The sequence below is a fragment of the Rosa rugosa genome, chromosome 1 (genome assembly GCF_958449725.1).
Source record: "Rosa rugosa chromosome 1, drRosRugo1.1, whole genome shotgun sequence".
Taxonomy (NCBI): domain Eukaryota; kingdom Viridiplantae; phylum Streptophyta; class Magnoliopsida; order Rosales; family Rosaceae; genus Rosa; species Rosa rugosa.
Window position 1 is genome coordinate 12808393 of NC_084820.1, and position 70521 is coordinate 12878913.

The window sequence follows — 70521 nt, forward strand, 5'->3', positions numbered from 1 at the left end:
TTACCCACTTCAATTAAAACTTTTTTTTTTTTTTTGAAAACTTATTCTTAATCTACACCTAATATATTAGAAATAATAGATATACGGCAAACTAAAACTCATAATTATGCTGGCAAAGTAAATCTGGTTAATAATTATGTTTAAACAACCATCAATTTTTATGAAACGTATGACAATTTAATGGATACAGATATGCATAGTTTATTTTGCAATTATGCCCATTAACTAATTATATAAAAACTCTAATAACATTTTAAATATAAAAACACTAGAAAATAATTACACAGATACTTTTTGAAATACGGATTGCAAGGAAAGATGATTAATTTGTAAATTTGAATAAATTAAATACAAATAAATAATTAGATATTATTACTTCACACTCTTAACCGTACCTATATCAGATACTTATCCGAATATTTAATATAATATATTAATTTAGTATTTTATTTAGCAATGAATACGGATTTTTGTCTTTAATAAATGTATTAACTTATTTTGTTGATTATATTTTTTATTTTGTCACTGTTATCAGTACCCATAAAACAAATAACACTAAAAATATTTTTTTTTTTTGGGGAAAAGAAGTCAAACTTTATTGCAAACTAAAGGATTACAAAGGAATGGTTTCAGCTGCTAACGCAGCTAATAAGAAAACAGGGGAAGTAGAAAAATAAAAGAAACTCTGCAGCTCAGTAGTAGCCCTTGCTGCCATAATGTGTGCAACCTTATTTGCATTTCGGCTGATGTGAACAATTTTCAGATTAGAATGGCTCTCCAACCTCAAAACAAGATCATCATACAAGCGACCCAACAGGGAAACATTACTCCCATCAGACTTAGTTAATTGCCTCTGCACGCTCTGTGCGTCCGTCTCCATGATAGCTGGAACAAAGCCATTGTCCACAGCAAACTGCACTGCCATATCACAAGCCAAAACTTCAGCATGTTCAGGAGAAAGCAGACCATGTAGTGGTCGACCTCCCCCTGCCAAAAACGCTCCCTGATGGTCTCTGATAACAAAACCAATACCACCATTCCTTGTTGTGTGATCAAAAGACCCATCAACATTTATCTTGTACCATCCCAAAGGCGGGGCTGACCAACGTGCAAACCTTGCAGTGCGACCAATTCCCATTTTCAGATTATAAAACCTAAAAGCATGTAGTCTGGCCATAGACTTAATCAACACGTCACAAGCAGGAAGACTCTTATTCTCCCAAACTCTACAATTTCTCTCTTTCCATACGCCCCAAAGTAGATGAATTAAATCACCCAAATCCATCAAAGAAAGCTCTTGAACACAAAAGCTAAACCATCCTAAGATGTCACAATTCTCAGTGTGAGGATTAAAACACACCTGACTCAAAGCTCCATTAGATTGGAGTATTTGCTTCGTAAAAGGACAATCTCTGCAAAGATGTAAAGTTGTCTCAATTGCGGATGAACACAAAACACATACCTGAGAATCCAGCACTAAAATTATAAAAGGGTGCCATTTGCTCTACTCAAATGATATGGTTAGAAAAGTGTATCCAAAGGGGGTGGCTACTAGAGATTTTTCTAGTAGTGAACTTTTTAAGAAATCTATGGAATACTGGATTGTAACGTTTTATGAAACTATTTTTGTAATACTGGATTGTAGAATGAAAACATGGAATTAAACTACAAGTTTTTAAGATGTAAATACATGTTCGGCACAAGTATTTCAAAATTTGAAATATTAAAAACATATCTATCATTCCAAAATATATATATATATATATATATATATATATATATGTAGCACTCAGTTTATACAATCTGAAGCTCTATTTTTTTTCTTCAAACAGAAAAAATCATTTTTAGTTTTTTCTCAGTAATCATGAAAGATTGACTATTTTGTTTGTATTGATCATGAATCCTTTATTGGTTATTATGAGAAAAGAAACAGAGTATTGTGAAGGAGATTGAACAAGAAGAACCAAATCCCTCAATTTTGTTTATAAAATATATCATATGAAATTGCAAGCTCCTGAATTTTTAGTTCAAAACGATAATTCAATCAAATGTCTCAACCTTAGTTGTTAATTCCTCTAGCCCATAAGATAATCTAATTATATTGAAGCATAAAATGCCGAAACTTTCACCCTAAATCATCAATATAAATTAGATCTGACACATGAAAGAGGAATTTTCTAAATCCTTCATTCTTCTCCACTGCATGATTCTGCAAGTTTCAATTGATTGAAAAAGACGGGGAAGAAGAAAGTTAAAACAGCAAATAAAGTAGATGAGATCATGAGAAGAGAGGATAAGTCTCAATGGAAATTGTGGGAGAGAAAGATCGAAAGAGAGGAGAAGAGTTTGTGGATCTATGTGCTTAAAAGTAAAAAAATAAAAATAAATCACTTTCTCTAATTGCAGGGCGGATTGTTTTCAGGAAACAAGGAAAACGTCAAAAAGTCATTTCCCATATTTATTCATAGTTCCTGAATTGTTTCCTAAAATTTGTTTTCTCTGTTTTTCAAATTTAATGCACCGAACGCAAATTACATAAGTTTTTGAATTCGTAAAAATAGTATCGCAAAATGATACCGAACGGGCCCTAAAAGTTTGGGTGTATTCAATATAGACTTTCAGCAGTCCATGAAAGTCTTGGGGTATTCGATTAGGATTTTTAAAGACTTTATGAATTCCACCAAAATCTTGGGGTATTCATTTAGGACTTTTAAAAATGAATAAAAGTTCAGAGGTATTCAAAATTTCATTCATACTTATGGAATTAGAAAATCAAGGATAATCATGGACTTTGTAGTGTTAACTATACATACCAAATTCCAATAATTTTCTAGCCACCAGACCAAAGATTTAAAAAAGTCTATTAAAGATTTTTTTTTTTTTTTTTAATCTATCAAAGTTTTCTCTCTACGTGCAAAGAGGTTGGTTATCTATCAGCTCTCTTTCTTGTTTCTTCTTATCTTTTCTCTAATCTTTCATGATATCAATATTTTTTTATACCCAACATGTTCATTGTAGAATCACTAGAATGTGATTTTTTTTTTGTTCAATTGTGATACTTGGAACGCTAATAGCAATAAAAAATGATTTATGAAACCCTAAGACCCAAATATTGTGGTCTACCCCTAAAACCTTGAATAGTGTTGCTATGAAATACTGGGTTTTGTCTTATTAATTATTCTCATCGATTTTAATTTATATCATGGTTCAAGGAAAGGTTGAACAATTGAATTTTGATTGATTGATTATAGATCAAGACATTGATCAATATTTTTATGATATATGTTAATAGGTGAAAACAAAATTGATGAGAATAATTAACCATAAACATCAAGTGATCTATATTGTATCTTTAAGTTGATTGGGAGATTAGAAATGAGAACAAAGTAGTTAGACAGAGTAATAATCATTCATTTGATTCAAGTTCTACTAGAAGATACTTGACCATTGAAGAGGCAAAAGATACTTGACCATTGAAGAGGCAACAAGTTATTATATTGCTTTGCATTTGGACTGCATTGGTTGTGTTTTTTGTTTTTTATTTTTATTTACTAGAAAATCTATAGAAGTCATTTAGAATAAAGTATATAGATTTTCAAGAATCAATAAAAAGTATGTTGCTAAAATCAATGGTTTTAAGAAATCAATAGCAGTCTATCAACTTTTTAAGAGTCGGTGGACTTTTTAAAAAATCTGTCATTTAAGAAAAGTCTGCTAAACTTCCTCAAATAACCTCACTCATATAATTTGCAAACAAATTATTATATTTAAAATAAAAAATTTAGTCATTTCAATGATTTAATGACTCTATAAATCTTAACTAAATATACTTCTTAATCAAACTTGAGTTTTAAAAATTAATGTCTAATCAATAAGAAAATGCCATGAACTATTATGTTTTTTTTTTTCTATTTTAGCTGTGCAAAAAAAAAATCATATTTTTTTTATTCTAAAAAAAAATCATTCGTTTTTTAATGTTTATTTTTTTTCTGTATTTTTTGTACCACATGATTAATTATTTAAATATTTATAGTTTTTTTTTTCATATTTTTTTTTGTGCAAATATAATGGATTGACTTAGATTTAGGTCATAAATCATAAGAGGATTTATTTTGTTTTCCCTCACCAATATGCGTTCAACATATATATCATACATTTTTATGTCACATGATCTTAATCATATTTTTAATTCTTATTAAATATATATGAATACTTTAATGAGTATGTAGTGAAATTGGAAAATGAAAATAGATAAGGAAAATAATAAAGAATATAATCTAATATTATTGAATTGGAAAGTCTACATAAAATAAATATAATATTTTTTTGGTAAAATTATATATTTTCCTTAATAGTCATTTTATAGTAGGTTATATATGTTTAATAATTCATAATAGAATGAGGTCAAGTGAGCAGATTTGGAGGTCCCAATAAAAACTCTCATATATATATATATATATATTCGATGTAGAATTAATATGGTATAATGTATGCGTGTGTGCGTATTAATTCGTAATTCTATCCCACAAAAGTCAAAAAAATTTGATAAAAAAAAAGTCAAAAATTAAAATTGGATCCACAAAAATGGAAACAAAATATATTAATATAGTAGTTCTAACCCATGAAATCTGGTAAATTGAAGTAATATTAAACTCTTTTAATAAATGAATTTAATAAAATTAATGGAAGGTTAGTTATTACCTTACACTAACAAGTTATTTAGAAAAGTAATAAATTAAATTGGATCCACAAAAATAGAAAGAAAATATATTGAAATCATAATTCTAACCCACGAAATCTGGGCCTAGTACCATTTAGTCTAGTAATATAAGTCTCCCCTTTATGTAGGAGATTGTAAGTTCGACTCACAATAGATTATCTGTTTATTTGATAAAAAAAAAGGGCGCGGCTATTGCCACCCTACCATTTTCTTAGTTCACCCTACAAATATTTAAATTATTGAAAGACTATATTACCCAAGTGCAAAATGACTAATAAGTACACTAATTTTCTAAAATCCAAATATGTGAGGAAAAATAAATACATAAGTAATTAATTAAATACAAAGATTACTTAATTTTTCATTGGATAACATTAATCTTTATCTTCTCCAACCAATTTTGAATTTATTACATTTTTTTTGTCTTTTTGTTGCCTCCTCATCGTTAATTCGTTATTCAATTCACAAAACCATTAGTGTTACTTTATCAAAATCTTTGTAATACCATTTGTGAACACCGAAAGTAAAAATTTAAAACACAAAAAAAAAAAAATCAATCTCATTTTCATTGCTCATAGTTCTAGACTTACTAATCTTTTTTTTTTAAGAAACATAAACTACTAAAAAAAATTACAATTGCTTCGCTTTTTTACTTCGGCAACAGTTGCCGTCGCAATTGACACCCAATTGCTACAGAAAATGTTCCGTCGCGATTAAGCCTTATTATTTGCGACGGAAAATTTTTGCCGTAGTAACTTTATACTCAATTGCGACACTTTTTCCTCTTGCCGTCGCAAAACTTATTTCTATTTTGTATACTAAAAATAAAAAATTGCAAAACCAAAACACGTTGGCGCCTGACCTAATTCTTTTTCCCTATGTTTTTCCTTTTGTTACCAAATTTCCCACTAACATCTCGATCTGCAGCCCTAACCTCTATCGCGCCCAAACTCTCTCGCTCTCTTCTCGCCCAAGCTCTCTCTCTCTCTCTCTCTCTCTCTCTCTCTCTCTCGCCCAAGCTCCGCAGCGCCTCGAACAAGACACAGTCGAGGTCCGAAAAGATCGAGAAAAAGGCGCCAGTTGTCTCTCATGCTCATCGATTGTGTTGATCTTTCATTTAATTTGGTATTGTGCGAATTTGATTTGGTTTGGGTGGATTTCATTTGGGTCAAGATCTAATTTTGATTCGGTTTATTTTCTAGGTTTTCAGTGTTTGTGATTTCCGGCCAAAGGTCGACTAGATCTCTCTCCTCTCCATAAACTCCTCTTTCGCTCCGGTTCGTTCTCTCTCTCCCTCTCGTTCCATTTTGTTTTGGTGCTCCTTTAATTTTGTGAATTGCTACAGAGTTTTGATGGGTTTAGGTTAATGTTGATGTTTAGGTTCATAATTGAACAATGTTAGTCTTAGTTGATGTTTAGGTTCGTTTCCAATTTGGTGCTCGTAGATCTTCCGGTTTTGGTCCATTTCTTCACTCACTGTGCGGCATGTTTCATGTTCAAACCCTAATCCATCTCCCCTCCGCTTTCTTCACACCCTTTTCCGATCAGGTATATATGTGCTTAATATGATTTGTTGCAAGTTTTCTTCTTTAATTTTTTGAGTGGCTTTCAACTAGCATTAATTGGTTTTTATGTATCTTTCTTCTCTCTGCATCTGCCATAGCCTGTTTAGGATGATTTGCTTTCCATGCCTACAAACCATTACGCTTCGGAGGCTACGGTCTATTATACTCCTCAAACTCCAAACCTAACCTTTAATGGATTCCTTTTACAGGTGCAAAATGGGCTGACTGCAATCTGTTTTTATGGAATTTATTTTCTTGGCCACTAGCAGGTGCAATACTGCTGCAACACTGGAGCTTTCTCAAGCAGAACATGAGGAGCGGAAAGCAAGGGCCTTAGCTGCAGCTGCCACGGAGTTGGGAAGACTTCTCAGAAAGGAAGATTTTGGTAGAATGAAGGTTGTTGCTTGCATTAGCTGATTTTTGTGCACTACTTTCGGTTTCTTGATAACAATATTTATGTAATGTTCTTTGTTTCCAAAATATCCTAAACTCTACCCATTGCCTCCTAAACTTACTGTGTATGAATTGGCTTTCTGATTATGTTAGATTGTACTTGACCTCCAGTTGTTTCCTAACTCTTACGTGATCGGGCAATTCAATGTTGGCTTCATTGTTGGAACTAATCCCTTCATAAATAATTTAACCTGCAGCCGAGCATTATGGGACAAGAGATCAGTCAAGAAGTCAATGGTGATGCACAGATTGCAAGGTATGATTCCTGACAATTCTTAAAGTTCTTTACGTTTGCCAGAATTTTGGTTGCAGTCACTTTACATTAATGCACTCTTTTGTCTTTCTCGTTAATTTTTAACAGGACTCAGGAGTTATGTGTTCAAAATTATGGGAGGCTGTGACAAGAAATTGTTTCCTTTGAAGCAAGGAGTGTTAACCCCAGGGTGTGTTCGCCTTTTGCTCCATGGGGGTATGTTACAATCTAAAAGTTTTTGTGGGGGAGGGAGAGAGAGAGAGAGAGAGAGAGAGAGAGAGAGAGAGAGAGAGAGAGAGAGAGAGAGAGAGAGAGAGAGAGAGAGAGAGAGAGAGAGAGAGAGAGAGAGAGAGGCAATTGATTTTAGGATGTTGGTTTTCTGTTTTAGTACTAACTGCTTTGATTTTTCTTGACCATTGTTTGATTTTGCCATTGATTTGTGCATATTATTTTAGGAGTCTCATGCTTCCAAGGACATGGAAGGAGGAATAGTGAGCGAAGAAGGAATAGTGGGTTTTGACTTGTTAATTCACTTAATGAAATAAAGTATTAAGGTGCTAGTTTTGATCTACTATCTGAGCATTGAACTTTACTTATTGTTGAGTTTTGCTTTTGTAGGTTTGCTTACATGTAGAGTGAGTTGCAGACTTAGATGGTGTACTGAGTTACCTTAGGCCTGCAAACCAGTGTGGTAACTTTACTGACCATAGACTCATTTTGTAGGTTGGTTAATGATAGCTAAACTAGGAGAACTAACCAGAATACTTTTATCATGCTTATATTGTGTACATATTTTTACTTGTCAGGTGGAAATCACAGCAGCAACCATGCTACCATGTGGGGTGATGTGATAATGTACTAATGTATATGTAGATATATGGGTTGTCGCTACCATGTCTCTAAATGCAGGTAGTTAACTTTATTCTCTTATATTTTTGAAGTAACATATTTTCTTTTGCTTTTCACTTTTATCATATGGGTTAGAAATCACAATATATATAAATGTGAAGTTAAAAAAGCATCATGTTATGATTGATTGTATTTAATCAGATTAGATTGCATTGCCAAATGAAAAGCATCGAGATTCTGATATTTCTAGTTTTTGTATTGGAAAGGGATTGGAATTGATCTATATGTATGTATCGTAACTATTATAATCAATCATTATGATTGGAATTGAACTAAAATTTTTAGTTGAAAGTATATGCGGACTGAAGAACTAATCTACTAGACTACCTTAATCATCATGCGGCATGTGGGCTCTGACTCTCAATTAGCCAATGGCTTGAATATTTGGTAGCACATAGAGCTCTTACGTGATTATGTATATAGGATGCAAGTGAAACCATATTTGCAGCCTGTAGTTGTTTCTATTTCAATCTGTCATTATGATGGTGAGTTGCTATCTAGTTTTCCTCTAGAGTAATATCTTTCTTGTTTGCATTAGTTCTTGGTGTTACAATTCTGATCTTGTTACTTCTTCACTACATACGCACTTCACCTACTTCATGTGCTTATATTCAGATACTGAGTTTGCCAAAGCATGGAGACAACAACTCAAAGAAGCCTGAAAAAAAAAAAAAACTAAAGTTTCCTAGGCATAAGCTGGCATACACTTACTTGGGTGCTGCAATTCTTTATCATCGATCCTGAACTAGTACATAGGTGCCACAATCTTTATGTATGAAGAAATTCTAATCAATGTGCCACAATGGGATTTAGTTATTTATTTCGCTGATGTGAGGTTGTAATTGTTGATTGGTTTAGTTATAATGGATTTGATATTGTAGTTTAACTTCAGATGCATGTATAATAGTTTTCATTTTTGAATGTTAGAATAAAAATATGGTGCAATTAGCACCATTTTTTTTATAAAAAAAAAATTCCTTTTTTTGCGATGGCAACCTTGCCGTCGCAAATACCTCCACATAGATTATCCTGAAACAAACAATGCGACAGAAGTCACCGTAGCAAATGGACCGTCGCAAAACAATAAATTTGCGACTGCAAGAGAAAACCGTCGCAAAAAAGCATTTGCGACGGAAAATTGCCGTAGCAATTGGATTTTGTGACGCCACTATATTGCAACGCCTGTGTTGCCGTCGCAAAAAGCTCAATTTGCCGTCGCAAAAGCTCAATTTGCAAAAGCAATTGTTTTTAGTAGTGATACTAATCTTTTTACATGGATTGAAATAGAGAACACTGAAATTGAAAAAAAAAAAATTTAAAAAAAATGAAGGTAAACTAGATTATGATTTAAGTTTTTGAAATAGATTATGATTTTATTAGGAAATTTTAATATATTTTAGTTTTTTTATTGGTATAAATTCAATGAGAGATTTTCGTTAAAAACAATTTTTTCAATTGGATATGTCATATAAGGATATTCTTGGAAAGAGAAATGGGTTAGATAAGTAAATTTAATAATTGAAATTAAAATGTAGGGTGTAATGAGCAAGTAGGGTGAACAAAGAAAATGGTAGGATGGCAATGGCCGCACCCAAAAAAAAAACCATGAAATCTGGTGACTGAAGAGGTAAGAAAATATCATTAATCAACTGAATTGATAGAGTTCTTGATTCCATCATTTAAAACTTTCTCGAGAATTTAATATTGTCTCAGCATAACATAACGTTAGGAAGTGTTCCTTAAAGGTCAAGTGAGACTTCACTAATACAACTGTTCGTTTGTTTTTATATGAGAAAAAAAAATCATAATGCTATTAATGTTATGTAGAAATCCAATAAACAATAGGTGTATGACACACACCAATAATCAAAGAAAGAGTGCAATTAAGGAAGGTCAAAAATAGAAGTCATCATCCACATTAACATTTAAAGTCAGCTAACATGTCTTAAACGAATAAATAAGTACTAAGCAGCTAATAATGAGTTAGTAAAGTTTACTGGAGACCTTTCCTTAATGGCATATTTACACTAAAATAGAAGTCATCATCCACATCTGAAATTTAAAGTCAGCTAACATGTCTTACACGAACAAATAAGTACTAAGAAGCTATAATGAGCTAGTCAAGTGTACTAGAGACCTTTTCCTAATGGCATATGTACACTAAAATAGAAGTCATCGTCCACACTGAAATTTAAAGTCAGCTAACATGTCTTACAGTAACAAATAAGTACCAAGTAGCTAATAATTAGCTAGTAAAGTTCACCGAGGATCTTTCCCTAATGACATATCTACACTAAACTAGAAGTCATCATCCATCCATGAAATTAATGTATACGTATGTGTGTGTGTGTGTACACGGAGTCGTTCAGAAGCAGACACTGCTTACAGAGGCTCGGGGCGGCGCCGATAGCAGTTCTGGTTCTGTCCTCGGAGACCAGGAACACCCCGGACGTGATCGAAGTCAAAATTGGTTTGCTGGTGGACTCCTCAGTGACGAGTTCGAAGTCGAAATTGGTTTGCTTGAAGTTTTTGTTGAACTTCTGGCGCAGACCTCTTGTCACGCCCCGAATTTTGAATAACCAATTCAAATCCGAAACATGAATAAACAATTAATACAAATAACGTTCTGAATTTTTTTCTCAGAAACAAACACACCACTCGCCACTCAACACAAAAACTCGAAAACCTCGAGTTAATTATTACAATTCACTCTTACAAAGTAAAATTGTAAAGCTCTAAATGAGCATAACAAACCTCACAATAAAATGCTGTAATTCACATAACACTACTCTAAGCAGCCCGATCACCGTCCTGGTTCTCCTGACCTGCAGGGTTATCCGCTACACCGTTTGAATAGTGTACCGGGATTGCAACAACACAAAACCCGGTAAGCTTTTGACAGCCCGTATGAGTAAAAAGAAAGAACTGTTGATTTATTAAATTACAGTTCAAGTAAAATTCAACAGTATTTCGTCTGCAAAGAGACATCAAACCACTCATGGAAAACCACAAGGAAAACATTTTCACAATCCTCAAATCACAATACACCACACTGGTCCTGCAAAAACCCAACCCACATAACACCACTTTGGTCCATCCCAACAGCACGTTAGAGCTCTAACCACATCGCTACCAGTCACCTTGGCCTAGGTGCAAGTAATGCGACATACTTCGGTTAATAATAAACCGTCGCGCTTTGGACATCCCCGTCCTCAGCACCATATACTTCGGTTAATAATAAACCGTCGCGCTTTGGACATCCCCGTCCTCAGCACACAACTTCGGTTAATAATAAACCGTCGCACCTTGGACATCCCGGTCCTCAGCACACAAACACTCCGGTTATCCTTAACCGTCGAACTTCGGACACCTCATCCTCAGAACCCTACATTCTCTAACTCTATACATCCTCCAATGTAAATCATGAATATTAACAAGAACTCATCAATCATGTTCATCACATATAAATATGGTAAGTCACATGTCAATTCATAATAATTTAATCATCCCAATTCCACACTCTTCAATGTCACATCATTCCCATATAATCACGTAAATATATATATATACGTAATTATCCGCTCAGGGATAATCACTATTACCAACTATAGTTCACATGCAATAAAACCGAGAAATTCATTTGTATAGTAAAAATCATTTTACTTACCCATGGACCGTAGTTGATCAAGTCCATATGATTTTAAAACAAATATTTATTCCATAAATATTTTCACGCAATTACAACAAAATAAGGTAATTAAATTTATTCGGTTCGTAATATGAACCACGTGAGGTTTACTCACCTCTAATCCCGCTGCGTCTTCTTAACAGCTCAAAATACGATCCACAAACGTCCACCAACTCAAACCGTCAATCACCTAATCAGATATGATCTTATCTTAGCAAATCAATCATCAACCACACAAATACTACAATCCAACGGTCGGATTCTAAATTAATGATGATCCAACGGTCGGATCGAAATTAAATGATGATCTAACGGTCGGATCCTCACGGATCGCCTTTAGGATCATCCTCCAAAATTATCAAGAAGATCCAACGGTCAGATCTTCCTGGATTGTCCTTGCAAACATCTCCACAAATTTATATGAAAATCCGACGGTCGGATTCTCACGAATCGCCTTCCAAAACACTATTTCACAATTATACGAAGATCCAACGGTCGGATCCTCGCCCATGACCATACAAGGTCACTGGGACAGTCATACGATCAACATATCCAAACTACAAGTCCATCGGACGGTCCGATCTTCACAGATCATGAATCGAGCGATCGAAATTAATCGAAATCGTAAAATTCATAACTAAATCGTACGATATCCAAAAATTGCGTATAATATATCAAAATGATCGTATTGAAATATGGAATCTAAAAATGTACAGAAACCATATTTTTGACCCCCGGTGGTGGCCGGAAAGGGCCGCCGGAGTTAGGGGCAGAGCCGCCGCCGACCACCGCCAATGGTGTCGGGGCCAAGCTTTTCTTCTTCGTCTCATCATTCTAAGCATTTTTCATAACTAGCACAAGATCAGAAAATGAACGGAAGTGGTCGAAAAGTTACCTAGAACACACGGGTTCGCCGGAATTTTTCCAGAATCCGGTGAACATTTGCAGAAACCGGCGAGCTCCAATTCGACGTAAAAACTTCAATTTCAGGCCTCGATACCTTCTGGAGAGTTGTTAAGAACATGAAGTTGAACTCACTTGATCAAGAATCACTCAAAACAAAGCTCTACAACTCGAGATATCTTGATCGAAAGTCTTGGTGGCCGGAAAATTTCCAGAATCAGGCGAGCTTGAATTCCGACGTAAAAACTTCCTCCTTTCGCTTCGATTCCTTCAGGAGACTTGTTCAGAAACTCAAGGCGAGTTCATCAAGCCAATAATCTTGAATATTGGTGGTCTAGAACTCGAGATATCGGCGTTGACTCAAAATCGAGCTCAAATCGGGCCAAGCTTGCCGCCGCCGCTACAGGCCGCGCCGCCGTGCAAGGACGCCACAGACAGGTGCGCAAGGACCAGACGAAGCCAATGGAAGAAGTCTGGTGAGGATTGGTGGCCGGTAGCTTGAGTTATCAAGCTTGGAACCAAAACGAGTTCAAACTGGGCGGAGCTTCCCACCATCGCTGGAAGCTGTGTCGCGGCGCAAGGCTTCCTCTGGCAGCTGCGCAAGGCCGAGGCGAAGCTAATGGAGGTGGTCCGACGCCGTTTGGTGGCCGGTGGAGGGAGAGAGGGGCCGGAGAGCCTTTGCTCTGTTTTCGGTTTCGGTCTCGCAAGAGAGAGAGAGAAAAAAAATGGTTTTTCGGACGAGAAAGAGAAAATGTAGAGATGGTCTGCTGGCATGGTGATCATGAGATCCTCTCCACGAGGATAGTATTATTCCTCCAACGAGGTCGTATGATTCTTCCAACAATGTTGTATTATTCCTCCAACGAGGTTATTACACCTCTGACTTCGATCATGTTGGCCTTCAACATGATACCAGAAAGTTCAAGGCACTCGGTTTTTTTTTTTTTTTTTTCATTTTCAATACACTTATGCTTTGATTCAAACAACAATTTTTTTTTTCCTTCAATCAAGAATAAACAATATTTCATGTAATTCGATCAATAGATTTGCATAACACATGTATATGAATTCGAACTTTGTTGGGTTCCTCTAAATTATGAAAATATAATGTGAAAAATACATATTTGTTCAAGTAAAACTCTAATTTGTGTTTAGCCCAAACTCTAGGTTACTTGACCTAGTGATAATATGGTTTAATTAGAAGAATCTAGATATTATATTTCCTTGTATGATTCAGACTCTATGTATTGTAAACCTCTATATAAAGAAGCCCCTATTATCAATGAGAATACACAGCAAATTCCTCTCAATTTCAGTTTCTCTACAACAATATTCATATAAATATATATCGAGGTTTAATGCTATTTGGAGAGAAGATTTATAGGAAAGAATTTAATTAAGTGAAGAAAAATATTAGTCAAAGAATCTGTAGACATATCCCTTAAATTAATATAAAAGGAAATATAAAAGGGTAAATTGGTGTTATGAGATTATGATTTGACAAGATATATTACGTGGAATTGAAAATAAAATTTACATGACATGACACACGAATTTTAGGCCTCATTGGGTCTCAATATCATTGCCCTATTCCTAATTGCTTCTATTAATTAAATTTTTTTTTTTACCACTACAAAATCCCCACTAAATTCGAGTAATTCAAGTGTCCGGACCACCACAGAATAATTCTCCCAAATATTGTGCTCCCGCATCATCACCTCTTTAATTTATTTCTTGAAAAACAATTATATTTGTCATAATTTTATAACAACCTCCTCCTCATACTCCTTCTATCTCTTCCTCTCTTCCTCTCTTCCAACTCGGCTCATGCACCGACTGACTCCCGTCCTATTCAACCATTTTAGCTGAGGCTCTCTTCAGAACATCAGATCCCATCTGATCGAGCACTGACAGCTACAACAATGGGGGAAAAGAAGGTATTTCTATATGCACTAGAAAGTTGTTTATGCTTTTCCATTTCTTTTTTCTTTTGATATCGATAACTAGATAATCCATTTGATCAATTCTGCTCCTCTCAATATGTATTTTTTTGTGGCTGCTACTAATTATTTTAATTCTCAAGTTTTTGGCTTGTTTCTTCTTCAATTTGTCACATCTACTCGATCCATCATTCTCCTGTCAGAAACACAGAACCTGATCGATGGATTCGATTTCTTATCTTCAAACCCGAAAACATCAACCTCGATCAATTCTTTCTTAATCACGCCCTTTTGTTTTGCAGAAGAAAAAACAGTAACCTACTTTCTATATCTATCTAATTTCTGCAAGTGATTGTATTAATGCAGGTGACTATAATGATTCTGAAGGTTGACCTTCAGTGTGAGGAATGCTACAGGAAGGTCAAGAAAGTTCTCTGTAAATTCCCACGTGAGTCTCTCCTTTTCTCTTCCAGCTCGGTTCAATAATATTGTGAAAAACGTAAACTGAGTGATTTGTGGTACTGGTTGGATATTTTGTGAACAATAGAAATACAAGACCAGATGTACGACGAGAAGAACAACCTGGTGATCATCAAAGTGGTCTGCTGCAGTCCTGAAAAGATCAGGGACAAGCTATGCTGCAAAGGAGGTGGCGTCATTAAGTGGATCGAGATCAAAGAGCCCGAGAAGCCCAAGCCTCTTCCTGCGCCGAAACCGAAACCGAAACCGAAACCTCCTCCGGCGTCGAAACCTGAACCGCCTCCTGAGCCGAAACCTGAGCCGCCTCCTGAGCCGAAACCTGAACCGCCTCCGGTTCCTGCTTGCCCTCTGCCTCTGGTTCCTGCTTGCCCTCGGCGGCCGTGTTGTTGGGATTGTTACCAAGGGCGTCCTGGTGGTCCCTGCGAAACTCGCCCTCCGCCGCGGCCGGTGAAACCGTGTTGCTCGGATTGTTACGAAGGGCGTCCTGGTGGTCCCTGCGAAACTTACCCTCGGCGGCCGGTGAACACGTGTTGTACGGATTGTTACGAAGGGCGTCCTGGTGGTCCCTGCGAAACTTACCCTCCGCGGCCGGTGAACACGTGTTGTACGGATTGTTACGAAGGCCGTCCTGGTGGTCCCTGCGAAACTTACCCTCCGCGGCCGGTGAACACGTGTTGTACGGATTGTTACGAAGGCCGTCCTGGCGGTCCCTGCGAAACTGGGTATGGTTACGGAGGGCCTGTCCCTTACATACAGTATGATGGCCACTATGGAAGGCCGGTGTGTGATAGTTACGGCGGTGGGAGGAGCAATACCACTAGTTACTGCGTGACCCGCCCCGATTGTTTCAGTGAAGAAAATCCCCAAGCGTGCGCCATCATGTAAAACCATACGTACCAACCTACTGTGCCTTTTGCTGCCTTCGTAGGGAAGTTTCCCATCAGCTCGGTGGTCCTTCACTTTCACAGTTTTAAAGTTTTAAAGTTGTACGACGTTGGTGTTTTTTTTTTTGATATTTGACGTTGGTGTTGTCTTATAGAATAATAGAACGAAAGTAAAGAATAAAGTATGGTTGGTGATTGTGGTGGACAAGTCGCGATCAGATTATGGAGCGATTCTTGAATTCTTGTAGATGAAGTTGTTACAACTTTTATTTGATTAATGAAATAATAGTTTCCGATAATTATTTGCATATTTTATCATGCACGTGCATATCTGTTTTTTAATTAAAAGAAACGATAGCTTTTTTGAGAGCTCCAAAAAACTCGGACTATTTTGCGTTGAGGTTTTGAGATTTTCTTCTCGTCCGACAGCGTTCGAGGTCGGCGCTGGTTTGCCATGCCGATATTGGGCTGCTGCCGAGCGGGTACTTGAATGCTACTGCTTGGGTAGTTTCATGAGAGAGGTGTTTGGCTCGAGGGATTGGCACAGTGGGTTAACGGAGGAGATCAGGCGACATCTCTGGGAGTGCTGGTCGGATTATACAAGGACGGCGTGGTTTGTCAAGGGCTTCCAGGACCAGCGGCAACGTGCTTCGTCATGGGACTTCTAGGACTAACTGCCGGTGGAGCTGTACTGTAACTGTGCGCGCAGCTAGTAGGTGATGGTGATGGTGTTTGGGCTTGGGTCAACCCTAATATGCCGAGCCTTGTGTTGGGCCTCTTCTTTTGGGACTGCCCTCTTGGGCTTTTAATTTAGGCCGGGGTGTTGTGAGATTCTGAATTTTGAAGTTGGTCAAATTTTATTTTTGAGCTTAGAAATATAAAGTAGAAGTCGCCACGAGTTCGCAGCATTTTTCGGATTTCTGAGTTATTTTTAAAGAATTTTTGAAGTTTAATTGGAATAAAATAGAAATGCTGGCGACTGGCGAGTTCGGATTGGCTATTGGGTGAGAAACATGGCGTGCTGACCATGACGTCATCCATATGGATGACGATGACATCAGCAAGTGGGAGTAGTTATTGGAAACTTGTCCAAACTGTGGAAAGGCTTGGTGTGAAGTTGACACGTGGCACCAAGTGTACCACCTTTGGTTGACATGTGGGGGGGGACCAGCTGATGCTTCTCTTTCATTTTCTCCGATTTTTTCGTGAGTGTCTGCTGACCACCCGAGATGGGTATCCAAACTGGGGATGAACAGCACGTGCTATGCACGCTGCGTTTGTCTAACGCCTGACCCAAAAAAGTGAGCTCCTTTTTACTGCGGCTGCATGGTGAAGCACATGCCAAGCACGAGGGATGTTTAGAAAATCTTGCATGAAGTCCATTTTCTCTTATTTGCTTCGCCGCCTTGGGCGCAAGTAATCTGAAATTCTTTTTTGGGTCTGAGAAGATTTAATTGAATTTGAACCTCGCGATTTTCTTATGGCTCTCGTCTTCCTCCCTAGCTAATCTCTATCTTCTATCTCCTCCCAATTCTATTTTTGTCTATAAGCTATCAACTTCTTCATCGCCTTCATCAAAGAGAACAGGGTAGAATAATTTCATGAACACACTGTTCCTGTATCGGATTTGATGGCAAGCAAATTGGGTTTTGCAAAATTGAAGGAAAATCTTCCAATCAAGGTACATGATTTCTTATGATTTTGGATTTGGAATTATATACACCAAGTTTGTGGTGAGTTGCATCCCAGAAATTTGGATTGTCTTGATGATATTGCATATCTCTGTGATTGAATTTGATAGTGGATGTGATTAGACTGATTTATGGAGAATGGTTTATGTAGCAAAATGGTGCTGCCCACTTCGACTAGCTCTGTGAAGCAGTGGTTGAAGGAATCTTGTATTCCTTATGTCCATAGGGCAGGAGGTTATTAGAGCAATTTTGGGTAGGACAGCCTATTGTGAATTTGTACTAGTGATTTTGGGGAGAATGTGGTGGATTCATCAGGACATGGGTTGAATTCGAATCCGGGTTTGGAGGTCCAGAGCAATGGAAATCCAGAGAGCTATATGGGTTTGTAAAGTGGTGATTCGAGCTGTTGGAATGGGAGCAATATATTTTGAGCACATATGTTGCATTTGCGTCTTTGCAGCTTGAATATTTTGAGCATATATTTTCATGCTTTGATTTTGAGTGGTATCTGGAATCCACTGATTCATTTTCCTCTGTAGAACAGTATTAGGAATTGTTCAAAGTCTGCTAAAGTGCTAATTTCTCTGATACTTCAAACATAAAAGCATAGGAGGGTTAGAATTTGGTCATGACAGTTTAGACTATAGCATCCAAATATTGTATGATTAATGGTTTACTCTTTTCTCTATGTTCAACTCTCACCAGAAAATAGTGTAATGAATTGGAAATGTCTTATGGATGTACTACCTTTGGTTGACATGTGTGTGGGGGGGGGGGGGGGGGGGGGGGGGGGACGGACCAACTGATGCTTCTTTCATTTTCTCCGATTTTCTCGCAGAGACTTTCTTTTTCTCTCTCTCCTCAACGTCTCTCTCTAGTTTTCTCTCTCTAAAATTTCAACGGATCATAACTTTTGATCCATAACTTCGATTCAGGATCAACGAAAAGATAAGAATTTGTCTAGACGAGTACTGTCTATCCATAGAGGTTTGAGTTAGATCCAACAGTGATTTCTAGAAAACTCATTTTAGGAGGTTCGGTTTACGATCAGTATTCTAGGAGGCGATTCGTATTGTCGAGGTGAGTGGGTTGTGTAGTATTTTTCATATATTCTTATTTGCTATAAAAATGGTGGAAAAGCATGATTTTATCTATTTTCGAATATCTCTCTATTTTCAAGTTAAACATGTCTATTTGCGAAATATGCTGAGTTTATATATATATAGTATGTGCTAGATCCATTATTTGATTAGTCATGGAACATGAGAACTTCTTGATTGATTATGCCAAGGTAAGGATGTGTCACACGGTGGTATATGGCTAGAGAAGGCTATTAGGGGTCCCGTGGAGTACACTAAATTGAAGGATAATCAATAAGAAGGGATCATGCGATGTGATGAATTGCTGTGAATTGATGTGTATACGATATACTACTTTCTAGCATGTGTAAAATGACATGGCTTTACTGGCATGTTACATGATCTACTCACTTAGCGGGTGGTTTTGCTCACCCACCCATCTCTAATACCTTCTGTAAAGAAGTACTTAGATTTTGACGAGCCGAAGTGGGTTGGATGAGCCTAGAATGAAGAGCCTTGAAGGAAGAGTTTATTTACATTCTGCTTTGTAACACTCACACCTCAGATTCGATATTAGGTGCTTAAAATCCATTGACATCAGGTCCGGGGCGTGATAGGTGTTTTTCCCTAAGCCCATTCCAATGTTTTTTAGTTTGTCTAATTAAAATAAATTTCTTGTATTAGAAAGTTAAGCATTTGTGTGCACTCTATGTACCTCTAGTGCATCTGGAGTAGTACCCAAGGAGGATTCTCGCTATGTCTGCGTATTTGATTGTCTAATGAGTGGGTCTGTATCTATGTACTACTATGGGTACTACCACTATCTTCTTGTCTGTCTATAAAGGGTACTACCACTATCTTATTGTCTGTCTATAAATGACAGTGAAATGGTATGTAACAGTCTATTATGGCTTGTGATAAATATATTGACACTCAATTTGGGTTTAATTCAAAAAAAAAAAATGCTTTTCAATTATGGAAAATAATTTATGGTCTCAATTCTAGGTGTCATGCTATGTCACCTACACACATCACCTATTTACCAAATCATGTCATATAATTTTGAGTAAAAAAAAAACTAACTTATTCTTCCAAAATCTAATGACTCTAAATTATTTTAGCTATCTTCTAAAAAAAAAAAATATTATTTTGACTTTTTTTTTTTTCATTATATATTTATACATATATTATTTTATACACATCCCTATTATTTTATATTTCAAATCATATATTATAAGTAGGTTAAATGACTAAAACAGACATCTATGCATTAGAGAAAAAAAAAATTCCTTATATTATTATATAATTATGTATAAATAGCTAGATAATTTCTATACATGGTCTCCCCATTTAATACAAGAATAAAGTTAAAAACCATCTAATTTAATTTTTCTTAAATCCTTATTTATTTATTTATTTATTTTTTTTTTTTTGAACTAAAGAACAGAAATTCATTAAGAATTTAAGGGATTACAATCATAGTTGACTACATCCGAAATACAATCTGGAACCTGCATAGTCCAAGTTTCATTACAACTAGCTTCAAAGCCAATGTTGGCTAATCGATGTGCAACTTGATTGCAGCTCCTGGAAGAATAAGTGATTTGGACACCCGGGCATTTACTCATTCCCACAAGAATGTCATCAAGTATATTACCAAAAACAGAATGATCAGAGGCCTGATGTTGGATATCTTGCACAACACTTAGGCAGTCAGTTTCGATCACTGTTGGAGGCAGTTGAAATTGCTGCAACAAATCTAGCCCAGCTCGGATGGCTAATAACTCAACCTGTTTGGCAGAAGATACATGGTGCACGGGCTGTGCAAAGGCAGCCACAAAATGTCCCTCTGCATTACGAATAATGCCCCCAACTCCACCATGGTTGACTGATGGTAGGAAAGCCCCATCAACATTGAGCTTTAGGAAGGGGCTCGACGCCGGTGTCCAACGTGCTTTAACCAGAGACTGTTTAGCAATATTTGACATTTGGGCCTTTTGAAATTCTTCAAGCCAAGCCATGGAACTAAGAAAGAGGTCTGCAGCAGGTCTTGAGTGATTGTCCCACAGCTTTGAATTCCAGTTTTTCCATAAAGACCAAATAGTGATAAGCAACTTGTCAAAAACATCAGTCTTGAGATGACAAGCTCTCTCAAGCATCCACTCTTTGAAAGGCATAGCAGTTTGTAGAGAGTTTTGCAAATGAAAAGGTGACGTAGAGAAGATGTCAATTGCTACTGGACACGTACAGAAAAGGTGAGTTGTGTCCTCAATTCTGTGCTGGCAGAGCAAGCAATTGAGATCCCCTGTATATCCCTTGAGGGTTAATCGTTCCCTAGTAGGCAGCAAGTTTTGACATGCTCTCCACACACATATTTGAACTTTCCCCGGTACTTTGGCTTTCCACAATCTACTCCATAATGGTCGAAAAGGGTCTCCAGTTGACGGGGTAGCCAAGGCACTGCCTAATACATGTTCTCGGGCAATCCAATATGCTGTTTTGATGGTGAACATACCTCTCGGTTTTGGCTTCCAACAAAGTCTATCATGAGAGGTCCGTCTACTCAGTGGTATGGCTAGAATCTGTGAAGCTATTTCTGGGGGGAAGAGATGATGTACAGAGGCTGGGATCCAAGACCTATCTTGTTGGTTTATAAGATCTGCTACCCTCTCAATGATAGTTTCATGAGGACGACGAATCAAATATTGAGGACAGTTAGGAATCCAATTATCGTTCCACACATTAATCTTCATTCCATCTCCAACTCTCCACCTAACGCCCGCCTTGAGGACCAGCCTAGCCTCAAGGATGCTTCTTAAATCCTTATATTATTATATAATTATGTATAAATAGTTAGATAATTTCTATACATGGTCTCCCCATTTAATACAAGAATAAAGTTAAAAACCATCTAATTTAATTTTTCTTAAATATATTGTAATTAAACGGGGTGAGAAACCATAATATTTAGAATTTCGAAATCAATTGAATTAAATGTTTTTAAAAGGGTTAAATACTGTTTACTCCCGAACTTTCAGGGAAAAAACAGTTCAATCCCTCTCTTTTTAATTTCACACGTTTACTCCCTCATCTCTCAATTTTAGACCAATAGGTCAATTCCGTTACTCTCCGTTCAAAAACCCCGTTAAATTGCTGATGTGTCAATCATTCCGTGTCAAAAAGTCCATTATACCCTCACTTTTTTCTTTAATTCTTTTTTTTTCTCATTTTTATCTCTTCTTCTTCTTCCTTCTTTAAGCTCTCTCTTCTCCAGAAACCTTCCTCCATCTCCTCTACAACCTTCCCCGCTTCTTCTTCCTTATGTCTTTTTTTTTAAGAGCTTTGTTATATGATATGCCAAACTCAGAGCTGCCATCAAATGAATAGTAAGGATCTCCATATGTAAAGTTTTGGTTCTTCACAAAATGATTCAGACCCAGATTCTGCTGAGAGTCCAAGCTTCGTTAGAGGAACCACCGTCTCTGCCGCAGGGTTGCTTGACTAGGTTGTCATACGCAACGGCGAAATCCAGGCCGTTGAAGCCTCCAAAGACCTCAGAGTAGTCAAAGCCGGAGCCGCGCACATTGAAGAACTCCTCATTATCGTCGTCGGCGACGGGGACCTCGAGCACTAGAATCGAGAAGGCGCGAAGCTTGTTTCCCTCCGGCGGAGATTCGTTTTCTTCTTCATCTTCGTCTTCATCGGGCTCTTGGTTGGGGGACCACTTGCCATATATCATCGTCTTCCTTGGCTTCGATTTCAGTTTCCTCTCATTCAAATTTGATCTTAAAAGGCCACCATCTTCGAAGCCAATTCCGCCACCATATCCTCCCGGAAACTCCACCTCCCTCCCTCTAGATCCCTCCTAGGTCTACCCACATGTAGTTGGCCACATTATCCATAAAGAAACCAACAACAAACCACTATCTTGATTCCTTTCTGACCATACTCTGCACCTCCTCCTTGGATTGCGGATATGTCGAGTCAGATCGGATACGCCGAGTCAGACCGGGTGGAACAGCCAACCGCCAAGCCCAGCCGTTCGTTCTAGTGTGGAGGTCGACGTGGGGTAAGGATCCGCCTTGGATTGTCTCGGAAATCCAGTCGGCAGTGGAGGTCGTGTTCTCTCCAGATCTGGAGCATTTGCCTGAGTGATCGACTCCGGAACTCAGGTGCTTCTGCTTTGTCGGACACATACTACTATCCTTGCTCTAGTTTTTCTCGGAGAGCCTGCAGTACTAGTAGAGGAGAAATTGGTCTGCAGAAGTGGAAATCAAAACTGCTACTGTTGAAGCCAAAGTTTCTAGCTCTCTTACTGAGGAAGAGAAGAAAGAAGAGAAGGAAAATAAAATAAAATGAAGAGAGAGCTGGAAGATTGGGCGATCTAATTTTCTGAGGAAGATTGGGAAACAGAAAGATGGAGAAAGAGCTGGAAGAAGAAGAAGAGGTAAACAGCACCCCAAAAAAAAAAGGGTATGAGAGGGTATAATAGACATTTTGGTGCGAAAGAGATGCCACGTCAGCAACTTAACGGAGAGTAACGGAATGGACCTATTGGTCCAAAATTGAGAGATGAGGGAGTAAACGTGTGAAATTAAAAAGGTAGGGACTGAACTGTTTTTTCCCTGAAAGTTCAGGGAGTAAACAGTATTTAACCCTTTTTAAAACATATCATTTTACTCCCATTTTTTTACTTTTTTTTTTGTTCTAAAAACTATGACTAATCAATTTATTTTCTAATATAAAACATCATAGGTAGAAAACTTTGTAACTGTTAGTTTGTTTGGCCCCTCCAATGATAAGTTCGTTCTTTCGCCACTGTGGAGAAACGACTGATATAGTTTTGGTTGAATGTTCAGCTCATAATTTTATACTTGATCAACAAGGTGTTTGGTGGATGAGAATGAAATAATACAAAACTTATTTCTAAGCATCGATCTATTTGAAGGGACCCAAAAAAATCGTTATGGATTTCCCTATGACTAATACAAGTAATCAATATGGTCATTTACAAAACGTCAATTTACTGATACATACAAATCATATTAAATAGTAGCCTTAATACAGTCAGATAATAGGATATTTCATAGTTTTTAAGATTAAGGATATTTTAGGTACTTTGGGTTGTGTCACTACAAGAGAAAATAACAAAAGCGAGGAATTTCATTGTGACAACCTAAAATTCGTCGCAAAAGCTTGGCAAATACGAGGAAATTTCAGTTGTCGCACATAATCCCATCGGCGACAACCAATTTGTCGCATAAAGTAGGAATTTGTAAGAAATTGACAGTTGTCGCCCATATGACATTATGCGACACCCAATTCCTCACAAAATATCAATTAAGCGACAATTTCTACCAATTGTCGGTTAATGTTTATGTGACAACTTTAACTTCCTCGCAAAAGATTAATTAAGCGACGACTTTTGTGAATTGTAGCTTGATGTTAATGTGACAACTAGATTTTTGTTACTGAATACTGATTTAGTGACCATTTCTTTGAATTGTCGGTTAATGATTATGTGACAACTTTATCGGGTTGTCGCTTAATGTTTATGTGACAACTTGAATTTCCCCACTAAAAACTAATTAGGCGACGACTTCTGCTAGATGTTGGTTAATGTTTATGTGACAACCTTAACTTCCTCGCTGAAATCCAATTGGGTGACAATTTTTACGGGTTGTCACTTAATGTTTATGTGGCAACTAGAACTTCCTCACCTAAGACCAATTGGGCGACAACTTATGTGAGTTGTCGGTTAATTTTTGTGTGACAACTTTAATTTTCTCGCAAAAGGTCAATTGAGCGACAACTTCTATGGTTTGTCGGTTAATGTTTATGTGATAACTGAAACTTCCTTAGTGAAGACTGATTAGGCGACGACTTCTGTGAGTTGTCGGTTAATGTTTGTGTGACAATTTTAATTTTCTTGCAAAAGACCAATTATATGACGACTTCTACAGGTTGTCGCTTAATGTTTATGTGACAACTTGAAGTTCCTCGCTGAAAGCCAATTAGGTGACGACTTCTATGAGTTGTCGATTAATGTTTATGTGACAACTTTACTTTTCTCGCAAAAAACCAATTAGGCAATGATTAATGTTTTTTTGGTCTGTACCTCTGTCTAGATGTCTAGGTCGAGACGAAACTTTGAATAAGTTGAACTTTTTTTTTTTTTTTTTTTTTAACAAAAGACAGTTGTACTTCTACTAAACTTTGAATAAATGGTTTGACTCTTTCTTGTTATGTACGTAATGCAGATGACATTTCAAGCTCCACAAGTAAAGGCTTCCTCTAACCCTGCTGAATTGAAAAGAAAGCGCGGAAAAACGACTGGAAAGGGTATGATTCAGATGATTGCTAGGATTTGCAACGAGAAGATGGAGATAATATTTGACCGGATCTATGGGGTATGAGGCCGAGAGAGGATTGACAATGGCTATGTGATAAATACCAATCCAAAGTATATTGTATGTATTCTCTACAGCTACATTTTTTTTTTCTCCAAAATGTTTTCGTTATGTTTTTCCAGTTTTATGCTTGGATTAAAAATCTTAGAGTATATATATTTGACTTCACATTATTTATGAAGGAAAAATGCAACAAGAATTCAGCTAGCCGAAGAAACAAAAGAGTATGAATCGTGGGGGAGCTGTGCCTTTCATTTAACATGCCTTAAGGAGAGCCAAGAGATGAAGATAGTGTCAAACAATGCAGACAATTTGGAACATGAGGAATTTGATGACGATGATGAATTTTGATACTTTGAGAAGTTTTGAGTAATAATTAGTTTAGGTTTTAGCTAGTCTTGGTAAACTATTTTTTTCCTTTTTTATTAGCTATTATTATTTTTGGGTACAATATTTGTAAACTTTATTTGGTTTATGATTTAATAAGTCTTCGAATATTATTATTTGCAGATAAATAATATTAATGTTTTTTTTAATATTGAAATTAATTTAAAATTTTAAATAAATAACTAAATTTGAGCAAGAAATATGTAGCCATTTGTTGCATTTTGCTTATTATTAAATGAGACAAACAACCTAACCTCGTCTATAATCGTTTGCAACAAACAATGATTTCTCGTTTAATTGAAAATGCGACGACTTTGGGTTGTCGCAACCAGTTGTCGCCTAATGTGTTTTATTGATTGTCAAAAACGACGAAATTATACGGTTGTTGTTTTTCAACACGCGACGCAATTAGTTCCTCAACGAAATTATATGAAACAAACAAGAAGTCTCGCATATAATTTTCTACAACAAATAAATATATGTCACATATTAATATATGCAACAAAAATGAAATCTCGCAGTTATTTTTTCCAACAAAAAAAAGTCTCGCATATAAATTTTTGATCAAACATATAAGCCCCGCAGACGGAATATGCAACGTAAACGAAGTCTCGCATATTACAAATTGTAACAAACATAAAGTCTCATATATAACATTCTGTAACACACTTATGTGTCTCGCAAGATGTCATATGGGAGGAACAAATTGCGTCGCTTATTGAAAATGCGACAAGCATCCAAGCCCGGCATATGGAATATGCAACGTAAACAAAGCCTCGTATATTAAAAATAGCAACAAATATAAAGTCCTGCATATAATTTTTGGTAACATACATGTGTGTCTCACAATTTGTGATATGCGAGGAACTAAATACGTCACATATTGAAAAAGCGATAACCATGTAATTTCGTCGCTTTTGACAATCAGTAAAACACATAAGGCGACAACTGGTTGCGACAACCTAAAGTCGTTGCATTTTCAATTCAACGAGAAATTTAGACTTTTTACGACAACTTTGGGTTGTCGCCGATGACATTTTCTCTTGTAGTGTGTATTTAGTAAAATATTAGAATGAGAAATTAAATGGGTGGTGTATTAAGTAGGAAGTGTGTATTAAGTAGTTAGGGGTGTGTATTTAAAACATCTCTTATATATAATTCATCCAAAAACAATGTGTGTGTGTGTATATATATTTATGAATAGATTTTATCCAGAGCGGAGTTCCACTTTGAAATTAAAGTGTGAAGTTCGAGTTTTTGGTCACTTTTCGGTCGCATATCCACATCTCGACCGTTCAGTTTTTAGGTGCTAATGTATGATCATCTCTGCAAATTTTCAGCCAAATTGATGATCGTTAAACTATCTAACTCGCGTAAACCAATGGACGAACTGAATATGTCAACCTGAACCGTACTAGTTTTAAGGCAGTTATCAATGCCTTAACGATCATCAATTTGGCTGAAAATTTGCAGAGATGATCTATACACTAGTACCTAAAACTGAACGGTTGAGATGTGGATATGCGATCGAAAAGTGACCCAAAACTTGAACTTCACACGTTAATTTCAAAGCAGGATCTGTATTTATGAATATATATATATATATATATATATATATATATATATATATATATATATATATATATATATATATTTAATCAACCCAAAAATGGCGTAAATATATTCATCTCAAGCTAGAGTGGCTGTAACATACTTTTTCACTGTCATCTTAAGTAGTGACAGACAAGAAAGTGTGGTAGTACCCACGGTGGTATATAGACAATATGTTCACTAATTAGACATCAAATTACATAAAAAAATTGTGTGAATCCTCCTTTGGTACTACTCCAGAGGCTCTAGAGACACCTAGATTGCACAAGTGCTTCATTCCTAAAAAACAAGTAGGGAAATTTATTGAGAATAGAAATAACTAAAACTTAGTTAAATAGCTGCCCAAGGCCCAAAAGATAATTAAACCCTAGGCCCAAAACTGTTTACCTAACCCAGTTTCCTTCTCTGATGTAGACAAGACGTGAATGAATCTCGAGCAAGCGCCCACTAATCGGTTGCACCATTGCCGCCACGAACTCAGGGACCAGCTGCACCACTGCCACAAAACATGGAAGCAGCAGCACTGCAACGCCATACTGAAGCCCCGCCTCTAAGAAGAATTCAGAGCTATAGCGCCGTCATCGCAATCTGAAAAGGTGATGGATTCTGATCCAGTCCTACCCAGTACCAAACTTGTCTCTTAGAACAAGTGTCCATGGATGCCTTGCCTCCAAGTCCGATCCAAAAAAATCACACCGATAAAAATCTATCAAAACCTCAGGCCAAACCACCTCCCAGATCAATCAGTATTCGTTTCCCATCTGGCAGCATCATAATAGCGGCCAGACGCCATTGGAGATGCCACCAGACGAGGGATGAATGGTATTCACGACGCCTCCCCTAGCTGGTTAGAGAGACACCCTAGAGCCTTTTTCTGTTTTGACTATGAGTCGTAATTCTAAACACCCCCCCTCCCCCCAAAACACACACACACACCCCACATATATATATATATATATATATTCGATATAGAATTAATATGGTATAATGTGTGTGTGTATTAATTTGTAATTCTATCTCACAAAAGTAAAAAAAATTGATAAAAAAAAAGTCAAAAATTAAAATTGGATCCACAAAAATGGAAACAAAATATATTAATATAGTAGTTCTAACCCATGAAATCTGGTAAATTGAAGTAATATTAAACTCTTTTAATAAATGAATTTAATAAAATTAATGGAAGGTTAGTTATTACCTTACACTAACAAGTTATTTAGAAAAGTAATAAATTAAATTGGATCCACAAAAATGGAAAGAAAATATATTGAAATCATAATTCTAACCCACGAAATCTGGGCCTAGTACCATTTAGTCTAGTGGTATAAGTCTCCCCTTTATGTAGGAGATCGTTAGTTCGACTCACAATAGATTATCTATTTATTTTATTAAAAAAAAACCCACGAAATCTGGTGACAGAAGAGGTAAGAAAATATTATTAATCAATTGAATTGATGGAGTTCTTGATTCCATCATTTAAAACTTTCTCAAGAATTTAATATTGTCTCAGCATGACACAACGTTAGGAAGTGTTCCTTAAAGGTCAAGTGAGACTTCACTAATACAACTGTTCGTTTGTTTTTATATGAAAAAAAAATAAATAATCATAATGCTATTAATGCTATGTAGAAATCCAATAAACAATAGGTGTATAACACACACCAATAATCAAAGAAAGAGTGCAATTAAGGAAGGTCAAAAATAGAAGTCATCATCCACATTAACATTTAAAGTCAGCTAACATGTCTTAAACGAATGAATAAGTACTAAGCAGCTAATAATGAGTTAGTAAAGTTCACTGGAGACCTTTCCTTAATGGCATATTTACACTAAAATAGAAGTCATCCCACACCTGAAATTTAAAGTCAGCTAACATGTCTTGCACGAACAAATAAGTACTAAGTAGCTAAACGAGCTAGTCAAGTGTACTGGAGCCCTTTCCCTAATGGCATATTTACACTAGAATAGAAGTCATCGTCCACACTGAAATTTAAAGTCAGCTAACATGTCTTACAGTAACAAATAAGTACCAAGTAGCTAATAATTAGCTAGTAAAGTTCACTGGGGACCTTTCCCTAATGACATATTTACACTAAAGTAGAAGTCATCATCCACCCATGAAATTAATGTATACGTATGTGTGTGTGTGTGTGTGTGATACACACACACACACACACACACACACACACACACACACACACACACACACACACACACACACACACACACGGAGCCATTCAGAAGCAGATGTCTGCAACTAATGCAAAAGTGCGGACGCTGCTCACAGAGGCTCGGGGCGGCGCCCTGGTTCTATCCTCGGAGACCAGGAACACCCCGGACGTGATCGAAGTCGAAATTGGTTTTCCTGTGGACTCCTCAGTAACGAGTTTGAAGTTGAAATTGGTTTGCTCGGCTTCTGGCGCAGACCTCCGACTTCGATCACGTTGGCCCTCAACTTGATGGCGATCACGTCCGGGGTGTCCCTGGTCTCTGAGGACAGAACTAGAGTAGCCATCGATGCCGCCTCAAGCCTCCGTGAGCGGCGTCCGCACTATTGCATCAGTTGCGGACATCCACCTGTGATCAGGCCTATATATATATATATGACCGTTGAAATTAAAACGGGTAAAAATTTTATAAAAAATTGTAAAAGAAAATTCCTATGAATACGAATACGGAATACCTACAATCTACTTTACCCTCCACACCCAACAATCTATTGTAAAAATTCGATGTCTTGTTTTATTTACCTAAAATAATTTTGTTGGTAGGTTATCCATAATGTCCATCACTACTATCTATTTACATCAAATATATTTTATTTTTATAATAAATAAATTAATAAAATATTCAATGCACAATAACTGTTCCAGTGATCTAGACACAACGGGTGGAAACACACGTCCAGTGGCAGTGAACAATGTCTTGAGTTTTCACCAAGTGACCCTGACCTAACAGGTGAACTTACTTTTAAGGACTCTCAAGATATGTTACAATACTCGAGAACTTAAACCCAGTCCAAAACTCCAAATCATGCTCGAACCAAAGGAAGCCCACCGATTCAACAACTCCTTAAACTTCTTCATGAAAACCCTAAAGCCCATGAATATAACTATAAACCATGAACCCCTTGCACATGTTGCAGCAATTTCGTACGGTCTCTTCAAAGTTCAAACCCAACATAGATTCGCCATGTAGAAAGAATGGGAATCGGAAGAAGCAAAGAAAAAGTGAGCAATTCTTTGTCCGAAGATCTTGTAGAAGAAATTCTCTCCCGGCTACCTGTGAAGTCCTTGATTAGGTTTAAGTGTGTATCAAAGAAGTGGAATGCTCTCATAAAAAGCTCTCATGTTACTACTATTCATCTTCATTGCTCGGAGCTGAATACTTGTCTCCTCATTAATTGGATCAGTACAACTCTAAGGTCTGCCTCGTAAATTTATTATCTCATTGCTTTGGGATGAAACATCACTTTTGAATCTAGATTTTCCTTCCTAAATGGTAGAAACTTTTATGTCGTGGGATCCAGTAAAGGCTTAGTTTGTCTTCAGAAATTTAGTTCTGAGTCGGAAGATTCTAGTAGTTTGTAACCCAGCCACCAAAAAAACTTGGTGTCTTCCTAGGTGTACTCCCTGTAGATCATTGTATTATAGGTTTCGAGTTCATTTAGGAAATTAGCGATTATAAATTGGTGACCATTCATCAGAGTTAGGATAGGCCTAACAAGGTTGTTTTTAAAGCCCAAGTCTTCACCAGAAGTGCAGATTCTTATAGAGAAGTCAAAACCTTTTCATTTAGTACTAGAGTTTGTTGTCTTGGAATAAGTAGTTGGGTTACCTTGAATGGGTGCTGTATATGAAGGAGTTCACAGTCATCACTGGTGGTTCATTCTGTTTTCTTCTGTCATTCGATTTGCGGGACGAGGTCTCAATCTAATATCACTGCCAGAGATTTTTTTTTTTTTTTTTAAATCATTTCATGGAAAAATTCATGGCATTGCTAGGACGTCGTGGAAGGAATGATAAGGTTTGGGTGATGAATCACGAGGATCAGTCTTCTGCTACTAGAATGCCTTGGACAAAACAATTCACATTTGAATCCTGGATGGATGTTCAGGAGCTTGGAAGGATAAATTTCTTTTCACGAAAAAAAATGAAGATGGTGATGACCTGTTTTTATATGATCCTATGAGCCAAAAGGTGAGAAAGCTTCCCGTTATTCCAAAACATGGAATAAAATACGTTTGCCTTAGCTCATTCAATTATGTGGAGAGCCTAGTTTCAATCTAAAACAACAGAGATCAAGAAGTTGTGGTATTGCAGTATAATGGTACTTTAGTTTAATTACCTAGCTTGAATTATTCTCCAAAATCAATATCTCCTTCTCAAGCGCAGCTGGGAAGTCTTCTCCTCTTCTTCAGTTGGTAGCTCTTTCCTCCGAGCTCCTTTTTGGCATAATGGGGTCTTGCGTCGCTCATATGCAAGCTCTTCTATTTGGCCAGGGGTGAGGAGATTTTGGGTTTAGGTTCAGAAAAATTCTAGGTGGCTCATTGGTTGTGGGAGACCAGTGTTGTTCTGGCGAGATAATTTCATGGGTAGGCCACTTCTTGATTTTTTTGGGAATAATAATGTAGGCTTGGCTGCTCTCATGGATGGGTTGGTGGCTGAATATCTTCATAATGGAGCTTGGAATTTCCCCTCCTTGCTTCAAATTCATTATCCAGACCTCAGTGATTTAATTAGTACTGTTCCTGTTGCTACGTCCCCGGTGCCAGACAAATTGATTTGGGTTCCTTCCGCATCAGGTGAGTTAACTGTGGAAGAGGCTTTTCATTTTCTTCATCCACATCTTCCTCAGGCAAATTGGGGTAAGCTTATATGGTCAAAATACTTTACTCCTCGTATCTCTCTTCATTCATGGAAGGTGCTATGTGGTAAGGTGTTGTCAGAAGATGTATTACAACGGCATGGAATTGCCTTGGCATCTCGTTGTGTCCTTTGTGGGTTGGATGGTGAATCATTGTTTCATATTTTTTTTTTCTTGCTCTTATTCATATTCGTTGTGGGGAGGCTGGCTAACTTGGTTTGAGTTGGATAATATGCCATTATCTATTATGGACTTATTATTCTTTGGCTTGGCTGGTCGTAGCCAACAACTTAGGGAACTTTGGCTACTTTGCTTCACTACTACACTATGGTTTATTTGGTAGGCAAGAAACAAAATGAAGCATGAAGGTAGTTTCATTGGTATAGATGCTTTACAGAGACTTATTTTGGGCCACATACAAGCTTCTACAAGCTTCTAGTAGATTGGTTATAGGATGCATGTTTAAGTCTTTGGAGGAGCTTCGGATCTTGAAGGATTATGGAGTTTCATGTCGCCCACGTAGAGCTCTGCGTACTATTGAGGTTAATTGGCACCTGTTTGAGCCCAAAAGTATTTTTGGCAAGATCCTTTAGTGGATTTAACATAGCGGGGCGATACCTGCGGCCCAAAAATAAGCCTACTTGGGTTTGGGTTACAGCTTCACCCATTCCAAAATCCATAAGGAAAACGAGCCCTTATTGGAGTCGAGTAGCGGAGATTGAATAGGAAACTTCAATCAATAATCCTTCTATGGCAAGGAACAGTCGAAACCCTAGGTATAAATACCAAGTTTCAAGGACGAATCAAGGACAACACACTTCAATCAACTAATCTCTCAGATTATCAAGCCTCCCCGGAGCAAACCTTCAACCTAGGTGAAACCCGGCGACCGTACTTCTAGTCCTAGTCTCCCCAAGAGCCGACTGTTAGTGCTACTGCCACCATACTACCAGCGAAGTAAGGGTAACGCCCTCGCAAACCAGCGAAGCTAAAGATACGCTTTAGCAAACCCGTGCTTTCTCAGAACTTCCCAGTGATTGCTCTACTCAACCTACAACGTTGAGTATCGATTCGGTGACGCGAAGAGATCACAACCAAAGTCCTTACCCGTAAGGCAAGAAGTTCCTTTTCCGGAAGGCAGAGAAAAGAGCCTTGTGACGAGGTTGGTGCTCTCCTCGTCCGCAACGCTTGAAGAAGAAGTCAGGTCAAGGGACTCCCCGACGACTGCACCCCACGGTGTTGGCACGCCTGCGCACACGCTCAAAAGAGACAGTTTGTACGCCAACTGGTTTTGGAGCCAAACAGCACCCTCAAATTCTTGGGTGGATGAAGATTAATATTGATGGTGTGTGGCAACATGTCTCAGGTAGAGCTGGTTATGAGGGTGTTGTTTTTTAGATTTTTGTGGTTCTTTTCTTGGTACCTTTGCTTCTAATATTGATATTCCTAGCTCCGTTGAGGCAGAGGTCATGGCTGTAATTGAAGCTATTGAGCTAGCGTGGGTTAGAGAATGGAAGCATATATGGCTTGAGGTGGACTCAACCCTTGTTCTTCATTATCTCCGTAATCCTCACCTTGTTCTTTGGCGTTTACGTGTTGCTTAGGGTAATTGCTTGCACCTTTCATAGATGCATTTTCGGTCTTCTCATATTTTTAGGAAGGGCAATCAAGTGGCTGATACTCTTGTTAATATTGGTTTGTCTTTGACTGGCATCGGCAAGATGAACTTGGTCTCCCAAATTTTTGAATATATTAAGTTGCTTGCATTGCTTCTAATGTTTTTTTGATTGTTTGTGAGGGAGCTCTTTGGTTGCAACTCTTGTCTACTTCTTTTAATAAATTGGGGTTGGAGAGTATATTCACTCTCGTCCCCGTTCTAAAAAAAAAAAAAATTAACTAGCTTGAATTATGTAGGATTAAATTTTGTTTAGTCCCTGTACTATGACTCTGTCATCGTTTCAGTCCCTGACATTCTAATTTAATCTAAAAAGTCCCTGAGGTCACAATTTCCGTCTAATAGGTCCTCGCCGTCCAATTATTCCGTTAACAGGCTGACGTGGCACAACCTTAATTGAGTGCCACATCAGCAATTTAACGGCCCAACTTGACGGAATCTTAACGGCGAGGACCTATTAGACGGAAATTATGACCTCAGGGACTTTTCAGATTAAATGAGAATGTCAGGGACTGAAACGAAAAAATGGTCAGAGTACAGGGACTAAACATAATTTAATCCAATTATGTAATTAGTATTTAAATTTATGTTTCTTGGAAGCATCCATGTACTGATTCTCCAAGAAACACAACCCTAGTATAGTTTGTTAATGCTCCAGGCTTTTCTTGACTCTTGAGTACGCTACACAGCCTAATCACTCTCTCAAATAGCCCACTTTGAAAAGACCCTAGTAAATTAACACACATAAATCGTAAACCCTCAGCCCCCTTCAAACGCAACACAATTTCATAGGCTCTCAATCGTCTTGAAAAAATGGGAATCGGAACAAGATTAACGGTAAGCACTGCCAACCAAAAAAAAGTGAAGGTAAGCAATTCTTTATCTCAAGATCTTCTAGTACAAAATCTCTCAAGACTACTTGTAGAACAAATTCTCTCAAGAGTACCTGTGCAGTCTATTGAAGATTTGGTGATTTGGTGAAGATATGGTTAACTTGCAATTTACGCTTGTGCATGTGGTGAGTCCTCTATTATTGCAAAGTAAGCATGGTGGTGCTGCTACAACATGGTACAAATAGTTCTTTCTCATTCAATTAAGTCTAAAGCATGGTGAAGCAAGTCTAAAGGATGGTGTAAGAAACTTTCTTCTATTGTAATTAGTTTAGGTAGGATTCAAATAGTGTGAATCCTCTTAGTCTTCTTTCTCTTTCCTTTATAGTGTGAATCCTCTTAGTCTTGATACGCCCAAATTGGACGCTCAACTTAACCCTGCAAAATGTAGTCATTAGCAATATAGAGTAAGCAAGGATCGTTCGATGCCAAAGATTGAGGGTAACGAATTAATCACACAAAATAAAAACTAACTAATTTAAACTAACTAAAGCACAAAACAAATAACAAAACTAAGAGAAAGGAAAACGTCAAAGAGGAAAAAGAAAAGATGGCAGGACAAGATGGGGATAGAAGGGTGCATTGCAATCCTAAATAAGAACAATAATTTGGGGTTTTTGGTTTTTAACGAAAATAAAAGAGAACACAAAAGGAAAACGATTTTAATTTTTGGTTTTGAGAAAATAAGATGGAGAACATGTTAGAGACTCGGAAATCCACCACCAATTACTTTCGAACAATGTTGAGTTAACCTAGTTTCAATTACTAAGGTGTGAACAGAAACCAACCAAGAAACAAGTCGGAGCAGATCATGTCCCTTATTAATGTTTCCCTAATTACTTAGTCTACGTGAACGCACAATAGATAAGCCTATCAAATATGCAATCAGGGTATAGAACGCTATCCTATCAACATCACATATAGTGTCAACATGTTTGAAGCATTAAGATCTCATGGAAACGATTGATTATAGAGTTGCAGTCTAGTATGGAACGCCTACCTAGCATGCTCTTCTAGTTGTTTAAAACATCAGATTTTGTCCAAAGCCTTGCATACTTGTGGATTAGAAAACAAGACGATTAGGTGAATTATTTTCTAAACCTAGCTCCAATTACATGCATAAATCCTATGTTCGCGACCATAAAACATACACATGCAAAAGTTTTCAATCAAGCAGAAATAAACAACCAATTCACACCAAAGATCAAGAAACTAGATTTAAACAAACATATGTTCTACATAATTGGGGCCTCAAACCTCGCCCCTAACAAAAAGCAACTAGCCACACATCGTCTTAATTCAACAAATAAAAACATGAGTATTAAATTACAAGAGGATAAAAACTGTAAAAGGGAGAATATGAGAGCCACGAATTCACTTTTAGGCAGCCTTGGACGCAAGCACTCCTTCAAGATGGGTCACGGCTAAGCTTGATGGAAGATGGATGATGGCCGATGTGCACGGTTTTTGCTCTTTGAGGACTTGGGAATTTCAAGACTTTGTGTACTAGGGTTTGGGGGCAGAAGATGGTGTTGTAGGGTGGTACTTTTCAACGTGTTCAGAGCCTCTATATGTATGGAATACACAGCCCAAGTTTCCTTTTCCAATTCTGCTTTGAAAGCCTCCCCTAGTTGCTTGAGGATTCCTTTAATTGGTGCACAATTAAATGGTTTTCAAGCCTTAGTAATCTTCCCAAAATCTTGAGGAATCATTCTAGGACTCTCCTTCATATTTGAAGCAATAACCTTCCAAAAATGCCCAAGAAATCCGTCCAAAGGAGATTTCTGCCAAACTGCCCTGTTTTGACTAGGATTCAATTTCTATTTCTGAAGCTTACTTCTTGGACAAGGAAAGCCTTTCTCTCGCCACTTTTATGGATGGTTCTTGACTCCCACGTGTTCTATGACATCATATATTCTAGAATGATCAATAATCTTCTGGAAAAACTCTAAGAAAGTCACCGGAAAAGATCTCCAAAAAAGTTTCGTGAAAAGCTGACAGTTTCTGCTTTATCGGGAAGCCTACTTTGAATTTGATTTCCCGCTGCCTCGTTGACACTTCTGATCAGTTCTTTGGCTTTTGTTGAAGTATAACATCATGTATTGAAGGATAAGTGGCCCTTCCTGCAAAGTTGCAGTTGGAAGAATGCAAGAATTGCTCCTTAATACCGTTCCCAGAAAGCTGATTCTGAAACTGCAGTTTTCTGCTTTGCAGCAACTGTTTTGCACAATGATTTCCGTGGACTTCCCTTGTAATTTCTGGCCAAATGGTTAATCAATGTTGGTCCTCTGCATCGGTACTTCATGATCCATGACTTCGTTGCTCTCTTTAGGCTCTTATTTCTCTTGAACTACTTCACGAACTACCTAAAAAAAAAACAAAGTTAAAACTGACTTTTTAAAGGAAATAGCTAACAAAAGTGTAAAGTTTTGCACATTATATTTGTCGCATTTATGCTCCTATCAAGTCTTCCTTCTTTTTCCTTGGTCTATATACATACTCATTCATTTAAAGGTTTAACACAATTCAATACAAAGAAAATTGCACCATCAGTTTGTGTTTTTCTACACAATCTTTACTTGCATGTCCTCGAGAGAAGTAGGAGTTGTGATCGTACAACAACAGGTTATAATATTATAAATTTGTAATCTCATTGCTTTGCGATGAAAAAATTGTTTTAGTATTTATCTTTCTTAAAGTCTACAAGTTGGCCGTGGAATTCTTGTGTGGATATTGTGGGATCTAGAAAAGGTCTAGTTTGTCTTCGTTTATTTGATTATAAGTCGCCATCAAGAAGTATGATAGTTTGAAAACCCAGCCAACAAAAAAATAAAAAAGTGAGGGGTATAATAGTCATTTTAGGACCTGTTGTGTGAGAAGTAGAAAGAATAAGGACTAAACTGTTTAATTTAAAAAATTTAGACTAAACTGTTTTTCATGCAAAAGTATGAGGAGTAACGAGTATTTAATCCTATATATATATATATACAGATCCTCTCTAGAGCGAGGCCTCACTCTGAAATTAAAGTGCGAGGTTGGAGTTTAGGGTCACTTTTCGGTCTCATATCCACATCTCGACCGTTCAGCTTTTAGGTACTAATGTATAGATCGTCTCTGAAAAATTTCAGCCAAATTGATGGTCGTTAAGGCATTGATAACTGCTTTAAAGCTAGTACGGTTCAGGTTGGACAGATTCAGTTCGTCCATTGGTTTAAGCGAGGTAGATACCTTAAAGATCATTAATTTGGCTGAAATTTTGTAGAGATGATCTATACATTAGTACCTAAAAACTGAACGGTCGAGATGTGGATATGAGACCGAAAAGTGACCCTAAACTCCAACCTCGCACTTTAATTTCAGAGCGAGGCCTCGCTCTGGATAAGATCTGTGTATATATATATATATATATATATATATATATATATATATATATATATATATATATATATATATATATATATATATACATATGGGCTTGCTCTGCTAAGGAGGTCCATTCCTTAGCTAAGGAATTTCCTTATTTTGACCACTTTTCGATCACATATTCACATCTTAACCGTTCAATTTTTAGGTCCTAATATATAGATCACTTATGCAAATTTTCAGCTAAATTGATAATCGTTAAGGTATCGAACTTGATTAAATCAATGAACGAACCAAATCTGTCTAACATGGCTGAAAATTTGTAGAGATGATCTATATATTAGAACCTAAAAACTGAACGGTTAAAATGTAAATATGTAATCGAAAAGTGGTCAAAATATAGAAATCCGTACCATAAACTAAGTTAAGGATATCCTGAATAGAGCAAGATTATATATATATATACAGCGGTTCTCCACTGCGGACGTCCGCAGTTTTTCGATCCGTACGGATTTCCATTTTTGATCCACTTTTCGATCACATTTTCACATCTGAACCGTTCAGTTTTTAGGTCCTAATGTATAGATCACCTCTGCAAAATTTCAGCAAATTTGGTGATCATTAAGGCATTCAAAACTGCAAATTACAACAATATATACGAACGGTTCCGGTTCGACAGATTTGGTTCGTTCGTGTAAATTGCAGTTTTGAATGCCTTAACGAGCACAAAATTGGCTGAAATTTTGCAGAGGTGATCTATACATTATGACCTAAAAACTAAACGGTTAAGATGTGAATGTGTGATCGAAAAGTGGGGAAAAACACAAAATCCGTACGTTTTTGCTGAGGTGCGGATATCCGCACCTGAGCAAGATTATATATATATATATAGGCGTCTTCCTGAACCTAGGATAGAACCTTCTGTGATAAGTTTTGAGTTCATTCAGGAGACTAGTGATTACAAATTGGTGATCATCAAACCAAGTCGTGACGTTATTAACATGAAGTTCATATTCTTCGAGAAATGTCGAAAACTTTCCATCACGCGGATTTGAACATCACGGAATTCGTTCCCTGATTACGCAGGTGTGGACAAGAGATGGTTCGTCTTCTCTTGTTTTGTCATTTGATTTGTGCAATGAGGTCTTCGATCTGATAGCATTACCGAGAGCTCAAGGATGGGGAATGACATTCTTTTCGTGGAGATATTCACTTGCATTTCTAGCACATCGTGAACCAAACTATGAAAACTATGGGTTTACTGAGCTTTGCGTGATGAATCATGAGGAGGGGATAATGCTTTGGATTGGAATGAAGAACTTCTTTTTAAGAGAGAAAATCAAGCAGACGGGGTGAAGACATTTTTCTATACAACCCTAAGAGCCAAAAAGCGATAGCCCTTCCAAAACATAAAATAGATTACAAGTATTGTAAAGCAGTTAATTATGTGAAGAGCCTAGTTTCAGTGTGAGACAACAGGAATATATCTATATAATGTGGTTAATTACTGAAATATTAGTTTGATTTGATTTAATTTGTTATGACATGCCTCATACTTTACACATTTGGAGCAAGTTTTGGGTTCCTTTGTATAAGTTATGTGAAAGGCAGCTGCTCTGGCTAGCAAAAACCACTACCTCCTACTTCACATTTTGTTATGCCTTGTACATTAATATATGTATGTCTAACCTAAACAAATCCTAACGGACCTTATAAACCGGCTGTAAAACCCTTATGCCTTCCATAGCAATTTCGCAAGGCCTCTTCAAACACAACACAAGTTCATAAGCTCTCTTATTTGAAAAAAGGTAAATGAGAAAGTGATGTAAGATTTTGTATTAGAAATTCTCTAAAAAAAAAAAAAGTAAAAACTCTCTATGTTACTTTTTTTTTTTTTTATGCGAACTCTTATTTTACTGTCATCTATCTCGAACGATCGGCAACGCCCCTCCAGTCTCTCCGCCCTCAGTGGTGCGTCTCACCCTTTTGTGGTGAGGTTTTCTGAGCTTTGGTCTCAGTTTTTATCTTTTCATGTCTCTTTTCCATTTTATCTCTCCTTGTGCTTGCCCAATTTCTCATCAGATTTCCAGATCTATTCTCAAACCTCCCATCCTCCTCCATCTCAGACACCTCACCCTCTCATCTTCATCCGACTTTTCTCTTTTTCCACAACCCCATCTTCACTTCCAACCCTTGGAGTCTCGACAGGGATCTGTTCACTTAACTTCACACCTGATGATTGCAACAGTACCGGCAAGCCACCGCAGTGTGTGGACATCGCCGGACCAGTGGTGTTGTGATGCATGGTGGTCTCCACCTCCACGACTACCTTTACTAAGTTCTCTGTTTTTCTTGTTTCTTCCTGTGCATGCAATTTCGGTGTGGAGAATGATGGTGGAGAGTTATTTGGCCTCTGGAAGTCAAGCTTCTGTCGGAGCTCATCTGGCCATGGTGGTACTCACGGCGGCCAGCCTGTGTTGCAGCGAAGACTTTGATTTTAGATCTAGGTTTTCTGGTATTTTGGGCTTTTGGGCCTCGGCTTGTCAGTTAGTTCTAGTTTAGGTTATGGGTTGTCTATTGGGTCTTCGGGCCTAGGACTCCTACTTTTCTGTATTACCTTTGTAATATGGGTTTCATCTAATGAATGAGTTTATTTGACCAAAAAAAAAAAAAAAACCTCGAACGATCAGATCCTCATTCCTTTGGGTCAAGTCAACTTTCAAAAGCATGAGTATTGTTGAATACGATTTTGTTGTCGAACATTCTCTAGAGCACCAAGCAAAACATTCAAAATTGTACTTCAGATAATACCAAACATGATAGTACTGTACGGACTGTGGCTCACACTCTCACCTGCCCTTTCATACATTGTTGATCACCCACCTACCACACCTGTCAACACGTCACCTACCTATGGGTCTGGGTCTGTGGCGTTAGTTGCATCAAACACCAAAACATCCACCATTTTGCAGCTTAATATTAACCGGAAAAAAGAGAGAGAGAGAGAGAGAGAGGAAAAATCAGTATTTGTTTTGTAGCAAATAAATTTCCCAAACCACCCTTCCCATGACACTTTGAACTGAACGAGAGCCAGGATTCTATCCAAGTTCGTATGAGTTTTTTGGGCACCAAAACTCAACCCTATCCCAAAACCCTTTTATCTTTTTGCTCTGAGATTTCAAAGCAAAGAGAAAATAGTGCTTCTAACTTGTGAGTTGTGAGCTTTCAAAAAAAAAAAAAAAAAAAAAAAGAAGCATTTTATTTAATTTTAGCTGAAGGAAGCAGCTTCCTCCCTCCCACCACGTGTTTTATGTGGCTCAGCTGTGAAGCTTACGCGCCCAACCATAAACGGCATATTCCCAACAGCGAGAGAAGCTCCGGAGATAGATTGAATCGGCCACCATATATCTTCGGAGCTTCCATTTATAGCAAACCCTTATCCAGTCTGGTCTGATTCAAAGGATCTGGTTTAACTTGACCACGCTCAAATAACGGTACCTCTTCCTATCTAGCTTTTACAATTCATAGCTTTTGCTTTGTTGGGTCAAGTTCAAATCTTTTGGGTTCATTTTGATATGGGGTGGTTCTGTTTTGGCTCAGAAATTGATAAAGTATACAGAATTGTAGATAGGATTAGGTTTTGAAAGGTTATGGATAAGAAATTTTGAATCTTTATTGTTTTGTAGTGGAAAGTTTTGATCCTTGTGGTGAAATTGAGATTAGTTTTCCGTTGTTTTCAGGTTACAGAGCTGTAGGAGCAGTTAGATTTTAGGTTAATGTGGTGAATAGATGTGCTCAGAGTGATGAGATTTTATCTGGGAGATAGAATTTCAGGTTGGTTTTTTTTTGTGAGGGGTATTGAATTAAGGGTGTTTTGTATAAGGAGTTAAAATGCCAACTGCTATACTACCCAAGGTGAACAGTACTATACATTCTGGTTTCTGGAGAGTGATAAGCCAAAGCGGGATACGAAATTCAAAAAATTTAGTGCCTTGTCAGGGGAAATTGTTGGCTCAAAACTCGGGGTTGGCGCGTTCTCTACCGTGTTCGACCCTTTTGGTACCAGACACTAGTAGATATAGTTTTGGTTCTTTAAACCAGGGAAAATCTATGGCAGCTTCGAGTTCAAAACCTGTGTTTGGAGGAGATCTTTATGTTGATGACTTAATTGCGAGTAGCGGGAATGGATTAGACTTAACAAAACCGGCTGGTGTGTTTTTTAATGATAGAAGTCGTAGCAGCTTCCTGAAAGCTAGCTTGAGTTTGAGAAGAAAAGAGTCGTTCAACGGTCGTCTAGTTTCTGTGCATGTTGGACCTTTGTTGAGAAATTTTCATGCCTCGTCTTCCATGTGCTATGCTGCTGGTGCTGCTCAGAATGTGTCAGTTGATGGCAACTCCAATGAAGAACAGCTTGCAAATTCTACTGTTTTGTCTGATCAGTATGTTCTCTCATCTGTTCTTTTATTTTGGTTCTTCCATCTTTTGGTTATCTCTTGTCCTCTCTGTTCGGTTATTTTAGGGTCTTCATTTTCTTTTCATTTGTTTAGCATTCATAGGTTCAGTCTTCTGGGACTGCAATTGAGGAATGCCCAGGTGCATGCTCTGACATATTAATTTGTTTATGTATCATTTATGAGCTTAGTAAAATCCCCTACAGGTTAATAGCAAGCGGGATTGATTAGTGTTTACTTCATTTGAACTGCACTGACAGCACTTTCTAGATCCAAGCGGTATTCTCAGTGCTTATATATCTTTCTTGGTTTCATTTTCAGACCTGTTTTGGGAGAGAGAACTCTGAAGCTACTTTCAGGATCATGTTACTTGCCACATCCTGAGAAGGAGGAGACAGGAGGAGAGGATGCCCACTTCATTTGTGAAGATGCACAGGCAATTGGTGTAGCAGATGGTGTGGGTGGATGGGCTGATGTTGGTGTTAATGCCGGACTATTTGCACGGGAACTTATGTCTCATTCTGTTAAGGCAATTCAAGAGGAGCCTAAGGGTAGCTTTGAACCCGCCAGGGTGTTGGAGAAGGCCCACTCATGCACCAAAGCAAAGGGTTCTTCAACAGCTTGCATCATTGGCCTTACTGAGAAGGTTTGTTGTTATTCATTTGGACTAACCATCAGTGCCTATATAATTTACTGCTGAGATGCTTGTTCTTTAATTGTGTAAGAAGAGATATGATCTGGTTTCTAGGGATTACATGTGATCATTTATTTGCTTTTGCTTCTGCCCGGTATCTGGATTTGTGTGGCTGTGTTATGCATCTGAGATAAACTTGACAAAAGTGATCTTAGTGTATATTTATCTTCCTATTACCACTCATCCATACATAGCATAGGATTAGAAATATGTCGATGACCAATATACTGGCAATATGCCCTGGACAGCTTGTGGAGCTCATAAGTTTCTGTCCTGAATTATTGCACAGAACTCGTAGCCTTTCAAGCTTAGTGAACAGTAGTCTTCCATATACAAAGAAATTGCTGAAAAGAGTTGCAAGCCTTGCTTTTGTACTATATTGAACAAATAATCTTGAAAAGATTCCAGAGTGGAGATCAAACATAGGCGGCAGATGCCCAGTCCTGAGGGATTGTTTTTAGAGTTGAAAGTCAGGATGATTTCAATATAGTGAGTATGAATATGTTTACCAATGGTTTTCTTCATTTGGCAGGGCTTACATGCTATCAATCTTGGGGACAGTGGATTCGTAGTGGTTAGAGATGGAAGCACCATCTTCCGATCCCCTGTTCAGCAGCATGGCTTCAATTTTACATATCAGCTTGAAAGTGGCAGTGGGGCTGATCTACCAAGCTCCGGTCAGGTTAGTTCCTTACCCAAACTCATCTCTAAAGTATTGAGCAAGATACAGTGATAATATCATGATCATCCAAGTAATCTATTGTGGGGTCGGCCGTTAAAGAAATTAAAGTTCAGCTGGGTTTGACAACGTGTAATGTGTTGGTTATCTTCAAGTTTCAATGTGATAAAGCTTAATTCCGACCAAAAGAAAGGGTTGAGAAAGTTACATGTATGCAAGATGAATAAACTTGATTTGACTGTATGTCTCTGGAAAAGGCTTCTGCCATTATTATAGATGGGAGTGTAGTGCAATTTAATGCACTGAGTGAGGGAAATGGCCTTAAAATTTCTCATATATATTTTGTCTAAATCCAAATTTGTGGAATCTTTGAATACTAAATATTATGTCCATATCACTTTGACTCTGCTGTCATCCAACTAAATATGTTCCTTGAACATTATAGGAATCTATATCACTATTTTCAATATCATGTGTTTACATCAAGGGTAAAAAAAGAAGAAAAGAACTATGAAATGCTCTGACCAACTTGGCATCTAAATTGGAACATGATGTGCAGGTATTTTTGATTCCTGTCGCTGCAGGGGATGTCATTATTGCTGGGACGGATGGGTTGTTTGACAATTTGTATAATAGTGAGGTTACTGCTGTTGTTGTTCATGCCGTGAGAACTGGCTTGGAACCACAAGCAACTGCTCAGAAAATAGCAGCTTTAGCACGCCAGCGAGCACTAGATAAGAACAGGCAAACACCATTTTCCACTGCTGCTCAAGATGCAGGGTTCCGTTACTATGGAGGCAAGCTTGATGATGTCACCGTTGTTGTGTCCTACATAACTAGCTCCATCAAGGTGTGACACAATGAGGGACCTAGTGTAGAGAACCATTTCCTCTGCAAATGCTTTATTTGCTTGCTTCTTGTATGTTTGCGGATTGGGCTTAGAAGTCTATTACTCTGTTTTGCAATGAAACACAGAGAGAGTTTTACTCATCTTCGTTTTTCCTACTTCTATTCACTTTATTCTGCAATCTGCCTACATTCTTCTACTCTGGTGGTCTAATTATTGACTTGAATCTCAGAATGCTTTAGCACAGTACCTGACCTCTTAGAAGTCTTAACCTTTGAGTATGTCATCCAAAAACGAATCCAACAAACTTCCAAAACATGTTGTATACCTCTTTCTCCAACTGTTGAAGGAATTATTTCCTTCTTGAAATCAGTAATTCAAGCGTATAATGTGATAACATGATTGAACGCTTATGCGCCGTCAATAGAGAGATGCAGATCTAATCCAATTTTATATCTCAGTTGCAACGTAAAAGCTCAACTACTTCTCCTCTGTAATATTTCAACTATTTATTGTGTATATATCACAACCAAAATTTGTTTTAGATAGGCATAGAAAATTTATTACATGAAACAAAAGACTGAGAGGAAATAGTCTGACCACATGAAACTAATAGAAGGCAACATATGACACTCTTATTCACATTACCTAAACATTTCCACACATTCAAATTTCTCTTCTTCCCGCTTCACCGTCAAAACGTTGGTCACCTTCCGTCTCTTGCTCCTCTGGTCTGGTTCTTCCTTCTATCTCCTCTTGTTGTTTCCTAGCCTCCTCTTGCTCTGTTTGGGCCTCTTTCTCTTTGATTTTACTGTACTCGTCTTGTTGTTGCCTCCTGGTGTCTTCTTTCTCACTCTCTGCTTCTTCCTCTTGCCTCCTAGCCTCTTCTTGCTCCCTTTCTGCTGCTTCTCCTTCTCTCCTCTTCCTTTCTTCTTCCTGTTGCCTCTCCCTCTCTTGTTCTTCCTCCTCTCTTCTTTCTTCTTCTCTCCTTCTCCTCTTTTCTTCTTCCTCCTCTTCTCTCTTCCTCCTCTCTTCTTCTTCCTCCTCTTCTCTCTTTCTCCTCTCTTCTTCCTCTTCTTTCTTTCTCGCTTCCTCCTCTTCTCTCTGTCTCTGCTCCTCCTCTCTCTTCCTTTGTTCCTCTTCTCTCTTTCTCCTATCTTCTTCCTCTTCTCTCTTTCTCGCTTCCTCCTCCTCTCTCTGTCTCTGCTCTTCCTCTCTCTTCCTTTGCTCCTCTTCTCTCTTCCTCTGTTCCTCTCTCTTCTTAGCCTCCTCTTCCTCCCTTTCCCTTTCAATTTCTTCCAACATTACTTCCTCCTCTTTTTCAGCGCAAGAAGTACAGTCGAGTATGATTGATTCTGTTTGTGCAGCCAAAAGCTGATCGATTGTGGTGTTGGTAACATTCAAAGACACTGCCAAGACCTGTCTGTTCAAAGTTTGGAGAACCGAGTATTTCCCAGCCAAAAATTGAGGATAATTTCTCCTTGTTGTCGTGCTGAACCCCATAAACACAAATGAGTCATTATTATATGACATCTGAGCCATTGGATGGAACATAGGTACAGCAAATACATCTCCTTCATGAACCCTAAACCTCAAATTTCTGCACTCTGATCTCTTTGCTGTGCTAGCACATACCACCCTGACCATTCCTTGCCCCTGTAACACAACTGCGATCTCAGTTGCCCTTGGATTCCAATGAGGCCCCATCATTGAACCCTACAACAAAACACATTCAGAAACTTCAAAATGTTGGAAGTCAGTTACAGTAATAAACACAAAATCAAGCTAAATATCGACGGGCACTGACCTTCGTCAAGTTCACCATGAAAAGACCAATGTTTGATCCAGTCAATGAAGGCGAGTTTCTCTCATTCACGGTGAGGCTCCAACCGTTACAATTCTTGAAATCTGGGTCCTCATCAAAAATATTATATGTTTTTGATTTTTCTTTCTTCTTATGTTTCTTCTTGTTTAATGCCATGCCATCATAACTGGCTCCTATAAAGGTTTTCAAGAACCGAGCTTCCAAATCCCAAAAGGTTTCTTTCTTCGTTGGCACTGCATGGATAATGGCTGATTGGTCTGTTGAATTTGTTATCGACTCGATCACATCCTCAGAAACCTAAAGAAACCACCCATTTTCAGGAATTAACGATCTAGTGACTAGTAGTCAGCAAACCAAAAAGGTTATCCGTTGATTTCAGACCTGAAAAGCTGACCGAAGGATTTTGGTGTCGAAGCCTCGGACCAGGTCCCTAACACTGGAGTATGCTCCTATTGTTGGGTCCTGCATGAGTTTTGTTTTAACATTATAGACAAAGAAGATTTTGAAGTGAGCGATAATTTCCAACCAGTTTAATGCAAATTGAACAGGGGAGAAAGGAAGATGCAGAAATAACTCCTCTTACAAATACGTCATCATCGCTATTTGCAAAGATTGCATTAATTCTAAGTTTCTGACGCTCGGTCTGTAAATCACTCTGTACAAAGAAGACAGATCCTGGGCGGAGTCTATGGATATCACCTTGCTTTAAAGGAACCTCGTTGATTTGATCATCCTTTACATGAGCCCAATTCAACCTCCCACTCCCTAAAACAACGAAGAACAAAATTAAATGATTGGAACTTTTCCATGGTGTTAAAAAAGAAATATAAGACAATGAATTTTGATAACTAGAAGAGTGTTATTTTTTATTTTTATTATATATATATATATATATATATATATATGCCTACCTGAGAGGCTTAGTCCCATGCCCGTACATATTATTAAAAGATGAAACACATAACAACATGGAAGATATGAAACTAAAGCCCCGTACAGAAAGATCATAATCCTCGTAGAGAACATCTCAAATAATAACACGTGGCTCCTCTAAACATAATCCATCTACATGATCCAAACTAGCCAAATGTGCCAATCAAAGTTAGCAAGGTGCGTCAATTAAGAATGAACTAGAAGAGTGTTATTAGTGTTGAGAATATATACATCCCACATGGGAAAAATGAGACATTGCTTATGGGTTTATAAGGGTTTGACCACTCCATCCATTGCCAATTGGTTTTGGATGTGAACCCCAGATTACTTTATCAATTAGAACATGCTATAAGATTACATTTTCATGGCAATCAAGGTCAATAGCATTAACCATGTTATTATTTTGTTTCAGGTGAAAAAGAAAATCATTATTTGTCAACACTTCACAGACCACATTATGTGACAATTGATGTGTTAAATACAGTTGAATATCAATGTGCATTCATATCAGCTCACCTCAACTGGCACGGCCTTGACACAACAGATAACACACTGGTACATCTAGGCATGCATAGCTAGTATGTTTACACCTTTAATTTGAACAAAATTTTAGCTAATCCAGGAGTAAAGTAAAGTTACACTCCAGAAAAGTAAAAGCATATTATATCAAATAAAAAATAAAAATTCTATGATATTGTTCAACATCCATTTTAATTATTCCTGTTAATTATATTTAGCATAATTACACTTCATAGTGATATTCAACCATTAATATAATGTAAGCATTTAGACATCAGTGTGGTTTAACATGGTAATTTAAAATCAAAAAATTTACCATACATGGCGAAACAAAATTTTACAACTATGAACGTACTCAAAATGCATTGGCCTAAACCCTACCTGTGTGGACATAGAACACCATGTCAGAGTGTAGCAGCACCGGAAGGAACAGCGAGTTGGGTTCCATGGTGATGAACTGGACATGGTAAGGCCCTCTCCGTCCATCGGTGACATCAATGGACGAGATTTCTCCGTACTCTGTCTGAACCAACGCCCTCCTCTGAGCTCTCCTCACCAGATACCCGGCATCACTACTGGAAAAATCCTCCTCATTTTTCAAAGACTTCAAAGAGGAAGAGAAGGCAGGTAGTGAAAGAAAGAAGAATAAGATGAACAGAGTAAGTGAAAACGGTGGATTTGAATCGTTGTTAGACATTTTATATTGAACCATGAAGAAATATGGATCACAGAACTGGCAGAACTGAACTATATAGAACCAAGGTGACGGTGAAGGAGGAGATAGACCAGAGCTGCTTCGTCTGGTTACAAAGCTAACGTGTCTTTGTTATCGACACGTGCAAATAGGTCAAAGCACGTGGCAGGTGATTAGTATCTCTCTACTGGTAAGACCATGCAGTTGAGATGACTGATTTCTCTGGCTAAAGTTTCGCCGGATTCAAACAAATTTTGTTAGCTAATGGAGTATTGTGCTATATATAGTATGAGTCTGGCCCTAAATTTCGTTAGCAAATATTGTCATCATACATGGACATCAGTTGGGCCAATTTTTGTAGGAGTTTGTGAACTGAGGTATACAAGTTTTTCACCCTCCTTGGTAATACATTCAGATATGAATACTGATCGAACAAGACATTTATTCATCTATGTCAAATACGGCTGTAAATTGGCTCAATACAACTGAAGTTCATATTGAGTTCTAATCGTTTATAACTCGTTCGAGCTCAGCTCGTAAAGAAAACAAATCAAGTTTGAGCTCTAGTACTCAGATGATAGAGCTCATGAACAGTATTTAGTCATGAGAGAACTCAACCTGAGCTTGAACTCAACTTGTTTTGTGAAAAATTGGCTCATTTGCTCAAATTCGTTTGATATAGCTAAATTTTAAATATTTTATTTTTATAAATTTCATTAACCAAATTTTTTTTTTTTTTAGAAGTACCAAATCTCCTTTTTGCTATAATATTGATAAAATCCTTTCAAAAAAAAAAATATATTGATAAAATAAGGTATGGAAATTTATTCAAGCATAGAAGAAAAAAAGGAATTGCTTTTAAAAAAAAAAGGAGTTTTGACCATTTACCCTAATTCTTGGGACTTTTTCTCCCTCTCACACCACTCACTTATTTTTTTCCCACTTACCCATAAAGTCAAAGTTGTTTCCTAATATCCAATTAAGTTTTTTTTTTAAATTTATTTTTGAGACTATTTTGCCCTCACCCCTTTGTCACATAGAGAGAGAAAATGGAATAGAGAGAAGCCATAGGAGACTTCTCGGATTCCGGTCACTGGTCGCCAGAGTGAGGTCATTGGTTGCCGGAATCCGGTCACCGATCGCCGGTGGTTGGGCTTCTCTTAAAACCTCGCCGGAGGTCCCTAAAGAGGTTGTCGGAGATCTCATAGGTCACGGGAGAGGTTTATTGCCCTAATAAACATTTATTGGGGGTCAATAAAAGTGTATGAAACCTCGTCGGAGATCTCATAGGTCGTCGGATAGGTTTATTGCCCCTCCCCCAATAAACATTTAGGTCGCCGGAATGGGAACTAATTTTTCTAAAATTAGATAAATAATATTTTGATTAAAGACAAAGATGAGGAGTTACATCAATTCAAAACTTTTTTTTTGGGGGGGGGAGGGGAGTAAATGTTGAAAAATGTTTTATTGCCCCCAATAAAAATTTATTACCCCCCATTAAATGTTTTATTAGGAGAAAATAAAACTTTTTTTTTTCTTTTGGGGCCTTCTATCCCCATTTTACCAAGGGTCCTTGACCCAAAGTATCAAAATAAGCCAAAGTTATCCCACTTATCCCAGCAACAGATTTTTGTTCCCATCTACCGGCGCCAATTTAACACTAAATGACCATTTTGCCCTTAATCTAATTAAGAAATTACATCATGCCACTGTCTATCTCTCTCATTCCCTCCGACAGATCGATCTCTCCTCTCTCTCTCTCTTTCTCCCCACTCTCTCTCTCTCTCTCTCATCGAGCTCGTACAGCTTTGGCGAGTCGGCAATGCTTGCCGGCAAGCTCCCCTCGAAGTTGTTCTCGTAAAGATTCAGGCCTTCCAGCTCCAGCCGAGTCAACTCGTCAGGAATCGGCCCCGTCAGCCTGTTCATGGACGCGTCGAGCAGCCAGAGCTTCTTCAACTTCTCTCTCTCTCTCTGACACCGTAGATCATTGTCGTTGGGGCCGTGGTGGAGGACGAACCGGGCAAGAGTTGCGGGGGCTGCGCCGGAGCTAGCTGTTGCACTCTAGCTTGCTGCCGCAGTCGCCGGTGAGGCAGGAGAAGTGGTTGTTGGAGTGGGAGCTGCCGGTACAGGCCCAAATCCAGCCCGACCAGGTCTGGTTCGGAGCGGGGAAGGAGCAGTGGGTGAGGCTGGGGAGGGCGAACCCGCCTTTTTTTAGGACGGGGTTGCCGGAGTTGGGCTGGATGGCAAGCCAGATAGGGAAGGGTTAGTTGTTGACCACGGGCCAGATGGCTGTTGCAGTTTTTTGTTTTCTGGTGGTGACTTTCTCTACACATTCCTGGGAAATCGAATAATAGTCACCACGATTTGTTGCTGTTTTGGTCATGTTTCTCCCTTTTTTTAATTTTTTTTTGGGTAAAATGGGGATAGAAGGCCTAGAAAGAAAGAAAAAAAAAATTTGGATGTCTACTAGGGGGCAATAGACGTCTATTGGAGGGCAATAGATGTTTTGAATTTATATAATCTCTTCATTTTTTTCTTTAATCAAAGTTTTATTTATCTAATTTTAGGAAGATTAGTTCCAATTCCGACTACCGAAAGTTTTATTGGGGGGCAATACAAGGGCCAATAGACGTCTATTAGGGGGCAATAGACTATTGGGGGTAATAGACGTCTATTAGGGGCAATAGAGGTTTTCAGAAAATTCTAGTAGGCCGCGGTAGGTGATCGGATTCAGGTGAAAGTTGGCTTGAATCCGGCGACCGATGACCGGAATCCGGCAGCCGGTAACCAGATTTCGGAGTCCAATGACCGGTGACGGGGCTCCGGCAAAGTCTCCTATGGTTTCTCTCTCTTCCATTTTCTCTCTCTCTCTCTCTAAATAACACATAGGTGAGGGTAAAATGGTATTAAAAACAAAACAAAAAATCTTAATGGGGTATTAGGGAAGACTTCCTTAAAGTGTTTTGGGTAAGAGGGAATTAAAAAAACTTAATGGGGTAAGTGGGAAAAAAATCTCTAGAAATGGGTAAAAAACCTTTTACGAAAAGGGTGGTTCTATTCATACCTCCAAAATTAGCATTTGGACCTCCTTATTTATTAGACCTCCAACTTACTTTTTCATATATACAATATGCTAACTACACCTCCTATAATTTTTCCAAAATGCCCTTAACCCATAATATATGACCAAATTTAGGGTTCTTGATAAAGGCTTACAAGCAACTGCATTGCAATGATATTCAGGTAAAAATTAATTTGTAATTGATATTTGGGTAATACTATGCTAAAATTTATATAATAGAAAACTTTGATTAGATCAACATTGGAGATTTCTTTACGAGAGAAGGACCCCTCAATCTTCTTCTTCTCTTATTCTCCCGCTGCACCTTCAATGATGAACCAATTAGAGTCCTGACATAAAAACTAGAATTGGGAGAAGAACTTGAAGACCTTATTGCAGCAATCTTAGAGTTGGGTTTTCTAAGGTCACCACATTGCTCTCTATATTTCACTATTTCACTACCAAAAATAAGGATATCATAACTTTTACCCAGACCTTATGCAGCAACCATATAAATGCTTTGATGTTCCCTTTTTTCTTTTCACAACTGAATGCAGAAGTATAAAATAAAGAGAGTGACGTAGGACTAGTTCTTGCAATCAATAGAGAGTTACAACGTCTTAACATGGATCATCATCTCAAATGCAATACATGTCTCTTTGATGTCCCTAAAGAAACATACTATAATGGAAATAAAGAAATATGATTGGTGAGTTGCAAGCAACCTTTGTTGTAGATTAAGAAGCATTTGCTGAATTTGTATCATAATTCATTACACACACACAGAGTCTTTCTATGATAAGGAGGTCTGTTCCTTAGCTAAGAAACAGATTTCCATCTTTTGACCACTTTTCGATCACATATTCACATCTTAACCGTTTAGTTTTTAGGTCTTAATGTATAGATCACTTATGTAAATTTTCAGCCAAACTGATGATCGTTAAGGTATCGAACTCGATTAAATAAATGAACGAATCGAATCTGTCCAACCTGAACTATTCATATTCATAATTGTAAATTGCAGTTTTGGATGCCTTAACGATAATCAATTTGGCTGAAAATTTGCAGAAATGATCTATACATTAGAACCTATAAACTGAACGGTTAATATGTAAATATGTGATCGAAAAGTGGTCAAAATATAGAAATCCGTTCCTTAGCTAAGAAAGGGACCTATTTAGCAGAGCAAGCCTATATATGTGTGTGTGTGTGTGTGTGTGTGTGTGTGTGTGCGCGAGTGCGTGCGTGCGTGCGTGCGCGCGCATATATAATTGAAGGCTACGATCTAATGGTGGTTGTGGCGGTAAGTGTTTATGAATCTTTTCGATAAAAATAAAAATACATTATCCTGTAAGACCAGTGAAGACACCAGATTGGTGTTGTGAGTTATATTGGATTTATTATCAAACAAGTAGAGGGAGTTTTTCTTATTATTATCATTTTTTTCATTTGTATCCTTATTAGTAATTTCAAATGAGTTGACAAAGTCAACTGTTACATGAAAAAATTGGGAGGTCTAAATGTCAATTTTGAAGGTATGAATAGAAGCACTCTTACTAAAAAAAAAGAGTGAGAGAGTGAGGAGACGAGTGGACTCTAATGTCATTAAGTTGGATCCGGGCGAGCTCTAGTGCAGGATCGGAGGGGAAGATGAAGAACACGGCGATGGAGAGGATGAGGAAAGCAACGGTGGTGGATATACAAAGGTGGAGACGACGTCGTTCGTGCCTTTATCAAGTCAGCGGAGCCTTCGGGATCGGCGCCATTTACAAAGAACTCAAAATTGGAAACTCTAAGATAAGATATTGCACCAATTTTAAGTTAGCTTGGTGCAATATCTTATCTTAGAGTGTCCAATTTTGAGTTCTTTGTAATCTTTAGGTTTTGAGTTTTTCTATTGGAACCTCCAAATTTACTTACTTGACCTCTATGCTTTTTACACCTCCTATCAAATTTTCAAATACTAAATTTACTCATTAAACCTCACTAAAGTTCCTCAAATAACCTCACTCATATAATTAATTTACAAACAAACTAAGATCTTTATAATAAAAAACTTAGTCATTTCAATGATTTAATTACTCTATAAATCTTAATTACATCTCCATTCCTTAATCAGACAACATAAATCTCTTATCCAATAAATCAAACACAAGGTATTGAGTTTTAAAAATTAATAAAAATAAAATAACATGAACTATTATGTGATTTTTTTTTATTTACTTTTTCTTTTTTAGCTGTTAAAAAAAAATAAAGATTAATCATTTTTTCTTAATGTTTCTCTATTTTCTGTACCTCATGATTAATTATTTAAATAGTTATTTATTTATTTTTATTTGCTAGCTCTTTTTTTCTTCTTCTTCTTTTTACAAATATAATGGATAGATTTAGATTTAGGGCATAATACTATTTATTTTGTTATCTTAATCATAATTTTATTTCTTAATAAATATATATATATATATATATATATATATATATATATATATATATATATATATAGAAATGCTTTAATGAGTATGTAGGGAAATTGAAAAATGAAAATAGATAGGGAAAATAATAAAGAATGCAATCTAATATTATTGAATTGGAAAGTCTAGAGAAAGTAAATATAACCATTTTTTTGGTATAATTATTGTCCTTAATAGTCATTTTACAGTAGGTTATATATGTCATTTAATAATTCATAATAGAGTGAGGTCAAGTGAGCAGATTTGGAGGTCCCAATAGAAACTCTCTTTTCTAATTTAGAAAATAGTTCACTTATTCTTTTGGGAAGGTTTTAATATTTTTTCTCTCGAATTTATAGTATTAGGATTAGGATTAGGCATGATATATATGGAAAATGTATATGCTCTAGAAGAAGAAGTTTTTGTCTTAAATTCGACCAACTTTAATATCATGATTTTGTATTTCTTTATTGAAGGTTAGCAATTTAAGGCCTCATTTAGTTTAGATATTTAAGAGTTTAGGAAAAGAAACTCTTTTTTTTTTTTGACAAAATAATTATATAGATTTGATTAATACGGTAAGGCCAGAATGATCATTACATATCATTCCGCTACCATGTACAGATAGTCAAGAAGTTGTGATGCAAATACATACCACGGTGATACATAGGCTAGATCATTCATTCGCGGTGATACAAAATCGAAAATAGACAACGTTACCTAGATAACGGTTTAATAAAAAATGTTGTGGTTTTTTTTTTACAACGGTATAGTCAAAACCGTTATCTATAGATATTGAAAAAGTGTTGGTCTCTTGGTTAGAAATTTTCTCATTTTACTTGTACAACGGTGTGGTCGAAACTGTTATCTATAGATAGTAACAAAGTGTTGGCCCCTTGGTAGAAATTTGTGAATTGAACTTATACAACGGTACCGTCAAAACCGTTATCAATCTAAAAATATTAAAAGTGTTGGTCCCTTGGTTAAAAACGTTAATTTAACTTATACAACGGTACGGTCAAAACCATCATCAATTTGTAAATATTAAAAGTGTTGATCCACCATTAAAAATTAATTTATTCAAAGAATTTTATTCTAATTCATCAAATTGAGGAAGTGAGAAACAAGATGGCAACAAGATCGATCCCAAGCTATCATTAAAAAAAAAAAAAGATCCCATACTATTGCGTTTAATTATGCTTTAGCTGGCCTTTCGATCCACCAAAAAAAGTAAAAAATAAGGCATGTTTTAATTAATTAGGCCTTCATCTGGCCACTTAAGAAGAAAAGATAGGCATAATTATTATGCTTTAGTAGTTTAGTTGCCGCCTAGCAGCCTTACTGTAGCTTAGGCGCGATGGCAAGAATTTGATATCGAACTGCAAGTTTAGATTAAGAAGAGCGACGAGTGCGGGAGGCATAGAGACAAGGCTTTGCCTGAGAAGGAAGAGCTTTCCAAAGCCAATTATCAAGATGTCGCGGCGAAATTGGCCGAAGCTAATAGAGCAAAAATGAGGATTCGCAGTAGAAGGATGAGATGAAGAATCAATTGGACGACGTCATTAAGGAGAAGGATGGGTTCATGGTTGAGATTGGGAATTCGTTATCTAATGTTCGAGGAATGGCCATGGAAGGTCAACCACTGGCCTGCAAGACCTCCCTAATTGTGGTAAGAATTTTTGGTTTCTCAATTTTTTTTGGGTCAATTGGTTTCTGAATTCTGATGAAATGGGAGGCAAACTTATATATATATATATATATACACACTGAAATTTTCCCTCCACATCAGTTTAATTCCCTCCCTTTTTTCCGTTCCCCGTTTCTAAACACGATCAAACACACTACTCTTTATGCCCCTCTTGTCTGTCAGTTAGGGGGAAAAAATAAATATTTCCTCTCGTCTAAATCAAAAAGTTCTCCCAAGTAATTGTGTTTCAATTGAAGGCTAATATGGGATTGGGTATGTATGTTTAGAGTTTGTAATTCAATTTTGATGCTTTGATGACTGTTTACTGTTTTTTCTTTTTCATAAGTTTTTCTTTTGATTGTTTTCTTAGCCTTAGGCATTGTGTCTGGACATATTTTCTTGAACTGTTGCAATTGCTTTCAGATTTCTTATTGTCCTTGTGTTCTTTGGTTGTGTGTTTGTAAGATGCTATATTGGCTTGCTTGAGGTTTGCACTTCATACATTTCATATCAGAAGTAAGATTTGGGCCTAGTCTACCAGGGACTCCTCATTTGATATTTGCTTGGTTAGGATTGGGGGATGCGGGACTGTAATTGTTCTTTTGTTGTTAGGGCGGTTTTTGATATATGCTGTTGTTCAAGTTCTATGTTAGAATTGGAAATTAGTCTTCTGTTTCCTGAAATAATTGTCATTGATTTTGACTGTCCTGTAGCATTTTGAAGTGTTCCGGTGTCGCTACTATTTTTGCAGTAATATTAAGCAAAAGCAGTATCTTTAGGGTTTAGGGTAATAGTTCAGCTCTGCCCGTCAGAGTTTGTAGTTAATAATACTCTGCTTTCTTACTGGATTGTACTAGTACCAAGGTTTAAAAAAAAAAAAAAAAAATTGTGTGTGACTGTGTATTATGAAGGTACCTTAAAAGAGGAGTTGATAACTTGATATTTTAAACTCAATAGTTTCTGTTCTTGCAATGATAAACTTAATTTTCAGGTAATTGACTTCCCTCATAACTCATAAGTCATATGTATGATACTTATTAGACCAGATTTCAGATTATATATATATATATATATATATATATATATATATATATATATATATATATATATATATATATGTATGTATGTATGTATGTATGTATGTATGTATGTCCATGCTTATTGCTGTAGAGAATTTCTTTTAAGCATAATTTATTTTTGTCTATAACTACAGGCTTATCTTGCTGTTACTGCCACGAGGATTGTTGAAATGCCACCATGATATGACTGTTTAATGTAAAACTGAATACTGCATTGTCATTGCTTGAGGAATATTGTCTGTCATAGTGTATATAGATGAATATTTCTTGGCCATGATAAAAGTTATATAAGTTCATAAAGAATGAACTTTATTGGTTCTTGGAATTTTGTAGAGATTGATTGTCCTCTTGGTTGGGGCAGGTCTTAGTATGTATAGTAAGTTTAACTTGGGTTTTGGACTACTAAGCTGAAATGAGTTCTTGGGACATTAAGTTTGGCCTTGAGTGCAATAGTGGTATCATGTTAGCTACCATGGGGCTTTTGTCCGTGTCTTGATATCCTAATGTAGTTTATTCTTTGTGGGGTTTACGATTTGGGGATGCCAATGGGTTAGTTTAGGATTCTGGAATCACTTATTTTGACTATATATGTATCATACAAGTTAGTAGCAGTGGCTTAATTGTTAGACAAAAACAAGGAAAAGAAAAGTTGATTGACATCTATTCAATATCTATTTCTGAAATTCTCTTTTGGTAGGGTTTTCCATATCCTAATACATGTCCTTGTTATTAAGATCATATATCAATTTCAAGTCCTCTACTTTTAATTTTTTGGTAGAACAGAAGTCCCCTACTTGTTGATAAAAGAAGGTATTCCTTTGTTTTAGTTTATAAGGCTTCTGAATAAAAACAGTAAAATTTAGTTGTTTGACCTAAGTTGTGTCTATTCTTGATGTTGATCTTCCACTGAGCATGCTGAATGTTTTGGAAATGGCCCTTAGAAATGATGTTAATAGTAGTTGATGTCTTTGTTTTTTATGTCCAATTAATGGTATGTGTATAAAGATCCAATTTGCTGCTTGTAATCCTAGAATAAGAGTCAACAAAGAAGCAAATTCAGAGGGAAAAATGTAATAGCTTATCAGTAATACCTATATGTAATAATGCAGGTAATGTAGTCATAATTGTGAACTAATATACTAGCATTAGATCATGGATTGTTAGCAATAGCTTCAGCCTAGGGATGCAAGATCACATCTTCTTCAAAGGGAACATAAACGTAACAATGACAGGAGAAATTAAAATGTTCGTCAAAGGATGTAAGAAAAGAATTGACTGCCTATGCACCAATATTCAACTTTACGGTAATCATGTTATTTGATAATACAAGGTTTCATTGAGTCGTTTCTATATGATAAATGCTATTCTAATTCAATTGGATGCCAAAGTCACCAATTTTTTTTTCTCTTTCTTTTTCTTTTTTTTTCTTTTTATTTTTATATTTTATTTTTTTGGTCACTATGATTCCAAATAGCCAGAGGGACCAACAATATGAAGAGCATGGGGACATACATATTATTATCACAGGCACGAGAGAATATGATGCCACACTCAACAAAAATTTATCACTTAGTGTTCCTTCCTTCAAGTCGTTAACTTGGCCTTGAATTTTGGCCACTTTTATTGGTCAACTACACTGCCTTCTTGTGTTGTGTCATGAATTTAATTCCTATATCCTATGCTCATTTATACATGATTTACAGTTGTAATGAGATGGATGTGGTGCGGGAGGCATGCAAAATTTAAAAGGACAGCAGCAACATTTAGACTTTATTTGGTGCTTGATCATGAATGCATTACACAGATAAGTTGCTTAGGCTATGTAGATTCAGGTTTAATCTTTCTTTTTTCAACCACTTTGCATTGACGATAAACGAAATGTGATAGATTGAGGGAACAAAACTGACCTCGACCCACTCACATCTTGAATGAAGATATCTTACAGCTTGGAGGCATGGAGAAATTATCAGCCACTTGCATAGTAATTTATATGAGGTGATCTGTACCATCCATATATATGTGTGTGTGTGTGTGTGGGGGGGGGGGGGGGGGGTGGGGGAGGGGGGTGTATAGAATTTAACTTGAATGTTTGTTCTTCATCTATTATTTTGTAGTTTGTTTATGGAGATCCTCTTATTTGAATTTGAAACATTGTAGGTACTTATATACTGTGCTTGAAGAGTTAGACATGGTAGGCTCTGTTACTTTTGTTGATCCTGCTGTAATCTCTGCTCCATGGTGTGGGACAAGTTTTGTAAGATCCCGTAAGCTAGCAGACCGATTCAAAGGAGCACAAAGTGATCAGATGTTCTTTATCCCTTACAACTCCGGGTAAGAAATAGAGAAACATGCTTTATTTATTAACAATACTACTTTTATAAATCACTAGTCATATATGAAGTTCATTAATATAAGGAGTTTTGTTATGTAGTGATCATTGGATGTTAACGATTGTCCATCCAGTGAAGGAGACGATCTATTTTGTTGACTCATTTTATCAGAGCATAATTGATAGTGAATGGAAACATGTTGTGAATGAGTAAGTTATTTCTAACTTCACATTCAAAATCTTGAGATTCAGTTTTCTGATTATTCCCTGGGTATATACGTGAGTTGATTGGGAGATTATATATGATTCATACATTGATAATAATACAAGGCAACAAGACAACCAGACAATATAGCATGCAGCTAGAGACTACTCTACTTAGCTTATACCTTAACTAGCTGATTATAAAGGTTCTACCCAGAATGAAGTCTACACTTATCTTACTTACCACCTCTAATAGTTTACATTAATTTCTTGATTTGACCAGTGAGGTTTATTATGAAAAATTGTAGCTCTGGAACTGCGTATAGAGGGAGTTAGCTATTTTGATTTGTCAAAAGATATATCGAAAATTAGGACCTTAGCTTGTTGTGAGCCTTAGCTAAGTTAAAAATTTCATGCACTTCCTATCCTGCATCTCATTAAATTAGCATGTGTGATTCATGTTTGTTATTTTTTTTGAAGTGCAATTAATATATTCAATCGGCAAAGGAATAAGCAAGGACGTAAAACTCCACTATGGAAAGTCCTGATGGTATGTTTTAATTTAGAATATGCCTTATTAAATGAAATTCAGATGTGTTGATTTTGGGGTATTAATAGATTCCTGTTACACGTCCTCTAGGGTGCTCTAAAACAACCGACAAACAAAGAATGTGGCTATTACATCATGCGCTTTAAGAGGGACCTAATCCTTGAAGATATTCAAGGTGTACTAGCTAAGGTATATTCATTATTTAAGTTATTCAACGTTTGCTAGCATGATCATTTGGTAGCTTCAATTGGTTGCTTGGCCTGGATTGGTACTCCATCTTGCTGCATTATGTCCTTAAAAGAAATTTAGTTTAGCTTCAAGGTTTTTAGTTTGAGATTGTAACTTATGGCATGACTTGATTGTTTTTTAGGTAACTATTGCATGATTAATGCATCTTGCGTGAGTATTTTGCATTATGTTTCATTTATATATTCAGAAGTAATTCATTATATTTAGCATGTGAACAGGTTCCTTCTATTCAATTTTTAGTGAATTACATGACCGATGTGTGCATTCACAATTGAATTTTACAATACTTTTTTTTATTTAGCAGACTGGTGACTAATTGCATATGATTTTATGCTCCAATGTTTAATAATTTTCTTTTTCTTTTTTCTTCATAGTGGGAAGGAACTTTGAAGACCACATACCTTCAAGAAGAAATCGATGAAGTCCGTGATGAGTGGGCATAATTCGTTAGCGACAAGTATCTTTAGACTCCTTAGTTCTATGGTTTAACTACGTACCTAGTGAAACTTCTTTAATTTGTTGCAAAATTTACCTTTTCCTTTATATGAGAGCTAAGTATCTTTATGACAGCTAGTACTATTTAGGTTTCTTTTACTTTTTGCAAACTTTACTCAAAAAATTTCAACTGAGAAAGCATATTGTAAATGTGATTACTTGAAGTACTTCTCTATATATTAATATATTGCAATTTCATTTCAATTTCCTGAATTGATGCACTAGATCATGGTTGAAAAAAAATCGTCGTCTCTTTGGCTAGTAGACAATGGATTTATTCTAGAAATCGTTGTAATTTACTATCTTTATCATCACCGACAACGTTGTCAATTTAGAAACCGATGTAACAGTTTCTCAACACCAACGTTTTTGATGAGAAACTGTTGTCTAATGAAGTTGGAAAATACTTTTCAACTAGAAACCGATGTATACAATCCTCGAAGTCAACATTTTTTTGGTAACAATTGTTGTGTATGAAAGTTGTTGAAGACCAAAAGTGATGTGTTAATTCTATTACCGGCATCGGTATCTAAGTGAAAACCGTTATTGAATAATTAAATACACAACGGTGTATTTAGTGCTAACGGTATGTGCTAAGTATATCTACAACGATTTCTGAATAAAAGAAGTTGTACTTTATTAAGTTCAACATCAGTGAAGTACCGTTGTGGAGTGAAGTGTTAAAAGACAACACTCACCTAGACAACGAAAATATATTTTTTCAGACAACGGTGCAGAACCGTTATCTATTTTCGATTTTGTACTAGTATCGACATGTCATGCTCACTTATTTGTAGTGAGCCTATTTACTATGAACCTAAGCATAGTAATAGGCAACATAACGCAAAGGCTACATCTTTTCTTTGCCCTCCAAGCTAGGGCTAGCAGGCTTTTCCGAGTGAAGATAGGAAATAACATCTTCAGCAGAGACTTGTTTCTTTGACTCAGGAGGATTCTTGTTCCTAGACCCTAATGGCCTTCCCCTTTTCTTCTTGATAGTGGAGTCATTTGGAACAACTCCCTAGGCAGCATCACTTACGCAGGAACAACCATTCCACCCGGTGTTTCTACTAGTCCCAACGATCTGGTAGAAAGCTTGATTGAGGCTGCATGCATTTTCACCTTCTTTGTCAGTGCAGGTGAACCATTGTTGCTAACTGCAAGCTCCCCAAGCATGAGCTTTAGTTTCTTTGGAGAGGCAAAATGAGAGGTAGGTCTTCCCCGCTTCAAAGGAGACTGTTCTGCATTCGGTACCAATACAAGCTGCTTGTCAGCTTCCCCTGATGCCTACATATTTGTATGACGAAGAACCATAGGTTTGTGCATCTTGGAGGAAGAACCAGTGTGATGCCCCGGAAATTCGTATTTATTTTCTGAGGATTTTCCGAAATTTAAATTGTGGTTATTGGACGGTTTCGTGGCTCATGGACGGAGCGGAAGTGTTTCGGATGAATTAGTATTCGAAAAGTGTGGATTTAGGGAGGGGTTCAAGGTTGACTATTGATACGTTGAGATTCTCCGAAAACTTCATTCACGAAAGTTGTAGAGCGCGTCGATACGAGTTCGTGGACATGTGGAATACGAGAATCGGAGTTCGTATGAGAAAGTTATGGCCATTGGAAGGAATTTCCATTTTGGTATAAATAGAAGTTTCCCGAATGGGAAATTTACTATTTTCATTTGGTTTCCATTTCCGGAGACTGATATCCCTTCTCTCTCTTCTCTCTCGGCTGCACCTTCAGAAACGAAATTATCCGGCCGACTCGACCCGGCTTTTCTGGCGAACTACGGCGGTCTCCGACGACGAAACTTTCCAAATAGGATCGTTTCCTCCGTCTGGTCATCCCTGTGGTGTTCTCTAGCATCGATTCTTGGTGGTGGCGGCGGTAGAAGGCGGCACAGTTGGGTGTTTTCGGACCCGATCGGTTCTCCGATCTCCGACGTCGGCGGGGCTTCAAGTTGAGCTTAGGGAGCTCAGAGCAGCCTCCTTGATCGATCCTTGGTGGTTGTTTGGATCGATTCACGTAAAACTTGGTTCAACTCAGATTGGATTACTGTTCACGGCTTGTGAGGTAGTTTTCGACCCTTTATGCTTGTTTTCTGACTTCGAGCTAGTTATGAAAATTCACAAGCATGCTTAGATGAAGAACTTTGATGTTTGGAGTTTTGTGAAATATTGAGTTTTGGCCGGCGGTGGTGCGCCACTGCCTGTGGCGGTGTTCCGGCGGTGTTCCGGCCATGTATGGGGTTGTTTCTGGTATTATATGTTTTCTACTCGTCGATACGAGCGTTTTGATATATAATACGCATATTTTGGAGTTCGTATGAATATGTTATGATTTTTACGGTTTCGGACCGTTTGATGATTCAATCCGTAAGGGTTTGAGCATCCGATCGACTTGTGATTTTGACATATCGATCGTAGAAGTATTCCGGAGACATTCGGTGGTCTCAGATGTGGTTTTGCCTCATTTGGAGTCACTTTGGGAAATTTGGTTCGATTTAGGGTTTCGAACGTTATTCCTTGTGATTCGTTGACTGAATCAGAGCTGAAATTCCTTAGGTACGTGACGAGGTATTCTTTGCACTACAAAAAATAATTGCAACGGCTACCCCGTTTTGCGTCGGCACCCTTTTGCCGTCGCAAAAAATTGACTTTTTGCTTCGGCAAAATTACGCCGTAGTAAAACTTGCGACTGAGTTGCTACGCCGTAGCAATGGGATAGCCAAACTTTAATATTTATCTTCGGCGAACGTTTGCAGTCGCAGACTTCTAATAATTGGCGACTGCATCTAAAATGCCGTCGCAACTAGAGAACAACTACGAGCCTAATAAGAGAATTAAATCTATTTTCTCATAAAAAAAACCCTAGCCTATTTCTCTCAATCCCTGTTCTCTACCGCATCCCTCTTTCTCTTTCTCTCTGTTGTCGATCTCTCTGAAGCAGATCGGATCGGAACTTCCCGTCGCTGGTCCTCCGTGCTCAGTCTCTCCGCTCAGTCCTCTCTCTCTCTCGCTCAGCGGCTCAGTTGTTGTCGCTCTCTCTCTCTCTTATACATATCACTTTGTCTCAGCGGCTCAGAACCAGATCGGAACTGGCGGCTTCAGCTTCTTCATCGCTCAGTAGCTCTTGCTCTCTCTTTCTCTCTGCGCGCGCGGCTGCTCTGAAGACTGAAACCAGATCTTTCCGAACCAAAAGAAAACCCCCAAAACCTTCTCTCTCAGCCTCTCTCACATCTAGCCCTAAATCGCTCTTCGTTGGTATGAAATTTCAACCCTTTCAAACTTTAATTGATACGTTTGATTTGCAATTCGCAGTTTTCAACGGAGGAAGATGAACAAAATCTCGACAATTAATTCTTCCTGTTCTAATTTTCTCTCCTGGGCCATTTGATTATATGGCTTTGAAAGTGGGTATCTTGGTTTTGCATCATGGATTGAGATAAGCATACAAAATCAGGTATCTGATGATGTGTTAGAAAATTAATTTCTGCTTTCCACTCGGTTTTGGATTTGGTTCATATATACAGTGCTCCATAGACATCTCTGTATATTAATTTCTAATTATTCTGTATATATATGGTTTCATACAGCACTGTCTGGGACAAAATATGGCTTGAAGCAGACACGTGGAAAGTTTGGTCTAGGTGCAAAGATGGTACGCATAGGGAGATCTGGTGTATAATCGGGTTAATGTGCTTACCTACTTGATCCTTTTGGTATTGAAGCAAATTTGATAAGATATGTTCACTTATGCAGGCATTAATTTGGTCGAAGATGAGTACAGGGCTTCCTATAGATATCTCTTCATCAATGAAGGGCCAAAGTTATAATTCTTTCTGCAGACTGGATATAGATATTCATCGGTATGACTTAAATATGGTACACGGTCCTGAATATTATATCTATCACATAGGTCCGTATGTGGTTGTACTGTTTATACCATTGTACCATTTATTTGTACCAGGGATCTCTGATGATTTTGACTTTGGCAGTAAAGGAATATAGTTTAAGCTCTTGTTGACTATTACATGGTGTTTCTTTCAACTTTCAGGAACATTCCTCATGTTCATATACATGAAAAACGGGAAAACAAGGATAGGTGGCATGGTGCTGAAATCCAAGTTGTTATTGAGGGAAATTGGACAACTTACCGTGTATGTACTTGATCAGTGGCTCATTTCATGTTGATTCCTTAAGAGCTTCTTTATGGTCTTTATAGTCATTCCTGTAGATAATTGAGGACAGTGCTTTATGAAATCTATCATATGATCTGCATGATATCTTGTGTAAAACAATTGAAGGAGGATGTATATCATATGGAGATTCTGAAGAGCCTTGTGTACTGTTAAAGGTATCTAGCTTTAGAGTCAAATCCTTGTCTGATTTAATGCTTACGTTATAAATATTTGATATTTCAGGTAAAGTGACTCAGTCACCAGCTCGATTATCCTCTATGTATTCTGTGAAGTGCAGTTGTTGGTTTGATATCCACATGGTGATGTCCTTTAGCTGATGAGTATTATCAAATTACTTTATCTAGATAATATTGAAGCCTGTGTATGTGTCCCTAACCTGATTTTTATTTAATGTGCAGAACATTGATAAATTCCCTCTGGTGAAATATCCTGTGCTGGTAATACATGTAAGTACTTGGATATGTTATTCTGCATTTTCTTCTATTGTTGACTGCTCAATATAGGGAACTTGTGATTGTTTCTGAACATGTTATTCTTCTAATGCAGAGAAATTGTTTTTGCAGGGTTATGTGAACAATTTGATGCAAGGGAGAAGTAACAGCAGTCAATGGAGGAGTTTGTGTAAATTGTTCAGCAGCATTGGGAGTCAGTACAAATCGTCTCGGACAGGAAATCTGTGGCTAAAGACCAATAGGTACAAGAATCTGTCCCTAATACCATCAATGGCCATGAAATTATGGCTGTGGCCATAGGGCATATTTCTAGTAGTGATTGGCACCCATAACCCTTCTTTTCGAATTAAGCTCTTAATGTCTTATAGCAGCTGTATGCATCTGTTGGTTGTGTAATTTTGCTAATGATTCTGCTTCTTCTGTTGTTTTTCTCCTCACTATCTGCTGCAACAATAGATTCTCTCAAGTTGTTTTGGATATGACTATCTGACTATCATGAGGCTGGGTCAGATCTGACACTTACAAGTGAGGTATCTGATATTATGTTCTTGCTTATGTGAACCTGGGAAGAAGTTCTCAGATACCATGGAGTTTCCTACCTAATTGATTTTTTCCTGTGGTTTTCTTTGAAATTTGCAGGTATTTGAGCAATTATGGTTCCAGGTAACCCCTCTGTTATTCTCCATTTAACTAATTTGGTTTCCCAAATTGCACAGTTTTTTTCTTTTTCATGTCGATGGGCTAATGTCTGTATAATCTCTTTTTTTAATACGTTGTCCATGGGCTATTGTAACTCCTTAATTGTAATACTTTGGTTCAGGTTTAGTGGTTGATTCTATTATAATTGTACTTTTTCTGTTTTCTGTGTGGTGATTAAGCATTTCTTCTTTCCTTTTTTTTTTTTTTTTTTTTTGGGGGGTTCCTCAACAGGTAGTGGTAAACAATTCTGGTGTGGAAGAAAACAAGGAAAAGACAATGGTTATCTAAAGGTTGACTTGTACGAGAATTCTGTTATATAAAGTTGGGTTACTGCATATTTACCTTGCTAGCAATCTAATTTCATGGTATAATTTCTTCATTTTGTTTCTGTTTTTACTAGCCTTTCTGTTTATATTTTTGAAGTATGTCATTAGTTATAATATCAGTTGTTACGTATTCTGCTTAGTGCTTATTTACTTGGGGTAGATGCCATGGATAATTGATTTAGTGCTGGATGTGTTGGATGAGGAATTTATATATGTTTGAGGTCTTGAATATATAAATTACTGATTATATAAAGTTCTGAAATCAGTAATATCAACTAAATAGAAAACTATGCTCAGGATACTGCCGCGAATGCTGGTCTACCCGTTCGGAGATTCAAGTTTATATAAGCAGTATGTGAAATCTCCCTTTTGCCATAAGTCAATCATTGCAACCTGCGATGTTCATTATTGAAATTGGGTTATGGTGTGACATTGAAAAAGGGTGATATGCAAAGCCATACATGATATATCAATTTTTTTTTTTTTTTTGATGTCTTAGGTTCCGGATGCAACTAGTGACCATGAAATTCGGAGGGAATCTGTAGGAGAAGAAGGGAATCCAGATTCAAGCTGTGATGATAGAGCAATGGACTGAGTTTCAATATGTTCATATTCTGATAGTGCAATATTGGAATTTTTGTTAAGTGTTACTCTTGGTTGTCTTCATTAGGTGCTTGGTTTTGGGCATAACTTTGTATTTCTTCTAATTACATATTTGGATGAATGCAGCAACTTAATTACATTGCTATGAAATAGATGAGTTAATCAACAATATGTGTTGTGTATTGATATTATTATCTCATTTTTGGATGTTGCAAAAATACAGGTTTTGTTAAAAAAAAAAGTTGCTGGTTGGCTACTAGCATCGGTGAATTACCGTAGCCAAGAATATATTTTTATATACCACATGAAGCTACGGCAACGAGACCGTAGCAAAATTTGCTATTGAAAAATTAGCGGGAAGCAAATTTGGCAGGAAAAATTTTAGGCGGGAAACAAATTTGGTAGGAAAATTTTTTGGCGGCAAGTAATATATTTATCACAATATTAATTATGCTGCGACGGAAATTTGCCGTAGCAAATTTTGTAATGGCAACGGCATTAGGGGTAGCATGAAACCGTCGCAGAGTAAGTGTCGCAAAACTCTTTGCCGTCGCAAAAGTGGTCTGCTACGGCAAAATGCCGTGGCAAAAGACATTGGCGACGCCACCAACGGCGACGGAAGCTTTGCCGTCGCAGAGCCGTCGCAAATGCTTTTTTGCTACGGCAAAATAGCTTTTCGCTACGGCAAGGCGCCGTGGCTATTGCAATTTTTTTTTGTAGTGTTGGACAGCTAATTTGGGTGGTTTGGCTGCCTTGTTCTGTATTGAAGACGTAGCGGGAGTTTCAAGGTGAGTAATCTCACAAGGTTCAATTATGAATGGATTTAAATTGGTTGATTTTGATTAGCTTTCAAAATGAACTATAGGTGGTATTAGTGGCATTTCTGAGTGGATGACTATGTGTGTACATATATATATTATGGGATATATATATATATATATATATATATATATATATATATATATATATATATATATATATATACATATGTATTCATGTATTAGTGGTATTCCTGAGTGAATGACTACGTATATATATATTTACGTAAAATATATATGTTTTGGTGGGTTGTGGATTGATGAAAACAATATGCATGAATTGATGCGTTTTATTGTTTTGGGTTGTGGCTTTTCGGAAAAAAAATGGTGGGAAATGGTATTTCTATTGTTTTGAAAAGTGTTTTGAGGATGTGAGAGTCACAGGTTGTGATTTCTCCTTTTGGGTTGATTTAATGTTTTGATCTGACGACCGGTGGTCTGAGGATGTGAGAGTCACAGGTTGTGATTTCTCCTTTTGATTTGATTTAATGCTTTGATCCGACGACCGGTGGTCTGAGGATGTGAGAGTCACAGGTTTTGATTTCTCCTTTTGATTTGATTTAATGTTTTGATCCGACGACCGGTGATCTGAGGATGTGAGAGTCACAGGTTGTGATTTCTCCTTTTGATTTGATTTAACGTTTTGATTCGATGACCGGTGGTCTGAGGATGTGAGAGTCACAGGTTGTGATGTCTCCGTTTGATTTGATTTGACATTTGGGGTCTGGTGCGACTCGTTTAATGTTTTGATCTGAGGGTCAGGTTGGCCTAAGGATCCGGGGTTGCAGGTTGCATCCTCAGGCAATGTATATCGTAAGGTTGAACCTTGGCCGAGGTGACAGGTTACAATATATTCAGTTAGAGCTCTAGTCTGTCTGCCATGGTACCTCATGGATCTAAGTAGGTTACTTACGATTACTGGGTACGTATTTTGTCCAGGTTGGACTAAATGAATCATATGCTATTTGTTAGGTTAGCGATAGGTATGATTGATGTGCTTATGTGTTTGCTTATGTGTTTTGTTCAGGTTGGACCGATTTGATGTGTTTTGTCCAGGTTGGATCGATTTATCATATTTGAATTGTTAGGTTAACGATTTATATGATTTTGTCACGGTGTGACTTTCGTGGTTTTCTTTTGGGAAAAGAGTATTGTTTTGGGAAGCATGGTATGTTTTCCTTATTCTCGAGTCGAAAGGTTTTCCTCGTGTTTGGCATGAGTTGTGCGCGCTTTTATCCCGTGATTTGGTGTGAGTTGTTTTGAGTTACTCATACGGGCTTGCAAAACTTACCGGGTTTGTTGTGTGACAACCCGGTGCACTATTCAAACGGTGTAGGGGTTAATCCTGCAGGTCAGGGTAATCGTGGCTGAAGCTGAGGTAGCTTGTTGGCAGCAGAACAGGTAGGAAGCAAATTGGTTGGCTTTGCCATTGTTATGACTTCCGTTGTGTAGTAAAACTCTGAGGAGCAGTTACGTTTTATATTGTGTTGCCAATTTAATTCGTAAGCTTATGTTATATATGACTCTGTGGGCGCGTCAATATTGACATTGTGGGTTCAGGGCATCAATATGTATGTAGTTTGAAAGGGAAAAAGTTTCTAGGTATTTTGTATTGATGGCTGAACGATCACGCATATATAATTATGGGGTTATATATCGATTTTTAATTGTGTTAAAAATCAGGGGCGTGACAGTTTGGTATCAGAGCGTAAGGTGCATATTTGGTGACAATCAATACTCCTCGAGTGATGGCCCGTCTGCAGCGGATCCCCATCCGATGCTCTTCGGTATTGATATAGTCATTGGGTATGCAGTGAGTGTTGGAATGCGAGTCTTCAGGGTAGTGTTGGCTCAGTGAACAAAGTGTAGGAGCTTAGAGTAGCTTCTAGAAGTTATAATCTTTCGAGGAATGAGTGCCTTTAGATTTAACTCTTGTTTACTTAGGGGATAGAATTGTATCCTCTGACGTAGTGTTGCGGTTGATTTGATGATAGCATTGACTTGTGCTTGTGTTGGGAGTTGTACAAGTGTTAACCACATGTTGCTATGCTCCTTGGGTGATGGATTCACAAGGACACAAAGCTAGGGGTCGAGGTAGACCCAGAGGCAGGGGTAGGGCCCAAGGTAGGGGCAGGATTCTTCCTCATGTTGAGGAGATGTTTGAGAATGATGTCGAGGCATCGAATGTGGAGCTGCCTGTTCCACCCGTTGTGGAAGTTGTGGATGCCACTCGTTTGTCGAGGTTGGCTAAGGAGATTTCGAGGCTGGGAGCAGTTGGAAAGGGAATTCATCTCGTCAGTCCAAGGGACTAAGAGTGAGGGATTATGAGGGTGAGTTCTGGAAGAGGCGCATGACTCATCAACAGGCGCTAGCTAGGGAAGTAGCTGCACCTGTGGGGCAGGTGGCACCCGTGAGGTGTTTCAATTGTGGTGAGATGGGCCATACTGCCAGGGGTTGCACGAGGCAGAAGAATATATATGTGTAGGTGGAATCTGTGTGATGAGCGGTGAAATTTGTGTGATGATTAGTTTGACGATGGTGCTCTGTGTGAGGACAAGAAGGTACCTCATCTAATTCTGCTTGTGTGCTAGAATGATGTGGGATAGTTGTGTACTTCTTTCCGTGTGTTGTGTTGAGTTGGGTTTTCCCTGTTGTCTAGAGTTATACTTTGAGTGTGGTTTGTGGTGTGATGCATCCTTCATTGTTGTGGTAGTAGAGGGTCTATTCCACTTTGATTGTGATTACAATGACAGGTGATGATTTATATGTGGGTCAGGCGGGGCCATACCTTAGCTTGATTTTGTGTCCCCAGGTTGGTTAGATACTTAATGGGTTGTAATACTTGGGTTATTGTTGATTTGAGTTGAAGTGAAGGGTTCACTTTCAATTCTTGTAATGCAAGGGTTGCATTAT

General features: G+C 37.5%; 5 protein-coding genes and 3 long non-coding RNA genes across 21 annotated transcripts; 7 read left to right on the forward strand and 1 right to left on the reverse strand.

Annotated features, from left to right (window-relative positions):
• Window positions 1–5658: 5658 nt before the first annotated feature.
• On the forward strand, window positions 5659–7821 carry LOC133718496 (uncharacterized). 12 transcript variants are annotated; one of them, XM_062145377.1, is made up of 8 exons: window positions 5659–5845; window positions 5923–5997; window positions 6166–6268; window positions 6384–6440; window positions 6555–6681; window positions 6832–6994; window positions 7100–7207; window positions 7447–7790. In XM_062145377.1, the coding sequence occupies exons 4-8, from the start codon at window positions 6394–6396 to the stop codon at window positions 7509–7511; spliced, it is 510 nt and encodes a 169-aa protein (XP_062001361.1). In that variant the 5' UTR covers window positions 5659–5845; window positions 5923–5997; window positions 6166–6268; window positions 6384–6393; the 3' UTR covers window positions 7512–7790. The 12 variants fall into 12 exon arrangements, 6 of the variants coding, with proteins under 6 accessions (XP_062001361.1, XP_062001350.1, XP_062001342.1 ...); XR_009850347.1 differs by adding an exon at window positions 7798–7821 and having other exon boundaries at window positions 5660–5845; window positions 5923–6440; window positions 7447–7545; window positions 7626–7682; XR_009850344.1 differs by adding an exon at window positions 7798–7821 and having other exon boundaries at window positions 5660–5845; window positions 5923–6440; window positions 7447–7545; window positions 7638–7682.
• A 3-nt stretch (window positions 7822–7824) lies between these two features.
• On the forward strand, window positions 7825–8791 carry LOC133718544 (uncharacterized). Its single transcript, XR_009850364.1, has 2 exons — window positions 7825–7900; window positions 8516–8791. It is a non-coding gene; the product is annotated as an uncharacterized LOC133718544 (long non-coding RNA).
• Window positions 8792–14220: 5429 nt separating this feature from the next.
• On the forward strand, window positions 14221–16094 carry LOC133727269 (uncharacterized). The gene is made up of 3 exons (XM_062154873.1): window positions 14221–14428; window positions 14798–14879; window positions 14979–16094. Exons 1-3 carry the CDS (start codon window positions 14414–14416, stop codon window positions 15794–15796), a joined length of 915 nt encoding a protein of 304 aa, XP_062010857.1. The 5' UTR covers window positions 14221–14413; the 3' UTR covers window positions 15797–16094.
• Window positions 16095–17077: 983 nt separating this feature from the next.
• Window positions 17078–17920, forward strand: LOC133727270 (uncharacterized). The gene is made up of 2 exons (XR_009855080.1): window positions 17078–17476; window positions 17638–17920. It is a non-coding gene; the product is annotated as an uncharacterized LOC133727270 (long non-coding RNA).
• A 22920-nt stretch (window positions 17921–40840) lies between these two features.
• On the forward strand, window positions 40841–44578 carry LOC133718568 (probable protein phosphatase 2C 80). The gene is made up of 5 exons (XM_062145430.1): window positions 40841–41258; window positions 41505–42203; window positions 42537–42861; window positions 43442–43591; window positions 44148–44578. The coding sequence occupies exons 2-5, from the start codon at window positions 41656–41658 to the stop codon at window positions 44442–44444; spliced, it is 1320 nt and encodes a 439-aa protein (XP_062001414.1). The 5' UTR covers window positions 40841–41258; window positions 41505–41655; the 3' UTR covers window positions 44445–44578.
• A 289-nt stretch (window positions 44579–44867) lies between these two features.
• LOC133718558 (vicilin-like seed storage protein At2g18540) lies at window positions 44868–48440 on the reverse strand. Its single transcript, XM_062145422.1, has 5 exons — window positions 48094–48440; window positions 46844–47025; window positions 46642–46722; window positions 46243–46557; window positions 44868–46151 (listed from the first exon to the last, which is right to left on the reverse strand). The coding sequence occupies exons 1-5, from the start codon at window positions 48422–48424 to the stop codon at window positions 45102–45104; spliced, it is 1959 nt and encodes a 652-aa protein (XP_062001406.1). The 5' UTR covers window positions 48425–48440; the 3' UTR covers window positions 44868–45101.
• Window positions 48441–58432: 9992 nt separating this feature from the next.
• LOC133742138 (uncharacterized) lies at window positions 58433–60149 on the forward strand. The gene is made up of 4 exons (XM_062169823.1): window positions 58433–58678; window positions 58841–59014; window positions 59115–59222; window positions 59697–60149. Exons 1-4 carry the CDS (start codon window positions 58638–58640, stop codon window positions 59815–59817), a joined length of 444 nt encoding a protein of 147 aa, XP_062025807.1. The 5' UTR covers window positions 58433–58637; the 3' UTR covers window positions 59818–60149.
• Window positions 60150–63311: 3162 nt separating this feature from the next.
• On the forward strand, window positions 63312–66961 carry LOC133727271 (uncharacterized). Of its 3 annotated transcripts, none has more exons than XR_009855082.1 (12): window positions 63312–63971; window positions 64105–64169; window positions 64271–64377; window positions 64566–64668; window positions 64933–65009; window positions 65109–65156; window positions 65257–65404; window positions 65619–65692; window positions 65802–65825; window positions 66093–66226; window positions 66485–66538; window positions 66687–66961. It is a non-coding gene; the product is annotated as an uncharacterized LOC133727271 (long non-coding RNA). The 3 variants fall into 3 exon arrangements; XR_009855081.1 differs by having other exon boundaries at window positions 65274–65404; XR_009855083.1 differs by having other exon boundaries at window positions 65274–65404; window positions 65619–65687.
• The last annotated feature ends 3560 nt before the right edge of the window (window positions 66962–70521 follow it).

What these genes read in the sequence shown, in the direction of transcription:
- LOC133718496 (XM_062145348.1), top strand. Translation starts at nt 6,352, where the DNA reads ATGTATCTTTCTTCTCTCTGCATCTGCCATAGCCTGTTTAGGATGATT. An exon ending in AAGATTTTGGTAGAATGAAG is followed by an intron (nt 6,682 to 6,831) that starts GTTGTTGCTTGC and finishes TGATTATGTTAG; the next exon opens with ATTGTACTTGACCTCCAGTT. An exon ending in GGTGATGCACAGATTGCAAG is followed by an intron (nt 6,995 to 7,099) that starts GTATGATTCCTG and finishes AATTTTTAACAG; the next exon opens with GACTCAGGAGTTATGTGTTC.
- LOC133718568 (XM_062145430.1), top strand. Translation starts at nt 41,656, where the DNA reads ATGCCAACTGCTATACTACCCAAGGTGAACAGTACTATACATTCTGGT. An exon ending in TCTACTGTTTTGTCTGATCA is followed by an intron (nt 42,204 to 42,536) that starts GTATGTTCTCTC and finishes TTTCATTTTCAG; the next exon opens with ACCTGTTTTGGGAGAGAGAA. An exon ending in TCATTGGCCTTACTGAGAAG is followed by an intron (nt 42,862 to 43,441) that starts GTTTGTTGTTAT and finishes TTCATTTGGCAG; the next exon opens with GGCTTACATGCTATCAATCT.
- LOC133718558 (XM_062145422.1), bottom strand. Translation starts at nt 48,424, where the DNA reads ATGGTTCAATATAAAATGTCTAACAACGATTCAAATCCACCGTTTTCA. An exon ending in ATAGCGATGATGACGTATTT is followed by an intron (nt 46,723 to 46,843) that starts GTAAGAGGAGTT and finishes AAACTCATGCAG; the next exon opens with GACCCAACAATAGGAGCATA. An exon ending in TCATGGTGAACTTGACGAAG is followed by an intron (nt 46,152 to 46,242) that starts GTCAGTGCCCGT and finishes GTTTTGTTGTAG; the next exon opens with GGTTCAATGATGGGGCCTCA.
- LOC133727269 (XM_062154873.1), top strand. An exon ending in AGTTCTCTGTAAATTCCCAC is followed by an intron (nt 14,880 to 14,978) that starts GTGAGTCTCTCC and finishes TGTGAACAATAG; the next exon opens with AAATACAAGACCAGATGTAC.
- LOC133742138 (XM_062169823.1), top strand. Translation starts at nt 58,638, where the DNA reads ATGGAGAAATTATCAGCCACTTGCATAGTAATTTATATGAG. An exon ending in TGCATAGTAATTTATATGAG is followed by an intron (nt 58,679 to 58,840) that starts GTGATCTGTACC and finishes GAAACATTGTAG; the next exon opens with GTACTTATATACTGTGCTTG. An exon ending in TGGAAACATGTTGTGAATGA is followed by an intron (nt 59,223 to 59,696) that starts GTAAGTTATTTC and finishes TTTTTTTTGAAG; the next exon opens with TGCAATTAATATATTCAATC.